Source organism: Neltuma alba, unplaced genomic scaffold (assembly GCF_004799145.2).
Source record: "Neltuma alba isolate B1F8T4 unplaced genomic scaffold, ASM479914v2 tig00005015_pilon, whole genome shotgun sequence".
Taxonomy (NCBI): Eukaryota; Viridiplantae; Streptophyta; class Magnoliopsida; order Fabales; family Fabaceae; genus Neltuma; species Neltuma alba.
In genome coordinates, this window is record NW_021633944.1 from 1 (window position 1) to 54839 (window position 54839).

Genomic DNA, 54839 nt, shown 5'->3' on the forward strand with positions numbered 1-54839 from the left:
TTTATCATCCATTCATCTCTCTCATCGCATGTATTAGAATGAATACCGCGGAAGCTTTTTCTGTTTGCCTATTATTGTAGTGAGGGCATGTTTGCCTTTGTTTTGGTTTTCTATAGTTTGTTTATACTGAGTTTGGATGATTGGTTTTATCCCCAGGTTTTGAATCAAATTGTATATGAACTTCCTGCTGAACATCCTCTAGCTGAAATCAGACCACTTCGTGAACTTCTTGGGCATACCCCTCCTCAGGTCAGCTGGATCTAAGCTTAACAAAGGGAATTGCGTTACAACGCTTGTTTATAATTATTAATTACTGACTTACATATTGTACCCTCAACAAATGATTGCTATGTCAAACTCAAAATGGCTAGTTCAGGATTGTGGTGTGCTTTGATGTTTAATAACTATGCGGATGCACAACAAACCTGTCATTAACAATGATATTAATATGTGGAGAATTGAATATAAGATTTTGCTTTTAGGCGAGAATCAATGGAATACGTTTTCTTAAAATCAAACTTACATTCCTTACTGCGAACATAGGTTTTGTTAGATAGAAGCAAATCCAATTAACACCTAACTAGTTCCCTGAACATAAGGAAATAGATAATCCTAAATATCTTGTAAAATACTACATTAATGCCTGCAATCACTGACAACTCCCCACGGAAGCTGACACCCAGTTTCACATATCCTTCAGCATGGCCCACGTTCTACTTGTATGCACTTGAGTTTTAGAATCCAAGTATTTTGACTCCTTCTGTTGACGCATGTGAAGTTTCTAATGCTATCAGTTCTGTTAGGATACATACGTGGCTTATCATGTATAATGTAGCTGACCTTGAAAGGTTATTGTCCGAGGTTTTCATTGATTCATATACATAAACTGAATGCAATCAGAATGATAGCTTGCTATGTTAATATATAATGCTATGTGGATGATGATGAATCTGTCATTACGTAGGCAATAATATATGCCTTTAGTGATAAATTTAAATCGAAGAAAATGGAGATGTGAAGGGGAAAAGAAAGGGGGGTTTGATATAAACACTCTTTAATGTAACGTAAATCGAACTAATTTTTCCCCTTCTCTACTGCATTTTCTTCATTCCAAATGCATTATGAAATGAGTTTTGTGTCTAATACCTGATTGAATGATTATAATTGTAATCGTGAATTCTTTCATCATGGCACCTTGTTTTTTAAAATTTGAATATTCCTGTTTATCCTACAGGTGGTTGCTGGTATGTTACTTGGAATCCTTACAGCAGCTATTGGCCATCTACTGACCATGATCAAATAATGGCGATGCTTCTTACGGTTGAATTATGGTTAATTTCTGTTCATACCATAGCACAGAAATTTAAACTACCATTATGCGGTCTTACACTTAACCCCAGAAATATAGCACTCTTGCTGTTAGTGCTCGTTCTAAAGGTGCCTTCAGTGTTCTTCGTGCACTTGACCTTGCTCATCTCAGAAGTAGAATTAAAAAAGTGTATCTGATCTGATTGGATTAGTTTATGTAACGGAACTAACTGTCCAAACATATTATTCTTTCCACCGAGATGAGATGGCTTTTAAGTAAACTGGTTGGGTTAGTCTTAGCTCTCTGCAGAACTCAACAGGCGAAGACAGGTAAATAGCCAAATACTGCTCTCTGATGTCAGTTGTGCTAATCAGGCGAAGACAAGAAAAAATATGCGACTATTTTATCAATATATATTTGTGTATATATTTGTATGTATGCATTTTTATTCATTGCAAGTGTTCTTAAATTACTTAAGGAAATAATAATAATGTTGTGAATGATTAAGAAGACTTCCAAATTTCGTTGGCCAAAATAAAAAGAGAAATTCCGAAGCTTATTTGGATTAGTGGTTGCAAAACTTTTAATTGCATTTTGCAAACTAAAGTTAGGATTGATAACATGCTTAGGTGCATAATTAAAAAGGAGAATTCCAATTAAATTTAATTAAATATTAAAATTCAAATTCAAACTTAGAGCAAAAATGTTGCAATGGAAAAGGAAAATGTTGACTTTTAAAAGGAAAATGCTGATTTTTCATCGATACCGTGTGTTTAGTTGCAATATTTTCCTGCAATTCATTTTCTGGTAGCGGCAGATATTCCATTGTACGACCGATTTTGGGGGGAACCGATTTTCCATCACAAGGGGGAAAATCCAAAAGACCAAATTGTCCTTTAAATTTGAATAAAATGCTCAGTATTTGATCGATGAAATAATGTGAAGTTGCTTAAACACCCGACACATCATTGAATCTTCATCTTTGCCATATATTTATCTATTTTGTTATTGTTGAGTCGTTCAACTAACACATACAGATTGGCCAACAAGTATCAACCTTCATTCAATAAGATTTTAACAACGTCTATCTTAATAAAAAAGTGCTTCTATATAAATCATATATCGTTTTTCAAATCTGATTAAAAATCTGGTGAGAAAAATATTTCTGATCCTTGCTTACCTTTTGGATCATAACTTTAAAATTACAAAGTATTTTTGAATAGGTCTTGTTGTATTGAAAACTAGATAGTTTTTCAATGATAGGTCGTTTCCCTAATTTGAACTTAAACTGAGAAAGTTATATATAATCAAAAATTGTTCTGCTTAAAGCATAAAAAACAAAGCATAACAGAAACATAATGAATTCAAATTTTGCGTGAAAAATTAGAATTTGTTGATATAAATTCAAATTATATTAATAAAGTCATAGTTAAACTTTAAGTTGGGAGAAAGAAATGAACATATTTGAATTTGATTAAAAAAAGTTGAATATGCTCCATTAAATTCAAATTTTCTTAGAGTAGATTTGAATTTGTGACTTTTGCTCACCATCTTGAAAATAAATTTTAAAATAAAAAGAGTTTTTAAATGAGTCTTGTTGCATTAAAAATTAAACTTAAAAATTTTTCCAATGATAAATCATTTGACCTATTTAAATTTAAATTAACAAATGCATGCCATCTAAAAATATTTGGTTAAATTTCCTTCTTTTTTTGTGAATTTATTTTTATTTAATTATTTTTAATCATTTAATATTTATAGTCATTTTTATATTTATATTGAATATTTATATTTATTTAAATTATAATATATTTTTATTCATTTTTTTAAAAAGCATTTTTAAGGGTAACATGATAAAATTACACAAATTTTCAACCCATTTTCATCCAACCAAACATAAAGTTTTCCATCAACTACTTTTCATTTCAGTGCTGCCAAACATGTCATCACTCAAAATTTTTTTATTCCGTTACTTTCCATTTTTTTTTTCCTATTCTAATCAGTTCTTTCTGCCAAAAAGGCCCTTAGAAAATTTTTAATCTAACCAAAAAGCCTAATCTGAGATTCTTGAATGTAATAAAACACTATAATCTTCATTCATTGTTGTAAAAGAAAATTGAAGTCAGCAAGCCTACTTTTGGTTTTAATTAGCGGATTTAATTCGGGCTTTACCCTTCAGCTCAAAAAAAAAAAAAAGTCAGGCTTTTCCTAACCAAAAAAGAAAAACCATAATCGGTTAGCTCCAGTCCGATTTGTATAGCTATTATTACACAAACTATGTGATTTGTATTTAATCCTTGAATCTAAACATACTTCCTTGATTCTATTTATAAATAGGTTCAACATATTTTATATAAACTAAGAAAATATTAAACTACATCAACTCTCTATTAAAATGTAACAGTTTTTTAACTTTACTTTTATTTAATTTATACATCTTTTAAAAAAAGTATAAATATTTACACTATAATAAATGAAAAATAAAATAGGACATTTATGGTTAAAATTTAATAAAATGACTTATAAATAAGACAAAAAAAAATCTTTTATTTCTGTTTTATGAATCGGACTAAAGGAGTATGTGATAAGATTGCATATATATTTTTTTTCAAACCCTAAAAATCTTTTCCTTAGCACACATCAAAATTGGATGATAATAATTAAACACCTTATTACCATTTGCAAGCCGGTATCGAGTAAATAACATTTTGCTAATAAATAATATAATTATGGGAGAATTACAATCAAATCTTAAAGAAGAAACATAATTATCAAAAAGTCCCAATAACAACTTAAGGAGCCTGTAATAACAAATCTCAGAATAGAAAATGATAACTTATAACCCTCATTAAGAATTGTTGACAGTTATTTTTCTTTATTAGGACTTTATTGTAATTTTCCCTATAATTATTGTGATGACTAGTGTGAAATTAATGTAAATACTAAATACGACAGGAATTGATAGGAAATGAAATGAAGTCCAAGGAAAGATTACTTCAACTTGAAGTGGATGAGGGCAATTAATGAAGGGAGCTGAGATGCAGTGTCAAACGCACATATATCATGTGAACTACATTTTTATCTCATCAACAGGAAACTAAAACACATCCCAATCACATATAATCATGATATTATATGTTGCATATATTTAGATTGTTCAAAAAGACTAACCACGCGTGATTCATCAATTACTCCTATTGCATGCGTATTCATCTTGATCACTCAATTCTACTTTCTCCCAACCCTCCATCCACTCAGACATGCATTCATCTTTCTTATCCTGTATTTGCCAAGACTTGGGAAGTTTCCGATATCCCGGTGGGACCGTAAGCTAGATACCTCAGCCAAGCCACCAATACCTCCCTATGTCCTCTTGGCGCAACAAAAATTTCTCGAGAAGGCTTGTACAACGGGAGATGACGGAATCGCAGAAACAAATCAGGGTCACAAACAATTTCCTCCATGCATTCAAGTTCAGCCATAGCCTTACTAACTGATACATCACGTTTCAGGATTTTGTTTGCTGCATATGTTCTAAGCTCAAATTATGTTTCTTATAAATTACCGGATTTTTGTTGTAAATTACTGATACTTGCATGTGTTTTGTTATGTGTGTGTGTGTTTGCATAATATGATTAGGTGAATTGGTTGTGTTAGTTGCCACATTCTTTTTATGTGCCAAAAGGTCATGAGTTCAAACCGCACTTTGACCACCTTATTTTTTTTAAAAAAAAAAATCTCTAGCCACCAGAGCTTTGATGACTCGCCATTAGAAGTCAGAGGTCCAGCCATTGGTGCTTAGGTGGCCGAGGCTAAAGGCCGAAGCCCCTTGGCCGGACATCCGGTGACAATTAATATTTGTTTTATAAAAAAAATAAAAAAAAAGTGATATATCATATTTTTGCCCTTAACTTTTAATTTTATTTTAATGCAAGAGAATTGACTGAAATTTTAAAATATTTTGGGCATTGACTTGATATTAATTAACTAGGATTTATTGAAATTCTGCAAAAAAAATTAAAATAAAATTGAATTTTTACATTTACTTCGATAAACCTCAAATCCCCATGTGACACGAAATAACAGCAGATTCGCCGAGTAGAGAAAATCACGACAACCAAAGAAGCAGACATGGCGACTGGCGGTTGCGATAGCGAGTTGAAGCCAACCCCTCACCAATAGGCCTGCATGAGCAGATCGACCACAGAGCAGAGGGGGAAGGGAGATATCAAGAATGGAAAGCTAAACCTGCGAGAGAGGATAATGGGGCAAATTTGAGTAGGTTAAAATTTTTTAAAACTTTTTAATTATAATTTACAAATATTTAATAAGTCTTAATTTATGTAAATATGTTAAATTCTTTATACAAGCGGTAGCTCGTCAAATAATTTTTGAAGTTAGAGGGCCTGTTTGGGTGACTCTCAAAACCATGGTTTGGGAGGTAAAACCATGGTTTTGGTGAGATGTCACCCAAACAGCATCATTTTTGAGCCAATAATCTGAAACCATGGTTTGGGCCAAAATCATGGTTTCAAGAGAAGTGAATTCATTCTGCTTTTAGCTTAAATTGGAGATATGATTGTGCCTGTCAGAATAGATCTCAACAATAATATGACTTTAAGATTTCTCAATTATTTTTTTATAAACATATTTAACATTATATCTTATAAACATATATACACATATTAATTATTTATTAATTATATTATCTTATGTATTATTAATTATGTTGGTAAAAAATATATTATTAACAATTTTATTCTTTCAAATTAAAATATATCATAAAATTTATCTTTTATATAATTATTATATTAACTTATGTTTTTTTAGTAATTTGTATATATAAAAGTACTTTTGATAACAATTATCCAACACTCTCACTTCTCAGAATCACTTTTTTACAAAATCTATTCTTCCCAAAATCTATTTTAAAAAAGCTATTCTCCAAACCGTGATTTGGTTTCATCCAAACACACCCAGAGTCTTTCTTCGAGCTAATACTATCTTGTTAAGATTAACATTGTTAAAAATTACTTGTATCCCGATTAATTTCTGAAATTAAAGTAAAAATTGATTGATACAATTTGATTTATACTTGGATAAACTTTTATGTAAACTTGTTAAGCAGGGACTTATTTTTTTGGATGAAATCTTTTTGACCGAAGTATCCGACTTGATCAATCACGAAAGTAAACCAACACAGCAGCCTTATGTTTGTTCAGTCAGAAAAGAACAGAAAAATACAACTAAAAAAAATGTGTATCATGACAAAAATGCCTTCTCCTTCTTCTGCTGTGAAGGGATGAGAAATTTATATGCGTGAGTCCATTTAAGGCAGGGAGGTTAAAATTCCATTTAAAAAAGGATTCATAGATGATTTACTTGAAGTTCCCGTCCATGGTTACAATTTTCTCCAATGCTTTCATAATTCATGCACATGGAAGCAATATAGTGGCTTATCTTTTAATGGCATAAGAGCTCCCTTGTAGGAAATCCCGTATGCAAATCTATTCTTGAGCCTTAAGGTTATTATAGATTTTTTTTTTTGGGGCTAATGTAGCGATTAAATGATTATAGATTATAAATTTGGAATTTATTCTAATCCAACAAATTTGCTAAAATACAGTTAAATCCTTTAAAATTTAGTTGAACTTTTTTATGCATGTAAAATGACAAATCTGTCCTTTCAACTCCCCCCTCCCCTTCTTTTTTTCTGACCGTCAATCTTGCTCATCTGAGCCTTAAATGCACGCATGTTATAATCCTGGCCCAAAAAAAAAAGAAGCGTGTTGTAATCAGCCAATACAGTCTTGTTTTCCTTCTTGGTACAAGATCAGCCAATAAAAGTTCGTGAATTTGAATAGTACACTACCTCCTGTTCTAATTATAAGAGTTAGTTGACTAATTTGAAAAGATTAAAAAAGTAAGTTGAGTTAGTTATTTGTCCTAAATAGGTGTTGTCTTTCCTAAAATATCCTTGCTAATCAAGTATGTTGACTAAAACTATCATTGTTAGAAGAGCTAATTTGAAAAAAAAAATGTATTAATATGAGAAACAAAATAGATTGGGATCTTATATTTATGACCAAAATAAAAATCAAATAGGATCTTATATTAAGGATCAAAGGAGGTAGTATTTGGTTATGTATAACAATTTTTGGATATCATCCACTTTATTCCTCATATGGCAAATCGCGAAAGCCAGTTATTTAAGTTGCTAAAAGAAAGGAAGGGAACGAATAAAAGCAGTCCAGTTCCTCAAAAGAGCACTCATCCCAGAATGAATCATAAGGATCAAGCGCTAGTAAGAGAAGAGCGCACTGCTAATTCTCAGGATCCTTATTCCTTACAGCCATAGGATCCTTATCCACCATATTATTCCCAGATTCTTCACCCGCTGAAACAAAACCCTGCTGAATTTGACAGAAAAGAGATGAAAGCATCTGCAAATTATACTGGAAATATTCCCAAATTATTCACAGTTTAGCTGCTGACACTCGGGAAATAGTCCACTTAGCTAATAAATTTAGCAATCTTTGTAAAAGTGTGCTTGTCCTGTTAGTGTCAGTCATGAGGTTATATTTTAGCTTTATGTCAACTTACTGTCAAAAAAAGGGTATCCACCCTTCACAAGCCCACACCAGTATAGCATTTTTAAAGAGTGTCCCTTTTTTTTTTTGACCGGAAAAGAGTGTCCCTTATTGCTTTACGGGTTATGGCTTTATGAGTTCAACCCTTTTTCACAGAAGCTGACCCAAGAAGTTTATTTAGCTAGTGAAATATTTTCAAAGCGTGAGCTAATAAAGGTTTTGAAGGTGAATAGCATATTTGGTGATATATGTTTGGGTCAATAGGATTCACGCCGATCCCCTCAGCCCTTGTTTGAAGCCTCCAAAAAAAAAGCCCAAAACTAAATCTCAAATTAGTAAGAAAAAATTTATAACGAGGTAAACATTAATATTAAAATTAAAGCAAGAGTTGTCATTTCTTATTCTAAATTAATTTTAAAAAAATATTGGCCCCAGTTTAAATATCGAATTCCAAACTAAAACTCAATAAAATTATAGAGACCATAAATCAAATCTTCATAAAACTACACATACCATAATAAATATCAAAACTTAAATTGGATTAAATTATAAATTTAACTATTTATACTCATAATTTCTATATTTTTTTTAGATTCTTATATCTCAATCCTCTACCCATCTATTGGTCAAAAAAGAATTCTTTACCCATCCATTACCCTAATTTCCCAATTTTTTCTTCCCCCCTCAAATGGCAGGAATCAAAAGCTTCCAACTTCATCTTCCTCTATAATTTGGAACCCATTCCATATTTAACATGGCAGTTTCCGAAAATTGAGAAACGATCAAATGAGTTACAGGCTGAGAGTACTTAACCAGAGACGATTCCAAGGAGCGTGGTGAGATCTGAGCATCAGTTTTAAAAAGCTCGATTTTCAATAGCTTCATGGAATTACCAATCAGCAATTTTGCAGTTGAATCAGCTCATCATCTGCTCAGATCTTTATACTCTAAATCGCAACCACAAGTCAAGTCGAAATCAAGTGTAAATCAAACATAAAACAAAAAGGACCGCACGCATACTAAAGGGATCGATGATCATGGAAGAATACAACTCACTGGGAGCCTAATCTTCAATCTCAATGTTAGGGGCCGTTCTACTCCTGTTTCTGCTTCACCCTCCTTCCCCAACTCTTCCATTATATAGAGAAAGAAGGGCAACGGCAGGCGGTAGCCTGGTTAAACCCTAGCGTATTATACGCATTTGGTCCCATCTTGGCAGCGTCACAACTTTTGGTCTCACTTTGGGCCCATCTCTTCTGCAAGGATGGGCCTGTTGGATAAATCAACTTGGCCCGTAAAACAGTTGGCCCAAAATAAAAGTATTACATCCTGTTCTTAATATAAGATCTAATTGACTTATTTGATACGATTAAGAAAGTTAATAAATCACATTAAAGTATTTACATCTATTGTTTTTCTGGTTTTTAATATAAGATCTAATTGACTTATTTGATACGATCAAGAAAGTTAATAAATCACATTAAAGTATTTACATCTATTGTTTTTCGCTCAACTAATATGTTACTCTTATAAATTGTTATACAATTTAGGAAAAATTAATTTCCCAGTTCTTAAACTTAAATTTTGAATCAGGTCTTATATATTTTTTCACTTTTAATCAATTCTTCTTCTTTCTTTCTTTTTTTTTAATCAATTCCTTTAACTTTACACAGTTAGCTCCCTTAGTCCTTACCGTCTAAAACTGTTTAAAATGGTTAACACTATTGGGCATTCAATTGTAAAAACAGAGGTATAAAAACAATAATGTAATTAATCCGGAGGGCGTAGTTGAGCGGTTAGGACTCATCCTCCCTTAACCAAGTGTCAAGGGTTCGATTCTCATCTTGAACATAGAAAAGCTTTAAAATCTAGGACCAGTTGTTCCACAAGCCAGTGAAGGGACATCCTAATGTTTTCATAAAAACAATAATTTAATCAAAAGCTACTCTTTTACCATTGACGTCTTTTGCACATTGGGTATTTGAGTTCTTCCTTTCATTTTACAAAACTTTACATTACAACCCATTACGTCTCCCCTTTCATGGTTATCCTCTTCGGCAAAACTCTTATTAGGATCAGCTCAACTCTCATGACACCCATCAAGGCCAAACCTATACCACTCTTTGTCGTACCTGCGGCAACTCCCATAGCTTCAATTTCTTCCACAGGGAGATCTTCCAGTACCTAACTAGCAATACCAAGACTTCGCCTTCAATGAACATTAATCCAAATCAAATAGTCCTTTCTCGCTATTCAATTTCATTTCAAAAAGAAAAAAAGAACGAAGTAGAGAAGCCATTTGTCTATGCATTCATGGTGTTTATCATCACCACCTTCTTTCCCATGCCAAACCTTGAAGAGGAAAGGGCTATCCAAGAAGAACTCTCGCTTCTTTCTCTTTCTACGAGCCACCCATTTGCCAGATTGTCGCCAAAGTCTCCAAGAACCTCGAACGAACCCTGGCCCCTACCACAAGTGTAAGAAACACAATGGATTCTTCATCAAGTTTTCTCCATACTTCTGAAAGGTTTGGAACCTTCTCAAATGTTCTATCGGGGACTTGAAGCGGCGTTTTAGTATTACCTTTGATCTTATTAAGAGCTAGTTGACTAATTTGAGAATATTAAGGAAAGAAGTTAAATTAGTTATTTGTAATAAATATGTGTTGTCTTTCCTAAAATATCTTTACTAATTAAATGTATTATTAGTTAGAACTATTATTATAAGAAGGATTATCTTGAAAAAAAATACATAAATATGATATATAAAGTGGATTAAGATCTTATATTTAAAATTAAAATAAAAATCAAATAAAGTCTTATATTAAGTACTAGAGGTAATATCTTCGATTTCCACTGGCAGCACGGATTTGACTCTCCGTCCGATGGATAACGATGACCCACTTCTCATTTAGGTTTGGTCCTGCACAATGATTTTATCTTTCCCCACCAGATGCTTAGATTTAATTGTCTACCTGTCGGCCAAGTCAGCATTGCTTAACAGTGTTAAATATTTTTAAACGGTTTTGACAGTAGTAGGGACTAACATTAATAACGGATGAAACTGAAAGGATTTGATTTTTAAAAAAAAGTTAAAGGGACCTGATTCAAAACTCAAACATAAGGAATGGGAAATTAATTTTTCCTATAATACATGTAAGTATTAACATATATATTATAATTAAATAATTTAATAATTTTTTTAATTAATTAACTAGATTTTATATCAAAAACAAAATTTAAAGGATTTGATATGAAGGGAAAAAAGGGGGAACTTGATTCAAAACTCAAACGAAATATAGGGACTGAAAAATTAATTTTTTTTTATAATCTAACGATACATATAAATATTAAATATATATATTATAATTAAATAATTTCATTTTTTAAAATTAATTAATTAGATTTTATATTAAGTACAAAAATACATATAAATAAGCCGAATTTGGCCCCAGCATTTGTTATAGGTACCTACTCCACAGTCCCTAAATTTGACGCACCTTTCTTCTCTCCTTGTGCGGGTTATGTAATGTATTCTTCAAGGAACAAAAAACCGGACCGGAAACTAAACCGGTCGAGGCAGTGAGTTAAGGGTCACTGGTCGGACCAGGGGTCGGACCGGGGTCGGACCGATCATATTAAAATAATATAATTTAATTCAATTATCAAATCATCATTCTAAATTTCTAATTTCTAACACTTCTGATTATTACCTAAACAGTAATGGAGCGGAGGAAGCAAAAAACAATCAATCAAACGCAACTCTAACATCTAACACTGTGCCTCCGTCTCCACTACGAGTACTCAAATAACCAAACCTGAAACCTCTCGGCCAGTGAAGCAACTCGAAAGGCAGAGCAATCCGGTGAAAGGCAGGAAACAAAGCAGAAAGGCAGAACTCTCATCTCAAGTGGCTTCAAGTCAGCTAGAGATTTTTATTTCCCCTCACTTCCCATTTCCCACACCTCTCGGCAGTGGAGAAAGGTTGAGAAATCAGAGATATTTGTCAATTTATTCCTAAAATCACAACCTAGCTGAAAGGGGAGGGAATGTTTTTCGAGCTTACCCAATGTGCCAAAACCAGTATGATTGATTGAATTTGAACCATGCGAGCAGGAAAATCTAGGATTTGGAGAGGCGACCACCGTGCCTCCTCTGTCTCGACTCTGCACGACGCACGCCAAAACCTAAATTTGACGCACCTTTCTTCTCTCCTTGTGCGGGTTATGTAATGTATTCTCTCAATGCCTCTCTCTCTCTCTCTCTCTACACACAATCTTTTTTGTTTGTTTAATTGCTTATTTAATTTAAGTAGTATAATTGCTAACGCTAGCATCAAACTATAAATATATATATATATATATATATTTGTCATCCTTCGCCTGAAGAAAGAGACTTACTCATCTATTATATTCACGGATGGTCGAATATATTATTTGTTGAATATACCATAAGAAGTATTGTGATCCTGTTTTCAAAAGTATTTTAAGTGATAATACTAAATGCATTGTGATTATGTCAAATGAATGGATGAGATTATATACAAAGAGAAGAGACCATAGAGAGAAAATATAAAGGGAATAAAAATTTCTTGTATATTTTGGTTTTTCTCTTTTTCCCCCTCCCTTGAGACATTGTGATTGCTAAATTTTTATAAAAAGAGTTTTCAAAAGATTCTAACTTTTTTATATCTTTTTTCAAAAAATTAATCTTTTAATTCTTTAAGTTTTAGCTGTAAATCCTTTAACTATGATTTGGTATAACTCAATCTCCAAATTTTTAATTCATTTGTAACTCAATCTTTAATCTTTTCATATTTAATAATTTAATCTTTATCATACATAATTTATTTTTAATCCTCAAATAATTATCCTACATTGCACAAAATATTATTTAACACCATTAAAAACTGCATACATGTGATCCAACTCAGCTCATATGTATTTAACAAATTTCTTAAGCAAAAAAACAAAATCATCTCATCATCGTCTCCTCCTTCCTCCTCTCCGTTCCAGAGCCTAATCTACTTCTTCACTCACTCCTCGAATCTCTTCTTCCTCCTCGCCTTTCCAGAGACATACACATGCGAATGTACAGCATCTAAATTAATCTAAAAGAAAACCAGTATGAATTATAGAAGCAAGAATTTGATGGTGCTGTTTCATAATTTTGTCTGGGTCTTCACCATTTTTGCTTCCCATGTGGACTACATAAATCTGAAGTGATCCAATCCAGAATTCCTAATTCCATAATTTCCTGTAAGAAAAACTAAGCAGCGGAGATCACCTTTGCACAGGAGCACATGGTCATCTGGGCAACGTACGGAAATGGAAATCCTGGGAGGTGAGTACCTTGGGACTCTAGAAGGGTGAGGAGGAAGAAAAAGATGGTGAATCGGATGTGCCTCTGGAAGAGGGAGAAGAAGACGATGAGCTAAGTTTTTTTTTTTTGCTTGAAAGCTGAGTTAGATGACGTGTGCAATTTTTAATGGGTTAAATGATTTTTTTTTTGCCGTGTAAGATAATCATTTGAGGATTAAAAATAAATTATGCATGATAAGAGTTAAATTATTAAATGTAGAAAAATTAAAGACTGACAAATGAATTAAACATTTAAGAACTGAGTTACACTCAATCATTGTTGAAGGATTGAGTTATAAATGAATTAAAACTTAAAAGATCAAATGAATCTTTTTTCCCCTTTTCTTTTTATGATTCTGGGCAAGCAATGATAATTCATGACCTGATCCTAAAATGTACAGAAGCCGCTATGTTATATTTTATATTCAATAAACATGCCACTGTAATCTTTTTGGCTGTATTCAATTTTAAATATATATATTTATATAATAGTTCTTAGTGTATTGATGGTCACGGGATGAAAGAATGAAACAAAGTCTTTTGTACTATCATGGTAATCATTTCATCTTCTATGTTCATTTCAGCAGTAAGTAATGCCACCAGATAAATGATTTAACTGTCATTTTCACAACATATACTTCATATCTTCATGAACATGGTCCAAATCTTTTGCATCTGCATTAGAATTATTCATTAAATAATTTGCTTTATGACATCATAACTATACATAATATAACTACTAAGCTACCAAGCATCCATCAAAAAACAAGTTTCCATTATAACAAGAAACCTTTACCAGCATTTACAACGAATTGCTTGCATTGAAATCATCAACATGTAAAAATGGCGCAGCTTTTATCAACCATAAAGTTATTGCTTTAAATAATTTCATATATTATGTTACTTTTTATACCATTCCCTCCAAGGGAAAAAGAAGGATAACTAGTCGAGCAAATGAAAGTACGTATAGATGGCCAAATTTTGCACCAAGCCATTTTTGCAGAGCTAGTTACTACTGTTCTGAAACCAATGAATGACAAGAAGCTGTCTGTCCATATATAAGATATATATATTGTATTGGTACAATCACTACATGACATATTTAACAGCATAGTAAAAGCTGTCAAAGTATATTGACTCGATGTCAATTTGAAATAATGTTATATATCCATATTTCAACTCAATCTTTATATTTTGACAGTCATTACCTTGTATATTCTTCTAATGCGACACATAATTGCATCAGTGCAATAACTTTCAAAGGATGTGCAGAAGAATTTACCACTGTTTCCATCCCATGTCTGCCTCTGCTAGGCTACTGTGTAAGGTAACAAAGAGGAACAGCTTACATCACTTCCATACCTTGCCAAGGAGGAGCTATCAATGGGATATCGATATGCCTGGAAGCTTTCAATCAAAAATGACGAAATCCATGCATGAAGGGTTTCTTAGCGTTCGCAGCGTGCACGATTCACGTTAAACTATGGTCTGGCCAAGCACAAAGGTAACTAGACTCAGCTCAATGAAAAATATCGTGTTGACAAAAGACCGGTCAACTGTCCATCCGAAAATTGTGATTCCTCCAGGATTAGATTGCAAATACATCACTGCAAATTTAAAGGAATGCTTAAGCAACAAGTCTCAGTTCATACAAAACAAGCGGACAATCTACTTCCAATTCTTTAAACCAGAAGCTACATAGAACATGATCTGTAAACTTCAAAAATGCTTCATAAAACAATAAATTCCAGATGAAGCATGATTGGAACACCCAATGAAGAAAAATTGAATTAGACAGGAAAGTCTACTGTAAAAGAAGTAATCTTGCTAGCACTAATAATCTCAATGGGAGATGCAAAAATAAGAAATTGAGTTCAACAAACAAAAAAATGACTTATGGATTCTTTATGAAGGCAGAAGAATCCCCAGGTAACAGCATTTGCAACGTTAACCTCCAGGTTTTCATTCTTTTATCAAGAGATGACATATTGGTTGCTCGTACCATGCAGAAGAAGATTCCCAAAGTCAAAGACAAATCAGCAGTAGCATAAATTAATGCTGGTTGAGTCTGGTAAGACTGCTATCATCAAATCACATATAAACGCTGGTTTTGATCCATGACGATGAAGAGTGATATAGATGCATATCAGATGGAAATGTCATTTTACGGGAAGTTAAAACTTAAAATAGATATTTAGTATTCTCTTAGATGAACCATGTGCGTCTTAAGCTGGACTAAACGAACACAATCAGCCTTGAATATTCAGCACCAAGAAAAATACAAAAAATCACAACTTGTTATCCATGAAGAACTACAAAGAGAAAAAAAATTTCTAGAGTTTTTCAGTCAAAATACAAACACAGTAGATGTTTTAGGGAACAAAAGTTTATGTATCAGTAATTATTTCAGGCCCTGATGTATGAGAATTCTTGCATGGCTGAAGCAAGTATTCTATGTGAATAAATTAAGTGGTAAAAGAAAACAATGTCCATGCTCAAAATCATAGCCACTTGTGGCGGAGCAATTTAATACATCGATGTTTATGTATAAATATGCCGTTATTATCACAAATTAATATAACCAACTAGATAAATTCAACATTCTATGCACAAAAATTCGTTGAGTAACATACCAAAGGCTTGCCTCTTGTGCTGTGATGCCATATAAGAAGCCAGCTGGGTATTAGTAGACATCCCAATGTAATCCAATGACTCTACGTCACTTTCAGAGTAATCCAAATATAATGAATTCAAACGGTTTGCAGCCTCCAAATTCCCTAAGCTAACGGAATTTCTCAATTGAGATGCATCAGAAGAGGTGCACGTTGCCAATGCATGCCATCTACTAGCAAGAGAAACTATGTTTTGAGCTCTATGAGAGATTCTTGTAGCTGCATGCAGGCAAATAATGATTCCAACGACCGGCAGAAGTGTAGAGACCTGAAAGGATAAACAGATAAAAGAAACGGAATAAACTTGCAGTGAAGGAACTTTAAATCTTAACAAAAGCAGGAAAAGCAATGAGAAACTATTTAGATCCTGGAACTAAGTAACTCCTTAATGATTAGGATAATCGAACTTACAGCAAAATCTCCACCATTTGTTAAAGAAATTATTCCCCCGTATACTGTGATCTGTAACAGAGTCACGAATTGGCTAGTTGTGACAACCAAGAATTGCAGAAGAAGATATATTCTGAACCTGTGGCTTATTTTTGAGAGATGATAACGCAACCGTATGTGCTCTTCCATGAATACTAACACATCAGATTCCCTTTCTAAGAGCTTCCCATAATCATCGAAGTGGATAACTTGCAAATTGCAGACCAAGTGAAACAAAATGCTGGCTGATAGAGAGATTGTACTCACATAAGTCCAAGATATTGTTAAAGCTAATAAAATAGCAACTGAGAGCCACCATGACTCACGACGTACATATATAAGGCGAATGATTTCTCGGGCCATCTTCAACAGGAAACATGGCAGTAGCCACAGAACGAGCAAGCGCATAGACTCCTAAAGGGGGAAAAATGAAAAATACAAGTCTTAACACTGCTTAATGGTGAATCCCCTACCCCATTGATAGGAAAAAAAAAAGGAAGGTACAGAGCGGAGCAAACGGATCAATGGAGCTCAGCTTGTACGTAGAAGACAATGGTATCAAGAACCCCAAGATCATAAAATTGTAAAACTGACATAGATTTACACCACTTCTGGGAGAATTTTTATGAACTAGAGCATGGTGACATTTCAGAAGTTTGCAGTAATGATCACAGTGATGTAACAGAAACAAATATAATAAAAAAACATAAATTTGTAAATGTGCAGATAATTTTTACACTGATTGGCCACATGTGTATACCTAAAAAACTTGAATTTGCACACCGAAATTTGTTTAACGTAATCTTTGTGAAAGTAGAATTTTTACAGTGATTGGCCACACGTCTATACCTAAAAAAACTTGAATTTGCTCACCAAAATTTGTTTAACGTAATCTTTGCGAAAGCTGGCTATTTGCCCACTGTGACGGTCAACAAAGAGGAACCTCCTTAAACCGTACTTGCGCAGATTATGGGAGAGGCAAACCAAGGAGACGGCGGCGAGGCACGCCTGAAGGGCCACAACGTCCATCTCAAAATTCCTAATCTGATACTTTTCACAGTTGGAGCAATCACTGAAATGAAGCGCCAATAGCGGAACTACCACACCGACAGCCATGAACGCACTCCAAGACAGAGCAAAGCCTAACACCGAAGACTGATTGAACCCAAGTACAGTGAGAAACGTTTCCAAACGTCGAAGTGTTTGATCCAGTCGAACCTCTTCATCATTCTCTTCTTGTTGTGCTTCATCTACTTCAATGTCGTTTTGATTCGGATTTGAACTTGAAGCGAGAAGGGGCGTCAAATAAGGAACTTGCTCTGGTTCTGAATCGAGATTGGCCATGATTCATGGAATCAAATCGGCGGATGAAATATCACCGTTAAATGTGACGAATAATGGCATGCATTGTCGCGAGAAGTTGGTGCTGGAGAGCGATTTCGGACGCCGAAAGTGACAGAACATGCTGAATTCTTCTCTCTCTGTCTAGTTTCAGCTTTAGTCTGCTTCCTCAAATCTCCAGGCATCGTAAGAGAAATTATAAGGTGTTTCGCGAAATTGTGAGCTTCCTTAGTTGTCTTCGTCTTGTGGTGACGCGTGGCTTACACCTTTTCATGGTCCCACAAATTTCGAGGCCCAGACGTGCGTAAAAGTGACCGTTGCTTAGAAGTTAGAACTCTGTTTTTGTTCTTTTTAAATTCATTTTAGCACTTCGATTTTTTTTTTTCCAAGGACATTGTCACTGTAAAATATTCTGTAATTTATTTAGTATTTTTAAGTGTTTTTGTAAGTGTGCATAAGACTTTATTTAGAACTTAAGAGTTCAGGTATTTTAGAACATAGAGTTCAGGTATTTATGGTGTTTAACGCAAAAAAATATTTTAAGATGCTAAATCAATTATTAAATATTTTAAAGGCTTTAAATACTTGTAAAAATATTCTAAAATGTTAGATGAAAGAATGTTAGAAATATGTTTTAAAAAAACAAAGTACTTCTTGGATTAACCGTAACTTTCTTCCTTTCCATTCATGGATTTCGTGGATCACTTATCAGTGTTGGGGATTTGGAACTCAACGTCTCGCCTGAAGGAAACAATAAGAGATACAATTGGCATCATTTTGGCAATAAATGAATAGTTGAACTGATAATTACATAGAATATTTTTGTAAGCATAACCTTGAATATTACTACTCCCATACTTAATACTCCTCCTGTCCTTAATATAAGACCCATTTAACTAATTTGATTAGATTAATGAAGTTAGGTAAGTTAGTTAATTATAAGAAAAGTTACACATTTTTCCTAAAACACCATAATCATCTTTCTTAATACCCCATCTTCCTCTTCTACTTGATTATGGTTGAGGGATTATTCATAGGGGTACTTTAGAGAAAATTGATAAATATAAGAAATGGGTCTTATATTTAGGACCAAAACCAACTCATGAATTAGGTCCTATATTAAGGACCGGAGGAGTATAACATTTACTTGATTAATTTGAAGAAATTAGGTAAGATAGTTCAGTTAGTTATTTGTAGTAAATAAATGTTGTCTTCCCTAAAATATATTTATTAATCATATGTGTTTAAATTAGCTATTAATAGTAACTTCTTAATATATACAACTACTATAAAAATTACTTAAGGACAAAATAGATAAATATTAAAGATAAAGTGAATTGAGATCTCATATTTAAGACTAAATTAAATATCAAACTAGTCATTATATTAAAAATTGAAGATAGTAATTGAATTTTGTAATATTGCTTATATTTGCCTACCAATGAAGTAGCAGCATTGGCCAATATATATATATATATATATTTATAGACATTATGATTTCGCATTATTTCTTATTTTTTTGAAAAAAATGATCAACCACTGCAGAGCTCCGATTTTTTGCTGATGGCCACCGACATCCAGTAGTCCGAGGTTTTTTGTTTTTAAAAATAAAGTGGCCAAAACAGAGTTTAAACTCATGACTCCTTACTACACCAAAAAAATTATCACCACTAACCCATCTAGTTCACTTAATCATATGATGCAAGTAAAAATATGCGACAAAACAAATCGAAGTGTTTAACTTTAAATGAACAAGTGAAATTTGGAGATTTACAATTCAAATTTAAAGATGTGTAAGAAACATAAAGGAATTCACAACCCTCAAATACAAGTGTTTAGATGCGAGTGAATTAGTGAAATTCAATCATTTACAATCTAAATTCGATGATTTACGAGAAACATAAAACAATTTACAACCGCAAATACAAGTCTCTAAGTGTAAATAAACAAATAAAATTTAGCAATTTATAGTCAAAATTCAATGATATACAATCCAAATTTGACGATTTACAAGAAACTTAAGTGAATTCCCTTATGTTTATATTTCTTGTAAATCAATAAACTCAGGTTATAAATCGCCAAATTTTACTTATTCGTTCACATCTTAAACTTACACTTGAGGTCATAAATTTTCTTATTTATCATATAAATCAACGAATTTGGGTTATAAATCGCTTAATTTTACTTGTTTAATGACACATCAACACTTGCATTTAAGAGTTATGAATTCTTTTATGTTTCTTGTAAATCATCAAATTTGGATTGCAAATCACCGAATTTTATTTATTCATTCACATATAAACACTTGTATTTAAAGGTTATGAATTCTCTTATATTTCTTATAAATCGCTAAATTTTGGTTCTAAATATCAAATTTCACTTGTTTATTTACAATCATACACTTGTATTTGTTTTGTTACAGATTTTTTTTTTTTTTGCATTTTGTTTAATTGTGCTAAGAGATCATGAGTTCAAACCTCCATTAACCATCTTATTAAACAAAAATTCTTCAATGGTCGAAGCTCCAGCGGTGGTTGATCTTTTAAAAATAAAAATAAAAATAAAGTGAGGGCATAATTGTTCTTCGCTTATAATTTTTAATTTTATTTTAGTCAAAACGGGTGCAGTGATTTTTTGAATGTTTTTGGAAATTAAATTTGTTCAACAAGGATTAAGTGAAATTCTCCCTACTTAAAATTTTAAGGTCAGTATTTTGTTGTTATTAAAGAGAAAAAATATTTTATAAAATCAATGGATTAAAATGAAATATTTATAAAATTAAAAAATGCATTTTTATCATCTTGAATTTTAATCCAAAGGAAAAATAAATAATAACAGTAGTGGAATGTCAATGTCAACCACAAGAATATTAGACACAAACAAATGATATCGCACTTAGTGAGCCACAATTTACATGCTTTCTACAATATTTAAAGTAGAATTAAAATTAAAATGGCCTATTGCATCAACTTCTCTCGCTATCTTTGTCCCCTGAACACCGGGAATTCAAAATAAAAGAGCGATACAAAATTGCTGAGATCCTCTCTCAATTCTTGAGAAACCTAAAGAATGTATAGCATCTCAGAGATTTCATTTTTATTTGAATTTAAATATAAAATCTTAATTTATTTTATTTCTCATATTTATTTATATTTTTCTAAAACAGTTCTTATAGTGGTTGTACATATTAAATATTTTATTAAATAGTAATTATAATTAATATACTTGATTAGCAAGAATATTTAGAGAAGATAACAAATATTTAATATAAATAATTAAATTAACTAATTCTTTAACCTATTTAAATTAGTAAACTAGCTCTTTTATTAAATATTAGAAGTAGTATTATATACACTGTAACTACTAGCTGGTACAATACAACCAATGAGAGTGTGCCACCATACACCTTCTACAATATTCTAAGGAAGCAATATACAACACGTATTTACAAATTGGGAAAACCATATTGGAGGTACTTATACTTTTTTTCAATTTTCAATTTGGTACCTATGTGTTTTTTTGTTCTTAACTAAATCTTTATTTTTCCTCTATTAACATCATTAATCCTTATGTAGAGACTAAAAATATCAATAGAACAAAGTTATAAGAGCTAATGTTGCTAAAAAGATAAAATTAAATGTTTAATTAAAGGGAAAAAACACATAGGTACCAAATTAAAAATTAAGAAAAAGTATAGGTACCTTCAATATGGTTTTCCCTTTACAAATTTCATAACAGACTAAAGGCTATTAGGCTGACTACTGGACTTGGGCTTGGGCTGGATTAATGAATTGGAGCTGGACGTTTTATCTTTATTTCGAGAAAATAGAAGTTTATATTGAGAAGAACTTAATTTATTCTCTTCACCGTGTCGTCAAATATAAAATATTTGGGCGAAAGAAATCAGGACCCTCATGCCACCTGAGCATGCATAAATTTAGGTCCCAATCTTTTACTGCCTATATTTTGTGACAGTAAGAGGGTGATGTTCCCACTTCAGAGTGAACTGTGGTCTTGTAAACAAGTGGATTTTTTTTTTTTTTTGGTGATCACTTATGGAAGAAGATTCAAGAATAACTCTAAGTGTATGACATCATTTCCATGAAGAATAGTTTCTGCTTGGCTACTATAACTTGATACATTATGTTGTTTTATGAATAATTATGAATCATTGATTGAGAGACGTAAATTTTAAAAAGAGGAATGGGTTTCATTTTTATCAGCATATTGTTATCACCTTAAACTATTTCTATTTTCTTTTTTGTAATTTTAATTTTTAATATATATTCTTGCATCTTGTAAGCAGAGAACAAAACAGTAAATCACAAATAAAAATAGATATGCATGCTTACATCTACAATTTTTCTGCCAACAAAATGAGATAGAAGCAACAATCAAGGTATTGAGAATCAAACTAGTCACCAAACCAATCAAAGCAATAATATGAGGGTTAGCAATCTAATCGGAGTAGGATTGAGGTCGAATTAATCATAATTAGAATAATACAGTTTAGTTAAAATAAACAAAAATATTTATATATAACCATAAAAAGCAATATTTAAATAAAAAAGGCATTAATTACAAGTAATTGAAACATTCATACATAAGACACATATAATCTAACAAAATAGAGTCACTAAATCACAAATACGATGAGCTTCTATTTTCTTTTCCCCACTCAATACAATGTTGTTCCAGGCTCAGCAAAGGGGAAAAATTATGTAAAATCCAATCCAATTGACCTGTTCAATCCAAATGATTGACGGGTTGCACTAGGTTAATCCCAAATAAATCACGTTGATCCCAAGTCAATTAATTCCCATTTTCATTGGTTGACCAGACTGGTCCGGTGACTAGGTCACTAGTCCGACCAGCCAGTTCGGTCCAGGTTTCAATACTTGCGCTAACGAGAAATCAAATAGATATGCTATTGGGAATTCCACGACCTGTTACCCCTGGTCCTGATGACCGAAGCAATAGTTCATAAGGAGGAACGCCAGCACCACTTCTGTTCTTCAGACGGACGTCTTTGTTTCTTGCATTGATTATATCTTCTATCTCCTCAAGTCTAGCAGAGAATACACTAAACAATTTATGGATCTCTTGGTCATTGATCCAGTGAGTATGCAATGGATTCAATTGACCTAAATACTCTTCATCAGGGGAATGAGTGGACAATGTGTCCTGAACTGCCATTATTTTGGTAGCTTGAAGTTGAGTAGGCAATGATGATAAGAAAAAGTGCTGAGGATTTTGAATTAACTTCTCATAATGAAGTTCATTTTCTTGGGGAATGAGTTTCCTCATTAGGGTAGGACGATTAGGCACATACCCTCCAAAAGGGTATTGTCCAAAGTTTATTGCAGCATGTTGACCTGACGCTACCCAAATCATCGTGGAAAGTATGCCAGAGAGATCCTCTTTGCTCTCGAGTTTAGGCCACCAGGGCTCATTCTTTTTGTCGTGATGACCCTTATGTTTAATTTCATTCCACCATGCTTGGAGCTCGAAATCAGATGTGATAGAATTTGAGTCAGAATAAAAGTGCTCAACATATGACTCTACCCATTCTTTTATGGCAGACCAAATTAGGAGTCCATCTGCAGCGTAGGGGTAGTCTTCAATCACCAGTTTTACACCACATGGCATTGAAGGGTCTTCTACAGCCATTCCCCTAGGAACAAAAGAAAAAGAATCAATATGCCACTGGTATTGTCAATGTCGTATTCCCTTTGGTCTCAAATACAAGATACTGCAACTAATTTACACATACCAAGGAAATTGGTTGGAGACAGTTTTTTGTCATTAAATTTTTCCTGAAACAAAATTCTTTCCACACTTACCCCTTCTAGCCAAATGATTAATTTCTCCCTATAAGTCTTTCTCATGCTTTGGAAATCACTCTTCTTATTTTTGTGAAAGATTCATAATTAGGGTTAAAATATTTAATGCACCAAACAGACCCCTTATGTTTTATATTTTGGGACGAAGAAACCTTCCTTCCAATGTCTTGTATTTGAGATCCACAGGAATAGTTGGAAATAAAACTAGAAGAAAGAATAGAAACACATTGGACACAGAAAAACCTATTAGTGAGCTAGCAAAAAAGAGACAACAGGGGAAAATTTGAAAGCTAGGAGTTTTTGTCATTGAATTAGCGATACAAGCAAAGTTTACCTTCGAATAAGATCTGCTGGAAGTGACTCCATATCAAACCGCCACATATTCTTGTAGGCTGCTGAGCTAAGCTCCATTGCATACTTTCCTGGACTGAAGGAAGCCTCAATTATTCCCCCTCCATTTATTAGATTCTGTCGTGCTAGTGCATTAATTTCCAGTGTGTAGCGCATATGAGGATGTAGCAGCTTGTAAATGGGGTGCATTGAGCTTAGCTGTCTATGAGTGGCAATTATATATGGCTCCATGCATGCATGAGTCCTTAACCTGCACATTAACAAGTACCGAAACATCTTCATTTCAGCCCATTATGACAATGTCCACTTTCTCTGCTGAATAACTAAATTTAAAAGGTAAATTCATTCAGAATTATCATGAACTTTTACAATTGTAGAAGCACTATAGATACGATGTATTTTGGAGTTTTTCCATACTGTTCGAAATCAGCTTTTTGTGTTGTCTTACCAGTGATTTACTAGTTGATGGATACCAGCATCATTAGAGCAAACATGAGCTTTTGCTAACTTCCAAATCCAGTGTGCTGTAGCATCATGGCCATGTGTATAAACCCGCTTATTCCCTGGTGATGATGGTGTTGGAGGAAGAGAAAGCTCAATAGCAATAGGCCGCAGAATACACTTGGGACTATGGAAGAGAATTGTCCTTGAGGCATAGGCTTTCCTCCCAGGCAAAGAGTTCATCTTCTTGATAAAAGGCAAAAGCATGTCGTGGAAGTCTAGGATAAATAGTCTTTTTTCCTCAATAGCCTGCCAATGTAAAAATAAGAGGTAGAAGATAATGGGGTTTGAACTTCTATTAAATAAACAAGTCAGGCGAAACTAGAAAAACAGAAACCTTTTCCAAGCTCATTCCTCCAATTTCTTGTTCCAGTAGTTCCTTGGTTATTGCTGACTCTGAAGGACCATACTCAACAGGATCTAGTTTGCTGCGAATAGGAAATTCCTGTGGAAGACAAGTAACAAAGAAATTATTAACGGTATTGCTAACAAACAAATGAAAACATCAGTAACCATTGATTGTTATTATAAATATTACATTCAACAACTCAATATTTACTGGATTCACCCCAGCGAGAGTCTGCCTTGCAAATTCGTTGTCTCGCAGCCAAGAGAATCTATCCCCTGAACAGGTATAAAAACTAGTACGGATGACGAGAATGTGTTTTTCAGACTTGTTAAAGTAGACGTACTCACTAACATGAATGAATGAATCTCATATTAACATCACTCATGAAACTAGAAACGGAACTAGCAGAAGTAACATACTCTTTATAACAGCTGGGATGTCATATTTTAACAATCTTTCTCCAACACTGACGACCTGTTTCATCATCTTGCCCAATAATAGATTCTCTAACATGTTTTTATGCTCTTCACCTCTCAGAACAACTCCATCAATATAAAGCTTGTCAATCTCGGAAAAGCAGTTAAATGGAATGTCTGAACTTGACAGCGTTGCAGCAAGCAAAGGAATAAGATTGTGGAACAGAGCTTTCACCCTTCCAGCAGAGAAAGTATCCTGCTTGATTTCTTCGAATGCTTCATCACGAGGCACGTATACAGGATGTGGCTTTTCAATTCTACTCTCAGTCAGTGGATCTATTCACAACCACACCAACCATGTTGCTGGTAAGATCAGAACCGCTTCTCCAAATACCATAAATATATATTTAAAAGGCAGAAAATATTAATTCAAATTCGCTCATTCTCAACTAACTATTTAGCCCTTGAACTTGTATGATTCAATACTTCAAACCTTTTGTCTTTCTATACTTCAGTCTCAAAACACATCAGAGTCAAATATTTGGAAGACTAAATCATATAAGATCAAGAACTTAAATAATATATGCATGTATATGCAAAAATTGTTCTTTATTTTTTTAAGAAAAAAATATTAAAAAAATGCAATATATACCTGTGGAGGTTGGGGGCCGACCGGTTCTACAACGCCTCGGGTAAGGCCTTTCGTCACCCCCTACGACCGGTCTAGCGATGTCCTGGTCCTTGTCAGGATTTCCCAAGTCATTGTAAGGAGCATAATCGTATATTCTATCATGAGGCTTTCTCTCTCCTTTTCCAGTACCTCTGATGCTTAGCAAATCTTCACGTCGAAGATCTTTAATACCAGCTGGTGTTTGTGATGGTAAGTATGCCTGTTCGAACACTAAGATTATGTTAGCAGAGAAACGATAACTCCACAAAAAATATCACAATCTACAAGAAATTTAATAAGCGAAAGAAGAAGGTAAGGTTAGGGTTTTTTCACTTGATTCTTGAAGATGATTCTACTTTCAGGATTGTCATTGCGAGAATGGATCCAAGTATTTGCTGGGAAGAAAATGGGACCTCCTTCAAAGCCATGAATGATGATCTCCAACAAGTGGAACTCCTTGCCATGAAGATTGGTGATGAGAATGGCACCGGGGGATCCAAAGTCGCTTGGGACTGTGAAATCAGCAGAGTATTCGACGATGTAAGAAATGTTCGACGGCTTTGGTAGCCACCCTCTAACGTTCGTCTGAATGCTCTTTCCCGAATTAGTGACTGGGAAAAATAAGATAACATTAAAACTTAAATGGCAGAAAATTAAATTAAATGAAATGATTTGACCACCTAAATTGATTAGTGACTGGCCCTGTTTGGGTATCCCAAAATCGTGGTTTCAGAAGCACTTTTTCGTAAAACGAAATAATTTTATCCACATATTTACTTTGTAATCCGTAAAAACACTTCTGAAATCATAGTTTGGTTTCTATCCAAACACACCCTAAATTCACACTATATTTTAGAGAGAATTACTGTGAAGTTTCAAGAAAACAACATAATTACTAAATGGCAACTAGCAAGTAAATAGTTATCATTTATTATCCTATAACTTATTATTGCATATTGCTCTATTATTATTGAGATTTCTTAATAATTATGTTTCTTATTTGAGATTTCATATCAATTCTCCTGACAATTTAAAGTAAATATTTAAGAACACTTATTTCTTTTAAAATAATTAAAAACTAGAAAGTGTTTTTTTTCTACATCAAATTAAAGAATTAAATTTCTTTTTGCCTTTTTAAGAGAAAAGTTTATTCTTAAGTAAAAATTATCTGTAAGGTAATTAATGGTTCCCCTTTTTTTTTATTAATATAATACAATAAAAAAACAGGTAAGAGAAAACATACAACATATTTTTTTCAATAAACTTTCCTTAATTTTAATAGAAGCAATTGTGAAAAATTTTAAAATTTTTTTTCAATTTAATACACTTATTAATACGCAAGAATCAAAGAATGTGGTACAAATAACTTACATATAAAAACAAAATGCTCTTTATAAGGTAAAGAGAGAATTGTTTTTGGTCATATTTATAAGCACATTATTAAATTTAAATATAAATATATTATTTTACTTTTTACTTATTATTATGTAGATTGTTATTTTTTTAAAAAAAGTGTATATATATTAAACGGCGTTAAAATTAAAAATTTGTTTAAATTTTAAAGTAGAATTGATGAGATTTAAAGCTTTTTTTTTTTGGTTCTGATAAACTATGATAGAATCAGAGAAGTAGCATTTTGCATATAAAATAATTAGATAAAATATGAGAAGTAAGTTATATTGTTTATGAAATACTACCTCCGGTTCTAATTATAAGAACCAGTTAACTAATTTGAGGAGATTAAGGAAGTAAGTTGAGTTAATTATTTGTCCTAAATAGATGTTGTCTTTCTTAAAATATCTTTGCTAATCAAATGTATTGACTAGAACTATCATTGTTAGAAGGGCTACTTTGGAAAAAAATGTATACATATAAGAGACAAAATGGATTGAGATCTTATATTTAAGACCAAAATAAAAGTCAAATAGGGCCTTATATTAAGGACCGGAAGTAGTATAACTTCTCCTAGTTAGGAGTTGCTTATGATCCTAAATGTAAGATATTAATCCATTTTATTTTTTATGTTTATTATTTTTCTAAACAAATTTTTTTATCTTATAAATTGATATACAATTTAATGTTACATAGAGGTGCTCTAGGGAGATTATGTCACACCTATTAGAATTAAATAATTTATTTAGATTTTTAAAATTTATTTAGAATATTTAGATAGCTCTTAAGTTAATTAAGTACAGTGCAGGAGGAAGAGTATAATTTATTTTTTTTGACCGAAGAGCATAATTTATTGCAGGTTACACATACGTGGCATGATATATGCGTGCTTGAAATTATATATAGTACATATATGGATAGTGACACATGAAATTGATGATTCATCAAAGAATTTTGAGATAAGAAGTGTTATGGGAAGCGAAAAAGATGACCACCTTTTTGTTTCTGTCACCACTAGCATGGAATTATTAACTGATTATTGAGGCCGGTATGTAGAAGCTGCCAAACCACAAAGATCCAGCCAGCACTTTCTTATATCCCATCTAATATACGAAATTAAGTAATAATCCTGAATATAAGAACTATTTAACTAATATGAGAAGGTTAAGAAAACAAGTTAAGTTAGTTATTTGTTACATATAGGTATTGTATTTTCTAAAATATTCTTACTAATTAAGTATATTGGCTAAAACTATTATTATTAGAAGGATCACCTTAAAAAAATGCATAAACATGAGAGACGAGGTGGATTGGGACATTATATTAAGGACTAAAATAAAAATCAAATGAGATCTTATATTAAGAACCGGAGGTAGTATAAACAATATGTCACTTTAATAGGGTATCAAAAATAATGTTTCCTCTATTTTAATTTATAAGACATTCTTAATTTTTAATTATAAGACATTTTTTAAGTTAATATGAAGATCAACGAACCTCATTAAATATACTTAGCTACACTTGAATCTTTCTGAAGAAAAATATAAACTTTTAAAAATGTCTTTCATTTAATATGAACCCCAGATTAATTGACACCTAATAAATGAAGAATATTTTTGAAACAAAGTTATTAAGGAATCATTATTTTCTACAAAATATCTAAAATAAAGCACTATCTTTTAATTAATAACGTCCTATAAGTATGAAGCTGACTAGAGGGAATAAATTAAAAGAAAATGATAAAAATAACACTAAAATGCCAATTAATATAAAAGCTAGATAAGTAATTAATAAATACTATAAAAATTAATTAAATTAATTGTGTGTAATAAATATGTGTTGTTTTTCTTAAAATATTTTTGTTAATCATATATATACAATTATCATGAAAACTACTTTAGAAAAAAAAAGTATAAAAAACATTATAAATTTGAGTATTATATTTAATATCAAATTAAAATTTTAACTAATTTTTATACTTAGACAGAGAGGTAATATTATACCAAAGTGAAACATTATTATGCCTTCCTAGTTTCCACATCAGCAGATATTATAATATATCATGTAAACCAATGTATGCATGCAGGATGTCCCGGAGTTTGAAAATATTAAACTAATTAATTAATCAATTAATTGTGCAGTGGGTCCTCGACCCTCAAATCCATGCACATGAGAGGCAGAAGAAAACAAAATACCAACCAGCCAACCAAGAAAACAGATTAAAATAAAATTGCAAGTGAAAGAATGTGATTAATCTAACCAGGATCGATTTCCTCACTGATGAGCTGAATCTGGATTCCCAGGCCGAACCCGTTCACCAACGATTCCCACTGATCTTCCAACTTATCAGTAATCTTCTGCTTCATCTTCTTCCGGATCGTCACTACCGCCCTCACTTGGATTCCTTCACTTCCAGAAGAAGTTGACGACGGCACCGTTCCATCGGCCGGAGACGTGGCGGTATCAGCCGTCTTGCCGCCGCTACTGCTGCTGATCACGGCTCGAATGCTCGTCACATTCCAGTTGACGACCCGAGACCCGCTGGGAGCCAAGATACGGCTCTTCCGGCGTCTTCCGGTGAAAGCACCGGCGTGGGTCGCGGGAGATCGGCGGAAGGCGTTGTCGGAGAGATTTGAAGCAAGAGAACTCGCCGGATTCAGCACAAACATATCTCTTGATTATCAAAATCCGTTGAAATCTTTAGACCTAAATATAATCACCGTGCAATGTAACGAACTTAATTTTGGAGGAGAAGCGAAGAAGTGGAGAGAGCAGAGACTCCACTTGGTCTTCGTCAGCGGTGAAAATGGTAGGTGCGACTGGGTAGAAAGGAAATGCACATGGTTTGTTTATTATAATTTCACATGGGACGCAATCTATATTTAAATACATTATTAAATTCGTATATCTGTATAATCTATATTTAATTCTTCCTTCTTGAGTCATTAATATAAGAGCTAGTTTGATACTTATTTTGCTTGTAAATTTAAAACTCTAATTCACTTTATTTATCATATTTATTTATTTTTTAAGGTAAGTCTTATATAGTAATTTCACATATTAAATACTTCATCAAATGATAATTTTAGCTAATAGATATGATTAGCAAAATATTTTATGAAAGACAATACTTATTTATTACACATAACTAATTAAATTTATTTTCTTAATCTATTCAAATTAGCCAACTAATTTTTATATTAAAAACTGAAGTTATTACTATTATTTAATATAAGAATTACCTATTAATTAATTTGAGTAGACTAAATAAACTATATAAATTATTTATATATAATAAATATGACATGAATTTTTCTAAAATAGGGATATAACATTACATACTATAAATTGACTTATAAGTTAAACAAATTAGTTTGAAAAAAATTACAAAAAATAAATTGAAATTTTATATTCAAGATCAGCATTAATATTTAGTAATTTTAAAATTAATGGGTCTCACTAAATAATTTGTATCAATTATATCTACACACCTTCACATACAACTATTATGGGATATATTTTTCTAATTCTAATCTTACTAAACTTATAATAAATTTTAAAAGATTTATTATTTTTAAAACTATAAATACAATTTTAAATTGTATGTAAATTGTGTAGAAAATTGAGGTGCCTCCCTTAGCTTGGATATTGAGCACATGATACCAACTTCGATGCATGGGGAACATCGGAGGCGCAGGAAACAAGAGGCAGAGAGTATTACTTAGGTTTAAGAGCTTAACACCACCCTGAATTATTTTTTCATATGTATTCAGCATTTTAAAATTATTCTTAATGCGATTTTGTGTTTAATTATTTTAATGGTGCAATTTCATTCTTCCATAACAGACGAACTTTATTTTTTATCATTAAGTTGCCAAGTAGGCAAGAGTTTGACCCAAAAATTGTGAGATGGCATCTAAGTAAGCAGCTGACCTGGCTTAGGTGTTCTCGATTTTGTTTAAACAAAACGTTTTTTTTCCTTCCAAATTTCAAATGGGCATTTTAACGCCAAAAAATAGAAAATAATTGAAAGAGCTGAGCCTGAATCGCTCAAAAATCAAAACCTGCTAACCCGAATGAAAATCAGAGCTACCATATCATCCCCGCGGAAAACAACCAGTCGAGCCTCCCTTGCCCCTAGAACTTTGGCATCCAACTGTTGCAGACGATGACGAGACGTTACTGCCCTAGGAAATCATCGCGAGGGCTTTCGGCAAAAGAAGGAGAGGGGATCTCATATTCTCATCGCCGTCGATTCCGAGTCTAGAACGAGAATCTTGAGATATGTATGTCTACCTCAATGAGGCAGCTTGTGGTCCCTGAATTTGTCGCCGGAATTGGTTTGGGTTGATGTCCGGAGGTGGAACGGGTAACATTGTTCAGTGAAGGAGCTGCGATGAAGATTGAAGAATGTAACTGTGGAATATGTTACTGATTGTCTGACGAGTTTTATGGGTGAAGTTTCATAGGCCTCCATTGTTAAAGGTCGATTGGTAATATGGTGATCCTAGGCTTTGACGGGCTTGTTCATTGTTCTTCAGAGTTAGCTTTTAATTTACCTCAAGAGCCCATCAATTTCTTGTCTCTCCAACATCGCATCGTCTGAAGTCTTCCACCGCTGAAGTCGATGCCAACGAAGGCGAAGTTAGATTGGAGGGATAGTAAAAGTGGGGTTTGGATTTTTGGGCTTGAGGGGATGCTTTTCACTCCAAAAAAAAAAAAAACACGTTTGGAATGGAAAGAGAGAAGGGCCCCGGAGGGGAGAGAGAATGGAAGAGAGAAGGATTTGGGTTTATGGGTCTTTTGTTTGCCGGAAAAGATGGAAGAAGTCGCCGGTAAACGCGGTTGCTGGTGGGCTGAGGGCAAAAAATTTCAATAAGACATATTGCCTGGTAAGCAATCCTACTCAAAGGCCACCTATACAATCTTTAGTCAAATGTTTGTCTAGTTAGCATTTTAACAGTGAAAATTAAATTCTCCAGTAGGATTGAATGAGATTACACTAAAAGAATTAGTTTAAGGTTGAATTTGCATTATAAATTTTTTTTTAAAACATTGAGTGTACCTGAAAAAATAGTTTAGAATGTTTAGCGCACGTCAATCTTATTACTTATTACTTCGTTCGTTACTTTTTATAAGATACAATTAAACAAATCACGTCATCTAAAATATTAGTTAAAATTAATTGGAAATAATAAATATATAAAAAATGTAATCTTTTTTTAAAAATGCTATCATTTATGGGAAAGAGAGTGAATGTTTGGTGGAGAGAATATGTGAGAATTAAATACAATGATATAAGTAATGTAAATAATTAAATATGAGTAATATGAGAAATTAACAAACAGGATTTGGTCAACTTCTCCGTGTGTTTTATAGAAAGCAACATGTCATATGCAACAATTGTCTTTCAATTTTTTTTGAACAAAAAAAGAAATTTATATATAATAAAAAGTGCTTACAAGTTACAATTGTTTCTCATGAAAAGGAATCGAGGGAGGATTTATCATACCCCAAATCTTTTCGCCAGTCTAAATTGCCCTTCCACTACAAGAAAATGTTGAAGTAGCAGCGGAACATTTCTAGCGGTTCAACTAAACCGCTAGAAATTCCAAATATTTCTAGCGGTTTCTATAAAAAGCGCTGCAAAAAGACAGACGGTTTGACCATTGCCCGCACATTTCTAGCGGTTACCACCTAACCGCTAGAAAATTAGAGCTAGAAAATTCCCCGGGCTTTGGCGGGAACTTGGCACCAAATTTGTAGCGTTTACTTTCTAGCGGTTCAGGCTAATAAACCGCTAGACACTGAAAAATTCTAGCGGTTGATGCATGAACCAGTAGAAATATTTTTCATTCCTCGAGGAGTTTACAAATTTCTAGCGGTTCGGTCGAGAACCGCTAGAAATTCTGGCGGTTCGGTCCAGAACCGCGAGCACTTTCTAGCGGTTCTAGGCCGAACCGCCAGAATTTCTAGCGGTTCTCGACCGAACCGCTAGAAATTGCTAGCGGTTTGGACCGAACCGCTAGCCAATTCCCGAGGCACATGTGACCGTTGGGAATTCCTAGCGGTTCGGCCCAAAACCGCTAGAAATTTCTAGCGGTTTGGACCGAACCGCTAGGAATTTCTAGCGGTTTGGACCGAACCGCTAGGAATTCTCGGTCTATATATACCCCCCCACACTCTCTCTTCTTCAATCGTTTTGGAAGCGAAGCTCTGCTGAATTTTCTCCACAAACATATTCGAGTTCTGATTCAGTTGCAGATCCTTATTTTCAGGTAAAAATAGTAATTTATTGATAAATACTTTTTATTTTATGTTTTATTTTATTTATTTTATTATGTTGTAGCTTATAAATAATTTTTCTTTTTATTTCATTTATAAATAATTACTATTTATTGTTATTAGGATGACTCGTCGACACGGGAAAGACCCAGTTGATCATGAGAGAGCTGGACCCAGTGAGGTTCATCATGATGCTAGTGAGCCATTCCCCAGCATTCATGACTACGATCTTAGCGAGGAGGATATCCTCAGTTTTATGGAGCAGGATGATGTTGAGCGGACTGAGGAAGCTCATTTTACTGGGGATGAGCAACCCCATGCTGATGCTGATGCTGCTGACGAGGAGGAGGAGGAGGAGCAGGATCAGGGGAATGAGTATCCCCAGGCTGCGCAGCGTCTTGCTCCGAGACGTCAGGCTGGTTATGAGGTGGAATTTGTCGGTAAGTATTTATTTAACTTTTTAAAGTTTTGATCAGTATTTAATTTATATAGAAATTGTATTAATTTATTGATATATAATTTATTTCTTAATTAAATTTTGCAGACACTGAGGGGAACAGGTCCTATCGGAGGTTGACAGCCAGAGAGCTGTCTATGATGACGAGCGGACGAGTGGTTGTGCCGCTCAATGAGTTGGGGCAACCGACGAAGAAAGGTGGCCAGTTGTACAACAAGTACGTGCGCCTCCTTGGTCAGCAGTGGACGCTGTTCCCCATCTACGTGCAGGACTGGAAGAAGATCACCTCAGACAAGAAGCAGCAAGGCTGAGAAATAATGAAGGTAATATAAAATTGTTATTTATAATTTTTTTTAATTTAAATAAATGATTATATATTTTGTTTTCAAATAATTTAATTGTTTGATTATAATTTTTTATTTATTTAATTTGTTTGTTATTTATAATATTTTAAAAGTAGTTAAATGAATATATATATTTTTATTTAAATTATTTAAAAGTAGTTAAATGAAAATAATTTGTTATTGATTTCATTAATTTATTACTTATAATAATTTTAAATTTAGTTGAGTAAAAATATTTTTCATTTAAATTACTTAATTGTTTAATTATTATTATTTTTTGATTAATTTATATTTTATTTATAATATTCTTAAATTAGTTAAAAACTAATTATTTGTTTTTATTATTGAAATTGCTTAATTATTTGTTTAAAATTTGTTATTTAGTTAATTATTATTTTAATCATAGAGTAAATTTATTCTGGGGGAGGAGTTGAGGGCTGACACGATCAAGAGGCTCGAGATGGCATGGAAGAACAGGAGGGCCGACCTGTGGAGGGAGAAGAAAGGTGACGGGACGAGGCCCCTCCAGGAGATACTGGCAGATGTACCTGGTGGAGTCTCGGACCAAGACTGGTCCAGTTACGTCTATTTTAGGATGACGGCTGACCAGATGGTATGATAATATTGTATTAATTATAATTTCTTTATTTTTTATCCGACTTGACTCATTTAATTTAATTTTTTTACATTTTGCTTCAGGCTCTTTCTAGGAGAAATGCTGGGAGCGTCAGGCATCAGACGATACGTCATAGGGCTGGATCCAGGAGCTTTGCGATCACTTATGACGAGATTGTGAGTACTTGAAATAAATTTATTAAATATGTATATGTATTTAATTTGTAACTAATTATTTCTTTGATTTCATTTACAGAGGGAAAAGACGCAGCAGGAGCGGGGATACACGCCCACTTATGGCGAGATGTGGCCGATGGTGTATAGACCCTGAGACGGGCGTGCGTCGGATGAGGTTGAGGAGATAGCGGTAAGTAATAAATTAAATATTAATATAATATCACAGTGTAGATATCATTATATTATAATTAACTTCTTTATATTAATTTTGGTAGGCACGGATGACTCAGGTCGATTCCGAGTTGCGTGAGTCTCAGGGGTCTGCCTTGGATCCCACCGCCTCACTTTTAGCGGGTCGTGGCCGGCCGCAGCACCCTGGTCGAGTTAGCGGGCTTGGACTTGGACCTACACCGACTAGGTTGCCCCGCTCAAGTGGCGCTGGCCCTTCATATACTGCTGGGAGCTCTCATGTGAGTGCGAAGCGGCCGGTTCCTCATCCTCAGAGGAATTGCGAGAGGAGCTCAGACAAGAGTTCGAGGCCAGGATCGTGGAGCGTGATCGTCAGTTCCAGGAGCGTGATCGTCAGCTCCAGACGCAGCTTGACCAGCTCTTGGCAGCTGCTACGGCTCTGCGTCATGTGGTGGTCAGTATAGCTCCAAACATCTCGGTTCCTGACATCCCCGACCTACACATGCCACCAGTCCCGCCCCTACCCCCCATCCGCCAGTCCAGTCCCGGCAGGTTGAGCGGCCTGCCCACCCCCAGCCGGAGGATTCAGCAGAGGATGATCACGATGATGCTGCTTCTGCCCCCACCCATGATGATTGCTTTCATTGTATGGGATTTTATTAGAATCTTGATTTTACGGTTTTATATACTATTTAGATATTTATTTAAATTTTATATTTATTTGTTTACTTTATTGATTTATTTCTATAATTTTATTTATGTCAAGTACTAATTAATATTGAAATATTTATTTATTTATTACAACATCAACATTACAATTTATTAAACACGTTAAACATGTTAATTAATCAAAATAATTCTATAATCATTTATTAATTTACTAAATATTTATTTTTGTAATGTTATTAATTTATTGTGCGGTATTTCTATTTAATATTTAAAAATAATATCGTTTGTAGCGGTTCAAAAACCGTTAGAAAATTCAACTGGATTTTAAGCATCGTGAAAATTTCTAGCGGTTCTTGGAAACCGCTAGAAAATCTTGCTAATTTTCTAGCGGTTCTTGACCTAAATTTCTAGCGGTTTATAACCGCTAGAAAATTCAAAACCGATGGACAAAATTCCCGTTAAACCGCTAGAAATTTCTATCGGTTTGTAACCGATATTTAGAATTTCTAGCGGTTAATAACCGCTGGAAAATGAAAATTTCCGTTAAAACCGCTACAAATTTGTAGCGGTATTGTAACCGCTACAAAAAAATGACCGTTCCACCAGCCTCCTGCCCTCCTTTATAAGCTGAAGCACTCCAACTGAATTCCATTTTAACTTCTCTTTGAGCTCTGTGTCATATTTTCACGAAATTTGAGCATTATTAGTGATGGATAGGTCGTGGATCAACTTGCACCGGTCAACTCCGCAATACTTGACTGGTCTAAACTATTTCTTGGATTTTGCTTTCGCCAATGCTGCCGTAAATGGTAAGATTCAGTGTCCCTGTCCTAAATGTAATTTCAAAAAGTGGCATCCCAAAGATATTGTTAGGGAACATTTAATCTTTAAGCCTTTTCCGCGAGAGTACGTATTTTGGCAACTACATGGGGAACGGCTAGATATGGGTGCTGAGTCAGTTCCAGTAGTTTCACGGATGGGAGTTCGAGTGGATGAAGCCGATGCCGTGAATGATGCTGTGCGTGATGCTTTTGGTGTTCACGAAAGCTCGAATCCCAACGAAGATGAAGTAGAGGGACCTCAACCGGAGTTTCTAAGAAACGAAACTGCTCGGGAATTTTTTGACCTCATGACTGAAGCTGACAAGCCTCTTTATTCTGGGTGTACAAAGTATTCGAAGTTGTCATTCTTGGTGAGGCTGTATCACATCAAATGCTTGTGCGGTATGACTGACAAGGCGATGTCTATGTTGCTGGAATTACTGGGAGATGCTTTCCCCCAAGCTGAATTCCCTCCATCTTTTTACGAAGCAAAAAAGATTATTAACAAGCTTGGCTTGAACTATAAGAAGATAGATGCATGCCCAAACGACTGTATGCTATACTGGGGAGATGATGCCAACAAAGAGATTTGTACGAGATGCAAGACGTCACGCTATAAGTCGGTACGGAAGGGCAAGAAGCAAAAGAAGAAACCGGCCAAAATTCTCAGGTACAAATTATTACAGCGTGTTACTTGTTCCGTCTCTAAAAATATTCGATATTTGAAATTCTTAAAACAATTGATTATGTCATCAATTTTCTTAAATTGAGTCAATATTTAGTATTTAAATATTCGGTATTTTAAATTTTTAATATATTATTTTCTTAGATACTTTCCTTTGAAACCACGGTTGCAAAGAATGTATATGTCATCAAAAATGGCTCAGCACATGAGGTGGCACGCGACTGAGGAAAACCTAGATGGTAGGTTAAGGCACCCACGAGACTCGGAGGCGTGGAAAGCGTTTGATGGGAAATTTCCAGACTTTGCCAATGATCCTAGAAATGTACGTCTTGCATTGGCAACCGATGGTTTTAATCCCTTCGGAAACATGAGCACAAGTTACAGTATCTGGCCGGTGGTGTTAATTCCATACAATCTACCACCTTGGATGTGCATGAAGCAGAGCTCCTTTTTGCTTTCCATGATCATTCCTGGCAAGAAAGCACCAGGAAATGATATTGACGTATACCTGCAACCGTTGATACACGAATTGATCGACCTATGGACGAATGGTGTTGAGGCATATGACTCACATGACAAGCAACTATTCAATCTCCGTGCAGCCTTGATGTGGACAATAAGTGATTTTCCCGGTTTGGGAACTTTGTCTGGCTGGAATGTGCATACTGGGTTGGCCTGTCCTGAGTGCAATTTTGATTCTGTGCCATGTCGCCTTCCACACAGTCGCAAGTGGTGCTTCATAGGACATCGACGGTTCCTTGATTCCAAGCACAGACTTAGATTGCAACGGATTCGCTTCGATGGGAAACAGGAGAAGAGAGATCCTCCTGTTACTTTGTCTGGTATGGATATTTTGCGGCAGTTAGAAGATGTTCATGTCGAGTTTGGTAAGAGTGTGGATCCCAACGATTGGGACGACGATCTCGTGGGACATCTGATACGCAACCTATGCAATGGCGGAAGAGAAGCATATTTTTCACTCTTCCTTATTGGGAATCTAATTTGCTACGACACAGTTTGGATGTTATGCACATTGAAAAAAATGTGTGCGATAATGTGCTATATACGTTGCTCAATGAAGCTGGAAAGTCCAAAGACCATCTCGCAGCTAGAAAAGATTTACGGGCCTGGGGAATTCGTGAAGAGACTTGGCCTGATGAAAACGACAAGTTTCAGCCAGCTAAATTCACCTTGACAAAGCAGAACAAGGATATCTTCCTCTCGACGTTGAAGAATATAAAAGTACCAGATGGATATTCTAGCAACATCTCAAGGTGTATCGATCTGCAGGCTCGAAAGGTTACTGGGTTGAAAAGTCATGACTCTCATGTTCTTATGCAACAGTTACTTCCATTGGCCTTGAAAAACACACTTCCTTCTGATGTATCGGTGGTTTTGGTAGAATTATGTTCATTTTTCAAGAAGTTGTGTGCGAAGGTCTTGGTAGCGGAAGAGCTTGATCAGCTGCAAAATAAAATTATTCTTACACTTTGTCACTTGGAGATGATATTTCCTCCATCATTCTTTACTGTTATGGTTCACTTGACTGTCCACCTTGTTCGAGAAGCAAAGGTTGCTGGCCCAGTTCACTATCGATGGATGTACCCTATAGAGAGGTACTAGATTATCTTTTATTCCCGCCTCTTTAAATTTCACATTGTTCTTTCATTTACTCGTAATTATTAATGCAATTTTAACTTACAGGTACTTGGGAAAATTAAAATCATATGTTAGGAATAAGGCATGGCCTGAGGGGTCAATAGCAGAAGGTTATTCCGGAGATGAGGTCCTAACTTTCTGTTCGAGGTACTTTGATGACATGGAGACATCTTTTAACCGCCCGCGTCGCGTAGATGATTCTCCTCCCGGTCCTTCCACGTCAACTTTATTTCCTCCTGTTGGGAAACCAGTTGGAGGATATGAATTCTTCAGACTCACTCCTACAGAGAAACTCCAGGCACACAGACACGTTTTGATAAATTGCAGCCAAGTTGAACCCTTCATGCAGTAAGTATATATATCATATAAGCTCACTAGCTTTTACACTTTATATTTGTTTCTTACTGACTCTTCTAACAAATTACACTTTACTATAGTGAGTTTAGGAGTTATCTCAGGCGTCAGCTACGGGGCCGTGCGCGTTCTGCTGACATTGATAAAAGAGTCCACAAAGAGTTTCCCAGTTGGTTTACACGTCGAATACGTAATGACAACAGCCCATACACAGATGAATTCAGAGCTCTTTCTCTCGGTCCGTTAGACCATGCACGAAGGTTTACCGCGTACAATGTCAACGGCTTCAAGTTCTGTACGGTTGGACGTGATCAGGGATTGCTCACACAAAACTCTGGAGTTTGCGAGACATTCGGAACGAGATGTTATGCTAGCAGTAGTGATGGCGATATGCGCTTTGGAGGCGTCACTTACTATGGAAAGCTAATTGACATTATTGAGTTGAGTTACCAGCTTTTCACCGTGACACTGTTCAAATGCTCCTGGGCAAATACGACAACTTCACGGGGACTCGCTACTGACCATTTGGGCATCACCTCAGTCAATTTCTCTAGACTTATTCATACGGGGGCATCTGAAGATGATGAGCCATATATCCTTGCTTCTGAGGCACACCAAATTTACTATGTCGAGGACGAGAAACATAAAGACTGGAATATGGTCGTTCACCTCAAGCCACGGGATCTTTACGATATGGGTGATGGTGACATTATTTATGACAGTGAACCCTTCCAACCCTCGAATTTTGAAGACTTCTTTCCTCAAGGAGATGATAATTTGCCACTTATCAAGTACACGTCTTTTCTTAAATTATTTAAATAATTAACTACTAATTACTAATTTTTTCCAAATACAATATAAATTTAACAAATTTTTTTAAAATGTGTCCTTTCAGGCCAGATGATGATGGAGAATAGCAGCATCCAAAATAAATTATTTAAAAAAATTTTCGTCCATAAATACATATGTATAAATTAAAATTCGTACAGTTTTTTTAAAAATAAAAAAATTTTCATTTGTAGCGGTTACATAACCGCTACAAAGTTTTTTCACGAAATTGTAATTTGTAGCGGTTATCAACCGCTACAAATGTATTTTCACGAAATTGCATTTGTAGCGGTTAATAACCGCTACAAATGTATTATCACGATGACTTTACGAAATTGTAATTTGTAACGGTTATTAACCGCTACAAAATACATATCTGTAAATTAAAATTCGTTCAGATTTAAAAAATAAAAAATACTAAATTTCTAGCGGTTAATAACCGCTACATATATAACCGCTACGAAATACTAGCGCTTATATATACGCTAGAAAATGAATAACAGCTACAAAATGCAATAAAACGCGACAAAAACACCGCTACAAATGTGTTGCTGATCTCTATAAATACCATATCTTCTCTACATTCATTTACTCCATCTCTTTTCCTTCCTCTCCTATTCTTCTTCATAATTCTCTCTTTTTTTCTTACTATCTCATATGGTGGTTTTTTTCTCTTTACTCTATGGTAAGTGAATTTTATTTTATAATTCATTGTATCTTTTATTTGTTTTTATTTAAAATTTACTAACATATTTATTTCTCCTTTCCTTTCAGATTTTTCTTCTCCACACTTGTCATGCCCTCCTCAACTGATTCAAATACTCATTAACCTAATACTATAGGTTCAATATTACAAAATATATCATCTTCAATTCAACTATCTTATTAAATATTCAATTAAATTATCTTATTAAATTAAATTCACTTCTTTTGACACATTCATCATTTAATTACATATTTTTTATTACAAAATTTGAATATATAAAATGTAACATATAACTAATTATACAAATTAACAAAAATTCTTCAACATAATTTATTTAATGGTTTTTAAAATTATAATATGAAAAACCATAAATTTTTTTTTCTGGCATGGTAAACATTTCTAACGGTTCCGGAACCGCTAGAAATATTTCGGCAAATTTAAATTTTGCGCCAAAATTTCTAGCGGTTCAAACCGCTAGAAAATTTTTCCCCGCCATTCCTAAAATTCAATTGGCGGGAAAATTTAATTTCCCAAACATTTCTAGCGGTTATTCCAAACATTTCTAGCGGTTCTATAACCGCTAGTAATTTTCGCGGGCTACTGAAATTATTTAATTCCCGGCAAAATGGATTTCGTTTTGCAGGTTTCTAGCGGTTATAAAACCGCTAGAAATTTTTTTCCGGGAACTTTTCTAGCGGTTATAAAACCGCTAGAAATGTGTCTCCTTCATATATTTTCTAGCGGTTAGAAACCGCTAGAAATTTTCTATCGTTTTGACCATGATGTGTAGCGGTTGCGATAACCGCTAGAAATTTTTTCTTGCACCTGTTTTTCTAGCGGTTTCCTTAACCGCTACAAATTTGATTTGTTGCGGTTAAAACCGCTAGAAATGTAACACTCTAACCGCTAGAATTAACATATTTTTTTGTAGTGTTCTGGTCTTGCCTATCTAGTGTAACCAGAGCATGGAGACAAGAGGCTACGAGTGTGGGACAAAGAAAAAGAAACAAGTCAAGTCATTTGTGCATATTGACATATTCTTATATATAAGTTATTTGTGTGGCATTCTTGCATATTAAGGGATATATGAAATTCATAAAATTTTTCAAACTTGCCACAATTAAAGAAAGAGTGTTGGAAAAAAAATACTTGTATATTTTTTCTCACTTAATTTTTTATTGTATTTAATACCAGTAAAATTGAAAAAAAAGTGATTAATTATTCTACAATGGACTTATAAATAGAAATAAAGTGGTAGTGTGGCATGAAGCAGGTGGGAAAAAGTGAAACTACCGTGTTAAATAAAAACAAAATACTCTCTCATTGGATATTTAATAATAACAACTTATTAAATTGAATAGATTAAGAAAGTCAAATTAATTAGTTTACCATAAAAAATATGACATGATTTCCCTAATATATATCAGTTCATAAGTGATATAAATCAATTTAAGAAAAATTGATAAAAATGACAAACATAGTAAATTTAATGTCTTATATTTAAAATCAAATCTAACATGTCTTAATTAACTCTTATGCTACATCCAGTGACTAAATTGACTAATTTAGGTAGATTAAGAAAGTTAAATAAATTACTTTAAATATTATATTTATCATTTTTCTTCCAACTAATTTTCCCAGCTTATAAGCTGATCTATAATTTAATGATATACACAACTAATGTAGAGAGATCATTTAACATATACTATAATTAAATAATTCTTTAGTCTTTTTAATTTTTTTCAAATTAGCCAACTAAATACTCATCCGGTTTAAAATATAAGACCATTTTATAGTGTAATTTACGCTAAAAAATAAGTTTTATATTTAGGATCGGAAGAGTATTATATTAAGGGTCAAAGGTAGTACTAAGGAGCAGGGAGTATACTCCTTCTGTCCCCTTTTACAAGAAACACATGACCAAATCACATAGATAAAAAAATTAGTTAAAAACAATAAATATGTAAAAATTGTAATTTTTCTCCTAAAAAAAATACTTTTATTTATGTGTGAGAGAGTGTACAAGGGACAAAGTAAGAAAATTTTTTTAAAAAAGAGAATTATGAAAGAAAGAGAATATTTGATAAAAAAGATGGATGAGCAATGATTCATAAAATAAGTAATTAATGATGACAAAATAAAAAACTAGCCAAAACAATTTAAGATATCTTGCAAATGTTTCTTATAAATAGAAATAAGATAAGAGTGATAGTTGTCTTTTCATTAAAAAAAAAAAAAGATAGAGCAAGTATTCATTAAGCTCCAATTGTAGCTGGGCCTACAATATAATTTGAGGTAAATGACATTAGATTTGTAAATATCCTTGAATAGGAATCTCAGTTCCAAACTAAGAGTTACATTCATTAATTTCTACTTATTTAAGAAATTGTTGAAAACCTAACTATCATTATTCACTAATTTTCTCTTTCAAGGCTTATCTGTTATTCTCTCATATAAACAGTAGAGCTATAAAATAAAAAAATATATTGCAAATATCATGGCATCAGCATACCATGCTTTTTACAAATTGACTTTCAATTTTTTTTTTATCTTTAAAAGTATATACATTTAATTTTATTTTTAAGTTATTTTATCAACATATTTTATTGGGAAAATCCTAAATAAATACCTTTAAAATATGAAAATGCCATTTTTTTTATAGGAAGGAAAGTAAATTTGAAAATGCCATATCAGTGACTTTAATTTCACTTATCTCAAATCAGTATCCAGATATCAAATTGGGATTTTTGAAAGTTGTTGATTTACTATAGTGTCCTCTCTGATCCTTCCTTCTTCCACTATCTCTTTCCATCGCCTGCTCACTTTCTGTCTCCCACAAGCACCCCATACAACCACTACTAGCTCGATCTCTGCTGGATTATGTCCTCCTTGTGCTTGGTGAAAGAGTGAGAACAACCCAACAAACGTGAGGAAGGGGAGCAACAAATTGCCAATGAAATCAAACAACTCATACCTAAATCACATTTGAAGACAGAAATATCGACACCATTAATAGCTAGAATATCGACAAGGTTTGGGTCATTGAGTACGATGATGGTTGTTCGGTGGCAATTGACGACGGCGAGTTGAAGGGTAGAACCATATTTCCTGAACCTGACTCTGTCGACCTTGCGTCCTTGCCCTTCTTGACGGCATTCACGAATTTGGTTTTGGGGTAATAAGGAAAAGATTTTGAGCAACGGGGAGGAGTTGAACGGACTTCATTTGCTGGGTTTGAGAGTAGTAAGTGGTAACCAAATGTAGAAAGATGAAAAGAAGAGGCTGATGGAAAGAGATGGATTCAAGGCAGAGGGAAAGAAAAAGGTAAGCAATGGACCAAAATTCCAAGCATTACAATAATGGATGGAGAATCTACCTGGCTTTCTTTCATCCGAAATAGAGGAGGGACTCTATTAATTCATTTTAACAATTTTGTAATTTGGAAAAAGTGTTTATCAACTGCAAGATTGTGATGGTGAATAGTTAATGGGATATAGTGAATTGCTATATAGCAGTTGTAAATAAGCAAAAGTTGTAAATAACTTTGAGGGAGTGCTCTCATTCATTTATTTTAATAAGTCGTGACAATTTTTCCAACTAAATTAACACCGTTTTTATATATGTTGGCAATAGTAATAAGTGAAATTTATTAAAACTTTGTTAGTCACGTTAACAATTCTTTCAAATAGATTAACAATATTTTTATATGTATTGGCAATAACTAATCAGAAAAATTCATTATAACTTTGTTAAGTACATTGACAACTCTTCCAAATAGATTAACAATACTTTTATATGTATTGACAATAAGTAATCATAAAAATTTATTACAAGATAAACCAATTGGCGCAATTAGGCAAATCACATGCTGCTAACTAGTTAAGGCTGTTGACAACTCTTCCTAATAGATTGACAACATTTTATATATATTAACAATAAGTAATTAGTGAAATTCATTACATAACAAATCAATTGGAAAACTTAAGCAAGTCACATGCTGCCTCCTTGTTTGGTATAATGACAACTCTTTCATATCAATTGACAGCATTGTTATATAAATAGATTACACTAACTTGCTTTTTATATTGTCTTTGCTTTTGTCAATTTATGAGGGCAAGCTTGTCTTTTGGCTAAATTTAGAAATGCCAAATCAGTACTCCTATTCTGATTTGGATTTTTGCTTTTCACTAGTATTGATATGGGATTTTATATATTTAAAGGTATTTCTATATCTTTTTCCCTATTTTATTAGAATCAAGAAAAATTTTAAACATTATTAATTTTGCTTTAAAATTTAACGGCTAATACATATACTCTTTAAAAAAACAACAATCAACACGATAATAAATTAAAGATAAAACAATACACTCGTGTTAAAAATTTAATAAACTAACTCGTAAATAGGACTATAGGATTATATTAATACACATATTGTCCACAAATTTGTGAGTTGTGACTACAAAAATTCTACTCCTGCCTCTCTCTATTATTATAATTTATTTTTAACTAATTCACATGTATTAATAAAAACAATTAAAAACATTAACTTTTTTTTTTATAAATTTATAGTGATTTTCAATATTATTCTTGTTAACGATACTAAACTCTAACGTTATATTAATTTTTATTCTCTCATCATTACCCTTATTAAATATGGGCATATATGACACAATATTCAATGCTCCTTGAAACTAAACAAATGTCTTATACAAAAAGAACAAGAATACTTGTTAGTTGATACTTTATAATAAAGATAAGAAGGAACATAATGTTAAATATTTTGCTGAAGAGAGAAGGTGAAACAAAGAGAGAGAATTTTAGAGAGAGGAGCTCTCTCTTGATTATTGTGCCTACTTCTTGCAACCCACTACAGCAGGAACATCTGAGAACCTTACTCCGTTGCCTACTACAGCGGAGTCCAAAGAGTGTTGCTGCCTCACCACTCTCATGGTGTGCTCGCCAATAAGGGATTCAACAACAAGTGTTGCTCCATGAAGTGCTGAGATGGAGTAGAGTGTGAATGTAGAACTAGTTGCTAAGGGTGAACGAATGCCAAGAACGGAAGAACAACGTACTTCGAAGAAAGTCAGACTATGAGAAAGCGATGAAGCATCTATTGACATAGACACACAGGAACGTATTGTTCTAACTGAGGCAAACCAAGACTAGTCCCACGTATCTAACCAGCTCTTCATGGAGGAGCTCATAGAAGCCATGGACGTAACAGAGCATGAAGAAATAGCACTAAACTCAAAGAACCCACGCCCCTCCTTCAAAGATAAACTTATAGGGATGAGTAATCAGCTTGAGGAAATCCCAGAGTCGACTAGAGAAGAAATAATTATTGCTGAGTATGATGTGCAGGTGAACACAGAGGGTCTAATCCCTTCCATCACTTTCTCGTAAAGGGTGAAGGACATCATGGTTAGGTGTATGTGCTTAGCCATCGTCGTCAAACTGTTAGGCCACTACATCCGGCAAGATCGCTTATATAACAAGATTATCAGTATGTGGACACCCACAGGAGGACTCAAGCTCACAGAACTAGATGGAGGATGCTTTATAGTGAAATTTGAAAATGAATTTGACTTACACCGTGCCATGCTTGGGACCCGTGGGTAGTCCTTGGGCACTACTTAATAGTCCACCCTTAGGAGCCAACGTTTTCTCCCCTCAATCCAGAGATAAGGCAGGTATATGGATGGGTCAGATTACCAGGACTCCCTTATCACTATTACCACAAGAACATCCTGTGCTCAACGCAAGGTGATTGAGCAAGTCCTGAAAATTAGTTACAAAACAGAAGGGGACGATAAAGCCAGATTTGCACGATTAGCAATGAAACTTAACCTCACTAAACCCTTGGTTTCAAGAACCAAACTTGATAGAGAGACGCAATTTGTGGAATATGAAGGTCTTCCAACCATATGCTATCATTGCGGTAGATATGGGCATCTAGAAATAGGTTACCTATAGAGAATGCAGCAACAAGCCCCGACAGAACCCCCTATGAATAGGGATGGAAACAGGCTAGGCGGCCTGTCAGGGGCCTATGGCCTGGCCTGCATTTGGCTTGGCCTGACCTGGCCTGTTTCCCAAAAAAGACAGGCTCAGGCTTGTTTGAAGGCCTGTTTAGTTAAACAGACCAGGCTTAGGCTTTTTAAAAAGCATGTTAAGCCTGTTAGGCCGGCCTGGGCCTGTTAGGAATTTATAATCATAATATATGAAAAAATTAATTAATGCTATTATTGTTAATGTGCTCTTTTAATTTATTTTTTAATTTTAATATATAGTTAATAGCTTAATCTTTTCTTAGATTTTGAAATTTAGATGACAAGTGAAGATAAAAATATAATTTAAAATAATAATATCAATAAATAATGTGATTTTTAAATTTGAAAAATATAAAGAAAATAGGAAAGAAAAATTTTGTTGCAAGAATGATAAATTAACTAACTTACGTATTATTTTAATTTAAGTATGATACCCTCTTTATTCATTAGAAAATTAGTATTTTTTTTCCTCTTTATTTATTTGTCTTAATTTTAATTTTTTGTGTGTACTTAAACGTAGTCTTATTTCAAATTTTAACATATAATTACAATTAGTTTTCAATAATATTCTTATAAATTATAATTAAGATTTAAAATAGTACTTATGATACCAAAATTTAAATAAAAGACAAGACTAAAAATTTAATTATTATGTACGTTTTTTTAATATTAGCTTTTTTAAAAAAATAATTATTATAATTTGAAGTTTTTAAAAATACAGGCCTTTTAACAGGCTTCAGGCCAGGCCAGGCCTTTATACAGGCCAGGCTCAGGCTGAAAAATAAGCCTGTAACAGGCCACAGGCCAGGCTCAGGCCAATAGGCTCCAAAACAGGCCTGGCCTGTTAAGAGCAAAGCCTGGCCTGGTCTGGCCTGTTTCCACCCTTACCTATGAACACAGCGATGACTACTCCGGTGACCAATCCCAACCACGTCAGTCGTCAAAACTAAAGAGAGTGACAATAAAGTGCGTGAATCTCAAATATTTGGTGAATGGATGCAAGTCCTGTCACGATAATGGAGGAACGAAAGAGGGAACAGAAAAGTGACTGCTAAAGCTCCTCAGTTGAAGGGAATAGATTTGATGTCCTAGCAACCTCGGACAATTCAGATATTCACAAAGATGGCAATATCACAACTAAAACAAGCAAGGATGGGGCCTAGAGCAATCTCACTGAGACTCTAAAAATATGGAAGAAAAAAGGTGAAATCCCCGGGTCAATGGCAAAAAGAGGGAAAGAAGCTGTAAAGGACAAAACTCCAACCCATAATCCTGATAGGGTACCCCCGAGTCACTCTTTGAGACAAATGCTTACAGAGAAATACACAGGCCAACGTCCCTTGACCCCGCAAAACATACAGTCATTTCGTTCGAACAGTCCACATTAAAAATGGAATTCCCAAACACCAAACCATTAAAAAACATTGGCCCATCCCAAGTAAAGCCCAAACCTCGGGCAGTGTAAGCGAAGAGAACCTCCAACCAAAGGCCCCTAAGTAAAGCCCATCTAAAATGGGTTTCAAGCTACAATCCAATATTGGAGTGAAAAGCCTAAAGTCCAGGTTCAAAGACACTATAGGCTCCCTTTCTAAAGAACTCAGTAAGGCTTTAGCTGATGTGCTAGGAAGGCCTATCACCTCCGATGACAATAACTCCTACGTAGAAGCTAATGAAGGCGAATTTAAGGACGATCTCACTACAGAGCACTCCAATATGGAGCATTAATCAATCTTTTCATTCCTCTTTATGGACCTATCCTTCTTTATCTGGAACTGCCAAAGGGTAGCCTCACCAAAATTCCACTCCATTCTAAAATCACTCCTCCACGGGTATAATTCAGACGTCGTCGCCCTTGTAGAACCGTGCATTTCTGGAATGAAAGCAGATATGGTTATTAGGAAAGTAGGCTACTCAAAATCCCACAGAATTGAGCCACATGGGTTTTTGGGGGGGATTTGGCTGATGTGGAAGGATTTGATTAGAATTTAGATTTAAGCAATCATCAATAATTCATCCACTTAAAAGTCACCGAAATAAACAGCATAAAAGGCTGCGTCTTTACTGCTATTTATGGCAGCCCAACCACTGCGAAGAGAGAAACTATGGCATGATCTCGCTTATTAGCACCTTGGGACAATGATCCATGGCTTCTTGCTAGCGACTTCAATGCCACAATTAACAGTGATGAATGGAAATGAGGGTGCAGCGTTTTCTAAAAATTTATGCAACAATAAGGCTTAAATGATTTAGGTTTTATCGGCCCAAAATTCACATGGCAAAGAGGGAACCTCTTTGTATGGCTAGATAGGGCTTTAAAGAACAACAAATGGCTGATGGACTAGCCTAACATGCAGGTCATGCATCTTCCAAGAATTTTTAGTGACCACAGGCCCATCTTAATTAAGCCTAAGGGTAGAAGTAAGGCCAATACACCATACTTTAAGTTCCTAGCCTCCTGGAACCTCCACCCAATTTTCAAAGAGTTTGTTAACCAAACTTGGGACAAAAATACTGGGTTGGCAGACAACATTACCAAGTTCACAAGCGAAGCCTAACGATGGAATAGAGATACCTTTGGGATGATTGGCTAGAATAAAAAGAAAATTCAGGCCCGCCTTATTGGAGTTCAAAAGGCCCTTGAGAGAAACCCTCAGTGTGAGTGACTCCTTGCCATCGAATACTCACTCCTTAGTGATTATCAAGCAAGTTCTTTGCAAGAAAAACTCTTATGAGTGCATAAATCTAGCAGTCAGTGGATCTAAGATGGTGATCGCAACATGCACTATCACCACACAAAGTGCTCACAAGGCAATAGCAAAATAGGATCCTACTTCTTAAAGATCCTGATGGAAGTTGGGAATCTAATTAAGATTGCCTACACAAACTAGCAATGGAGTACTATAAGGGATTATACTTTATTGACCTCTTACAACCTCAAGCTTACTTATGCACTGGTACGTTCCCCTTACTTTCTGATTCCTTGCTTTCCTTACTTGACTCTCCTGTAACGAAGAATAAAGCTAAATAAGCCCTCTTTGATATGCACCCTTTGAAATCCCCCAAAGTTGATGGGCTTTATGCACTCTTCTACTAATCTCAATGGGACATTATTGGAGGCTCTATTTTTTGCCAAAGTGAAGGCAACCTTTGCCATTTGTAGCATCAATCCTCAGTTCAACCACACCCTTATCTCCTTGATTCTAAAAGTTGATCACCTTTAAATAATAAAAGAGTTTAAACCCATTAGCCTCTGTACGACTGTGTATAAGATAATCACCAATGTCATTACCAATAGATTGAAGATGGTGATGCCACTTTTTGTCCTCCCCAACTAGGCTAGCTTCATCAAGGGAAGGAATATCATAGATAATATAATCATTGCCCAAGAGATGATTCACTTAATGAAGTCAAAAACTGGGAAAATAGGGTGGATGGCTATAAAAGTAGACTTGGACAAAGCTTTTGACCGTCTTAGATGGGGCTTCATAAAAGATGTACTGACTGAGGCAAGATTTCCAGAAAAGTTGATAACCCTTATTATGAATTACATTACCACTCTAACAATGCAAGTACACTGGAATGGGCAACCAACAGATCAGTTCTAGCCACAAAGAGGCATTAGGCAGGGTGACCCCCTATCTCCATACATCTTTGTCTTGTGCATGAAAAGATTATCTTAAGCGATTGATCATAAGGTTAAAAACGGACACTAGCACCCAATTAGGCAAAGCAAGGATGGCCCCCCTTTGTCTTACCTCTTCTTTGCAAACGACTTAATCTTCTTCAGCTCCACTTAACTAAGTCAAGTTAGACTGATTCATAAGATGCTAGAAGATTTCTGTATGGCCTTAGGACACAAAGTCAACACTGAGAAAACCATGATTCTTTTTTCCAAAAATGTCAAAGTACACTAATCCCACCTAATCTACAGTAAATTAAACTACCATAGAGCTGAGCACCTAAGGAAGTACTTGGGAGTCCCTCTGCTTCATAGTCGAATCACTAAGGACACCTATAGCCACGTGGAGGAGAAAGGCAGGAATAAACTCAGGTTGGAAAGCAGAATCACTCTCACTGGCCAGTTACATCACTATCGCTTAGTCAGTGTTACCAGCAATACCATATTATACTATGCAGACCACTCAGCTTCCTAAAGCAACATGCAGCAGAATCCAAGCTCATATTCAAAAGTTTATGTGTGGTGAAATGGAGGACCAGCGAAGTACTCACTTACTAAATTCAGCCCAAAACTCAAGGTGGTTGTGGGATAAAAGACTTAGAAGCCCAGAATTCAGCCTTCCTAATGAAGCTAGCTTACACTATCATAACCTAGCCTGACCTCTTTTGGGTCAAAGTGATTAGGGCCAAGTATAAATGGGACGATACGACCCACCATAACCCCACCACAAGAAATGCATCCTACCTCTGGCAAAGCCTGCACAATATTTGGGACGATCTTACACTATGAGTAAAATAGAGCATTGGTGATGGAAAGAAGACTAGGTTCTGGTTGGACCATTGGATAGGCACATATGACTATGCTCTGCTACCTCTTCTATGCCCCATACCTGAAAATGAGCTCCAGAAGACCATTTCATAATATGTGGATGCATCTGGAGATGGGCTAGGATGCTTTTAAAGCAATCCTGCCTCAAGACATCATAAGCCGAATTGCTGACCTCAGCCTCCCTCAGTAAGCGACCCTCTAGCCACCTGTACCTGATCTTATAGTGGCAAATTCTCAGTACGAGTAGCTTACACTCTACTAAAGGAAGAGCAATGGAATGAGGAAAGTAAGAAGTGGAGCATCGCGTGGAAGTGGCCGAGACCCGAACAGATTCGTACCTTCCTTTAGCTAACCCTGAACAATAGACTGCTCACTAATAGCAAAAGAGTGGGATGTCATATGGCTATAGATAAGAGGTGTCAAATTTGTGGAGAGGGACTGGAAGACATCAACCATATTTTTAGATTATGCAAAGAAGCAAAGGCATACTAGTCTATTATACTGCTAAACCTTGAGATGGCCTACCTTAACACACAGCCCCTTGAAGAATGGCTCAAGGAGAATCTCAAAAACAACCAAGACAAGCCCTTATGGAATGTTTTCTTCTGTATTATGTGTTGGAAGCTGTGGACTGTGTGAAGCACTTGTTTGTTTGCACTTAAGCACGCTCTTAGCCTAATTAATGAAGCCATTGCTCTAACTAATCACACTTTGCAAGCAATGAGCTCTCTTAAAGGCACTAGCATAGGATAATTTGTTTTCTTGCTTTCCTCTTTACTTGCCTCGTCCTCGTGTATCTCTCTTGTACATATTTGAGTAATAAATCCTTCTTATTCAAAAAAAAAAAGATAAGAAGCAACATAAAATTTAATGAAAAGTCAGCTAAAAACCTAGTTATACTCAATAGAAGTAAATATTTGACATTGAAGGGACATCTATACCAAACATCTGGTCTTATTCCTATTTTGACATATTCAATGTATTGAGACCTAATTAAAATTTTTTTTATACACAGGAATAAAAAGACAATAGAACTAAATAGTAAGCTAAGACGCAAGGGTCCACAAAACAAAATCAATGCTCATGAGTTACAGGTCCCAACGACCACTCGTTGCTTGTTTAGCGAGATTATTTGCTAGTTGAATGGAGTTTTGACTAACCACTTGGAGCCTTACTTTCCAATTCCAAGTCATCATACTTTTGATTTCCTGAATCACACCCCAATCTTCATGGAGGTTATTTTCACTGGCCATGATAAGATTTATAGTATCAACAGAGTCACTTCTTAGACATATATCTCGTTCTCCAGTATCCCAAGCTCTTTTCAATCCCATTAAACAGTCCCAAAGCTCTGTCGTGAGATTATCTCCATGGTCTAACTTGGGGAGAAAATTTTTAGATCTTAGGATACCTCCACAAGCAGCTTGCTAAGAGTGAAAAGAGTAACCTCCATCTACTTCTACCACTAGCTTGGCAGACTGGTCATTAGCATTTATTTTAAGTCACTTGACATTGGTTTGTATTCATGTTAACTCTCTTGAGTTTGCTTGTGGTATTGTTCATGCATTGAATGATTGCATGAGCTCTCCTTTTTACCACCGATAAATCCAAGATACTGTTAGAGTGAATAAACTCATTTCTAGCTCTCCAAAGAAGCCAATAAGCAATCACAAAAAAATCCTTTCAGTTGCCTTCAATGAACCCAACTAATTTGGTTTCATTAATGCGAAGCTAGTTTTGCAAGTCAGTTTTAAAGAAGCTGTTATGATAACTTTGCTTGATAATGGTTCCCAAAACTTTCGAATTTCTTGACAATCTCAGAGTGCATGTATCTTATCTTCAACATCTTGTTTACATTTACCATAAAGGCCATCTTGGTGCAAGCCCCTTTTATGCTTGCGTTTATTGGTAATCAAGTGTTTATGATGCAGTAACCAAGCGAAAGTTTTACACCTTTGGGGGACATTCAGCTTCCAAATATGCTTCTAGTTACCAGGCTTATCAACTAAGGGAGAATTGAGGGACGTGTAGGTTGATTTTGTGGTAAAGGCACCACTTTTATTCCACTTCCATCGGGTAATGTCATTAATATGGCTAACTTTGGCTTCTTCTATTCCCTCTTTCACATGATGACAACTGCTTTTAATTCCTCTCCAAGTATTAAAACCTACTTTCTTGATGTTAATATGGGGAATAAGATCATTTCCACATCTATACTTGTGGCGAATCACCTTGACCCAAAGAAAGTCTCGTGTGGTAACTAGTCCCCAACCAAGTTTCATCATAAAAGCTCAGTTTTGTTGCTTCATGTCACGCATACCAAGACCACCAGAATGCTTATCCTTACACACCTCATCCTATGAGACAAGGTGCATCCTATGTTTCTCATCAGAGGATCCTCAAAGGAAGTCTTGAGCCTGTTTTTCAATAGTATTACAGGTAATATTCGGGATGTAGGCCGTTTGCATGACGTAGGTAGGCATGGCATTAACAATAGATTTGACTAGTATGTCCCGTCCTGCGAAAGACACGCTATTGATCTTCCAGCTACTGAGCTTGCTTTTCATTTTATCTATAATGTATTGGTATGTCTCCTTTGAAACACATCATGGTTCAAGGGAACACCGAGATAGTTGCCAAGGTCCGCCGTGCGTGCAAATCCAAGTTCCTCACTAAGTTGGCCTGCTTTGTTGTGATTCACATTGCTTGAAAAGACACTTTGGTTTTTCCTTCATTCACTTTTTATCTCGATGCTTCATAGAATTGCTTCAAACAGTTTTTAATAACTTTCACCTGTTCTCTGCTAGCTTTTGCAAAAATTAGCAAATCATCAACAAAAATAAATGTGATATGGAAGGGCTATTCTTACCTAGGTTGATGGGTTTACGGTGCCCTCAGCTCATCTCATTATGGATTATGCGTGCTAATTTCTCCATGCAAAGAATGAAGAGGTGGGAAAGAGGATGGCCTTGACGGAGGCCTCAAGAGGGATTAAACTTATTGGCTTATTCCCCTTCCCAAAGGATCTGCATTGAGGATGAAGAGATGCGTGAGATAATAACTTCTTTCATATCTTTTGGTATATTAATCTCATCAAGGCAGTTGCAAACATTCCCAACTAATGCGGTCATATGCTTTCCTTAGATCTATCTTGATTGCCATAAAGCCTCTTTTACCCTTCATATTTCTCATCAAATAGACCACTTCCTAGGCTATGATGATATTATCTGCACTTGTACGACCTGGTATAAAGTTGCATTGGTTAAGA

At 34.5% G+C, this 54839-nt stretch overlaps 2 protein-coding genes, 1 long non-coding RNA gene and 1 other non-coding gene across 5 annotated transcripts; 1 reads left to right on the forward strand and 3 right to left on the reverse strand.

Annotated features, from left to right (window-relative positions):
• The first annotated feature begins 146 nt into the window (after positions 1 to 146).
• On the forward strand, positions 147 to 1589 carry LOC114746459 (uncharacterized). Its single transcript, XR_003740283.1, has 2 exons — positions 147 to 249; positions 1235 to 1589. It is a non-coding gene; the product is annotated as an uncharacterized LOC114746459 (long non-coding RNA).
• Positions 1590 to 8370: 6781 nt separating this feature from the next.
• Positions 8371 to 29984, reverse strand: LOC114746460 (lipoxygenase 6, chloroplastic-like). Of its 2 annotated transcripts, XM_028934678.1 has the most exons (11): positions 29483 to 29984; positions 26164 to 26441; positions 25813 to 26050; positions 25164 to 25496; positions 24934 to 25019; positions 24733 to 24840; positions 24343 to 24644; positions 23878 to 24144; positions 23019 to 23374; positions 21696 to 21706; positions 8371 to 8954 (listed from the first exon to the last, which is right to left on the reverse strand). In XM_028934678.1, the coding sequence occupies exons 1-11, from the start codon at positions 29889 to 29891 to the stop codon at positions 8952 to 8954; spliced, it is 2391 nt and encodes a 796-aa protein (XP_028790511.1). In that variant the 5' UTR covers positions 29892 to 29984; the 3' UTR covers positions 8371 to 8951. The 2 variants fall into 2 exon arrangements, with proteins under 2 accessions (XP_028790511.1, XP_028790510.1); XM_028934677.1 differs by lacking the exons at positions 8371 to 8954; positions 21696 to 21706 and having other exon boundaries at positions 22591 to 23374.
• On the reverse strand, positions 8744 to 8833 carry LOC114746462 (small nucleolar RNA SNORD36). Its single transcript, XR_003740284.1, has one exon. It is a non-coding gene; the product is annotated as a small nucleolar RNA SNORD36 (small nucleolar RNA).
• LOC114746461 (uncharacterized) lies at positions 14230 to 17813 on the reverse strand. Its single transcript, XM_028934679.1, has 4 exons — positions 17233 to 17813; positions 16342 to 16773; positions 15892 to 16198; positions 14230 to 14865 (listed from the first exon to the last, which is right to left on the reverse strand). Exons 1-4 carry the CDS (start codon positions 17701 to 17703, stop codon positions 14735 to 14737), a joined length of 1341 nt encoding a protein of 446 aa, XP_028790512.1. The 5' UTR covers positions 17704 to 17813; the 3' UTR covers positions 14230 to 14734.
• Positions 29985 to 54839: the final 24855 nt, after the last annotated feature.

What these genes read in the sequence shown, in the direction of transcription:
- LOC114746461 (XM_028934679.1), bottom strand. Translation starts at nt 17,703, where the DNA reads ATGGCCAATCTCGATTCAGAACCAGAGCAAGTTCCTTATTTGACGCCC. An exon ending in CAAATGGTGGAGATTTTGCT is followed by an intron (nt 16,199 to 16,341) that starts GTAAGTTCGATT and finishes TTATCCTTTCAG; the next exon opens with GTCTCTACACTTCTGCCGGT. An exon ending in GCACAAGAGGCAAGCCTTTG is followed by an intron (nt 14,866 to 15,891) that starts GTATGTTACTCA and finishes TTAAATTTGCAG; the next exon opens with TGATGTATTTGCAATCTAAT.
- LOC114746460 (XM_028934677.1), bottom strand. Translation starts at nt 29,891, where the DNA reads ATGTTTGTGCTGAATCCGGCGAGTTCTCTTGCTTCAAATCTCTCCGAC. An exon ending in CAGTGAGGAAATCGATCCTG is followed by an intron (nt 26,442 to 29,482) that starts GTTAGATTAATC and finishes TATTTTTCCCAG; the next exon opens with TCACTAATTCGGGAAAGAGC. An exon ending in GAATCATCTTCAAGAATCAA is followed by an intron (nt 26,051 to 26,163) that starts GTGAAAAAACCC and finishes GTGTTCGAACAG; the next exon opens with GCATACTTACCATCACAAAC.